The sequence below is a fragment of the Meriones unguiculatus genome (genome assembly GCF_030254825.1).
Source record: "Meriones unguiculatus strain TT.TT164.6M chromosome 13 unlocalized genomic scaffold, Bangor_MerUng_6.1 Chr13_unordered_Scaffold_28, whole genome shotgun sequence".
In the NCBI taxonomy this organism is placed as follows: Eukaryota; Metazoa; Chordata; class Mammalia; order Rodentia; family Muridae; genus Meriones; species Meriones unguiculatus.
Window position 1 is genome coordinate 9,371,787 of NW_026843644.1, and position 72,089 is coordinate 9,443,875.

Sequence of the window (72,089 nt, forward strand, 5' to 3'; positions counted from 1 at the left end):
AGGGAGTCCAGGACATGCAAGGTCACATAGAGAAACCCTGTCTCCAAAAACAAGGGCTTGCACCCCCTGCCAGTTCTTCACACTCACATGTCTGGACATGTCCTAAGTTACACAGTATGACTTCAACCGGGCTATAAGAATGTCCTGCCTCAAGCATGGTGGTACAGACCTTTAATCCCAGCACTGTAGAGGCAGAGGCAGGAGGATCTCTGTGAGTTAGAGGCCAGCCTGGCCTACAGAGCGAGTCCAAGACAGCCAGGGCTACACAGAGAAACCCTGTCTAAAAAATCCAAAATAATAAGAATAAGAATAAGAATAACAATAATAATATTAAACCGAACATTAGAGACACCCCTGCTGGCAGTTTGCAAAGTTCCTTTCACAAAGAAGGCACACAGTAGAGTTTATAGAAAAAATGGCGGATGGAAGAAGATTTAAATTTTTATTTTATTTCAATTTTTAAATCTCCATTACAAGAAATTCTTAATGAGTTGAAAACAAAAGAAGTCAAAGATGGCAAGAGAAACTACAGAAGACCCAAGGGGCAAAGGCTAGGGGGAGACACAGGGTACAATTTTTATTTTGTATAGAGGACATGTGAACACGTTCTACTGAAGAAGAATGGTGTGAAACACTTGAGGAAATATTCTGCTCGTAAGGTCACATTATCACAGTGCTTCTCAAAATGTGCTTTTCTAGTTGTGATTGCACATTTACTTTTTAAAAGACGTTTGTGTGTGTGTGTGTGTGTGTGTGTGTGTGTGTGTGTGTCTGTGGAGGAGAGAAGAGGATAGTGGATACCCTGGAGTTGGCATTACAGTTGGTTAGGGGTTGCTTGACATGGCAGAGTGATGCATTTTAATATTTTATTAAATGTGCAAGATACATTAAACACATCAAGTTTGGAATTCTTAAAAGATGATAATCCCTACAAACAGATAAATGTACCATCTGCTTCAGTGTTCTCACTTTAGCAGCCCAAGCCTAGAACCCCAGCATTCACAAGGCTGAGACAGGAGGATCACTAGTTCAAGGCTGGCCTTCCCACCTCTCCTTGAAAAGGTGCAATTTACTCATCCATCCAGTTAGATCAGCTAAAGCAGCATATAACCTCCTAGTGATCGTGAGTAAGAAACATCATCCTGAAAACACAATGATAAATTTCATTCACCACATTGTGACATAAGCCATTTAGATGAACTTGACAATATCATTCAAACTTATCTATGACCATAGTAAAGAATCATTAAGACATTTGTTAAGCATCTTGACTACCATCCATTTTGACACTTCACATTGTTTCCTTGAAAAACAATGCCTCCTTCTACATATGTTCATAACACATTCATTTATGTTTTAGAAAATTTAAGCAACATGAAGTAAAGAAAAATGGGACCAGGGCTAGAGAGGTAGCTCAGATGTTAAGAGCATTGGCTCTTGTAAAGTTCCTGAGTTCAATTCCCAGCAACCACATAGTGGCTCACAACCTTCTATAGTGAGATCTCATGCCTCCTATGGCTTGCAGCAGTACATGCAAGGAGAACACTGTATAATAAATAAATAAATAAATAAATAAATAAATAAATCAGAGGAAAGAAAGGAAGTAAGGAAAGAAGAAAGGGAGGGAGGGAGAAAGAAAGATAGAATGAAAAAGAAAGGAACATGAACAATTTAATACCATAAATTCCTTCTTAAAAATGTTCTTGGATGAGGCTGGAGAGGTGGCTCAGAAGTTAAGAGCACTACTCACTATTCTTCCAAAGGTCATGAGTTCAATTCCCAGCAACCACATGGTGGCTCACAACCATCTATACTGAGATCTAGTGTGCAGGTAGAATGTTGTATAAATAATAAATAAATCTTTAAAAAGTTTTGGAAACATGATCCTCCTGCCTCTGCCTCCTGAGTGCTTACCCTGCAGGTGTGTTCCCCACACCTACCCTTACCAGGCCACAGAAGAATACAATGCAGCCACTCCTGATGAGTATTTATAGACCAGGATCAGAGGTAAGGGGAGGAGGACCACCCTTATCAGTGGACTGGGGGGAGGGGTACTACTAAGGGATAGGGAGGGAGTGTGAGATTTTGAGGTGAGGTGGGTGGGAGCTACAGGGGGGGATAATAAACTGTAATTAATAAAAATAAAAATAAATTTAAAAAATTCAAAAATTATGTAGCCTTGTAAGAGACATTCTAATTAACAAACATAAAGAGGGGGAGACAAGGAAAAAGATGAACTGTGCTTAGCCCACCTCAGAGAAATTGTATGAACAGTTCCTAAGTATAAAAACAATGGGGAAGCTGGGTGTATTTTGTCATGCCTTTAATTCAAACAACCTTCAGGAAGCAGAGGCAGGTATATCTCATAGAGCTGGACAGGAGCCTAGGTTATGCAATGAGTTTCAGAATAGTCAGGGGCACATAATACTCTACAAAAATTAATCAAACAAACAATAGATAAAAGAACTGACAGATCTTTGTTCAAGTTTCTGCAAAGAGTATTTATTCCCTCTAGTTATGTACACATTTTCTAGAAACCTGAAGTCCTTCACTGTAAATTGTAACATTAATTTGATCTTCCTAAAATGAAATCTGTGTTTAAACAGTTACCAAAAAAAAAAAAAAGATGAAAGCATCAGCAATGTAAATGTTGGTCAAAAATAGGCAATATAAGGCATGAAAGTTGGTTCACCAGTGAAGAGGTTTATGTGGGAATCAGGAACCACAGGGAATTGGAGTGAGTGGCAAAAGAGCCCCACACGGAATCCTGGGAATCAAACTCCAGAGACAGGACTAAAAGGGGCAAATCTAACTTCATTATCCATTGTAACAGCCTGTAAATGACTGAAAGCCCAATCAGAACATCCCATGCTATCCTCAAGTACCAGAAACAATCAATTTGTTTGGTACAACTATAAGGAAATATAGTAGTTGAGTGGGGAGGCAAGGTCACCTTAGGAGATTCATAAAGAAGGGGGAAGCAGTCATCGCCCTTGGCTACCATCCATTTTGATACTTCACTAGTGTGGCAGCAGTCCCTATTAGATCAACACTATGTGCAGTGGATCAGGACCTTTCAATGAGTCATAGGATTCACTGAAGCTTCACTTGCCATTCCTTATGGGCTTCTGAAAGCCTTACCTTGACATACATAGAAGTATACACCTACCTTTACTCTAAATTCAGAGTTCAGGAGTTCTGGGGCCATCTTCTGACTACTATGAGGACCAGACACACATGAGAAAAATAATAGTATTCATTAAAAAAATTAAGACAAGCACTAAAAAGGAAAGAAAAGTACCACACAGTTGAAATAATATGACTCAGAAGGTTCAAGTATTATTAATATCCTGATGAAAATCAACACAAGAGTATATGCTTGACATGTACAAAACCTACACTCCAGGCCTATCAGATAATAATATAAAAACAAAACAAAATTGCCTGAATGTGAGCCACAACCGCCATAAGATTAACTCTAAATGGATTTTACACCTGAATGTTAAATGCTAAGGGAAGAACTTGGTGAAGATTTTAGAAAAATTAGTGCTCTCTGGGTTTGGCATCTTAAGAAAGATGCATCTGCACACAAGCCCCTGCTCCAAAAGTTGGCCAAATGTAGCCTCATAGTGAAGTTATTCAGAGGCCACCCTGGGTCAAAGAAATGACTAGGACCATAAGAGACCTAAGAGGTAGCTGAATATGGTCGCTGCTTACCACCCAATTTCAGCGAGAATCCACCACACCAGCTCCAGGAGTTCAGCTTCTTGCTCTTCCATGTGGTGGGCAGTGAACCTGAGTGCACCCTGTTGAAACTTTAGATCTTGCCAGATCTCCCCTCACAGCACCCTGTGGTGCTCAGAGGTGCTGCAACAAGCTCAGAAAAGGCAGAACCTTCAGCTTAGGGCCTGGAAGAACATACCTACTCTTATGCCTGCAGGCCCTAAATGGACAGTGTGTCTTGAGTGACATGAGCCCCTCAGGGTTAGTGTGTGGTGAAGGAGAAAAGCATAACTATCAATCCTAGGCTTCCAGTTCAGGGCCATGCCTTTTCCAGATGTGCACACATTTTCATTTCAGTAGCCCTTGTGCCTGTCCTCCCATAGTTTACTCATCCGTCTTCTCATCCAGCCTCAGGCAGGACCCTCCACTCCCGATAGCTGTGTTTAGCAGCCTGCTCCTCCCATTTGTGGGCAATGGCCCTCCACTTACCATTTTCAGACTTCAGAATTTGATCTAGCTTCCTTCACAACATCCAGCAGCAGCTCTTACATCTCATCACACATGGACATTCTGCTCAGAAATAGAGTATTACCTAGATCTGGGCACCCAAAAAGACCTGCCTTCTCTTCTGCTAGATGCCCTGATTGTCCAGTGAGTCATGAGTGACATGAGCCTCTCTCTTAGGAATAGAGTGTGCTGAAGGACACAGCATAATACTACCGGGCCAAGGTTTCCAGATGAGTGCTGGGTCTTTTCCACACCTGCAGAGATTTGCATTTCAGTAGCACTTGAGTCTGTCCTCCATCTGTCTTCCCAACTATTCCCAGGCAGGAACCACCCCTTCATCTAACTCTGATCTGCATCCTGCTCATCCCATTTATAGGGCAGTGACCCTCCACTCACCATGTCTGGACTTTGGAACTTGCTTGAGGTTATACCCTCAGAACACCTAGCAGCAGCGCTCAGAACACATCACATGGAATTATTCGACCCTGATCAGCTACAAAGCAGACTCTAGCGTGACTCCCCGAAGAACCTGTCTCCTAGAATGACAGACAACTCTCACCAATGAACCAGTCCTCTGGATAAAACCCATATTTTTGGCCTGCCTGCTCACATGGGAAGCTGTCCTGGGACTTGGGAGCCTAGGAACAAGACAGATCTGAGGAGAGATGGTATTCCAATGAAAAGGCATCCTGAGATATGGGAGCCCAGAAACCACACAGCTCTGAAGTGGGACGATGTCCTTATAAAATGGAATCTTGAGACAGGAAGGCCAAAGAACCACATACCTCTGAGAGGAGGCCTCTTCAGCAGAGGTGTTGCAGCTCCCATGGGAGGGTATCCCCAGTTGAACTTAAGAAGGACATCAGGAGCCTTGGCCCTACTCCTACTTCACCTCTCCTTTGCTGTGCTTCTTGGCTCCTTCCAAGGAGAGTCAGACCTGGCAGTAAATCTCATAAAAGGGGTATATATTGGAGGATCCATCCAGTAACGGAAGAAATCCAGGAGTGGTTGCCTCTGCTCCGTGGAGAAGGCAGCAGAGAAGTGAGCAGACACACCATTTTAATGTGATTTGTTATGGGGTGGAGTTTTCTAGGAAAGACATTTTCAAAGTGAGGATTAGGAGGATTTCAAATTCTTCACTTAGGGGAGTTCAGGATTTCCTGTTCAGAGATTGGTCTGAACTCTAACTCATGGATAATGTGTGTGGGTGTGGGGGGGGTAGCTCAGGAATTGGTGGGTTTTCCTGCTCAGATAATAATGAAGCATTGTTTAGGGTTTTCACCTAAACTTAGAATAATATAGGGTGGGTCCTACATAGTGGCTCAAGATGGCTTTAGTGACAGAACAGAGGCAGAAAATGCCATTGTAACAGTTACAGCAATTGCAGGTGAGGGACCTATTGACTTCTGCCTCAAGGAGTTTACACAGACTTCATCTCTGCATTAAGCAAAACAACTTTCCACAAATAAACTGTGAATTTATCCTAAAGGGGCATATACATGATCAGGTTCACCATGCCAGACCAACTAAAGTTCTCTGAATCAGGGGAATGGCTAGTTTGTACATTGTTGTCACAGATATGGTGCTGGAGCTCACAAACTAACTTCATATAGATAAATCAGTCAGCAGCAGCCCCACCTGAGGCTTCAGGAACTGCTTCTGTCTCCTCCTTTTATGGCTATGTACATTATCTCTTATCAGTTTTCGCTAAATATATGTAGTTCGCTAAATATATGATTATGTAGAATAATATCTGTTACCCATTTGTATTACTGTAAACAACACCACTAAAATAATGTCTTAAAAAAGATAACAATTTGCAGCACAAATTCAATACAATCCAAAGAACATTTCTAGAAATGTATAAGAAGAAAGATGATTCCAAAGCTATGTGTCATTACAAACCTCAGAATTCTCAATATGACTATGATGAAATTGTACACACATTGGGACAATGTGACTTCTGTACTCAATACAAAGCTACAACCATCATGACTGTGTACAGTATTTCTGAAAGAATGAGTGGGTGACAAGAAAAAGCCCAAAATATAAGCCTAAAAATATATTCAAATTTTAATCCAAAGACCTAAGGAAGGTCTACCAAGAAAAGTGTGAATCTGACGCAAGTTACATTCATTCATGTGTAAACAAAATAATGCAGAGTTACAACTCCTACAAAAACAACTCAAAGTAACCCCTGAACTAATGTATTTTTAACCCTTCACCTACTACTGATCTTTCTTCCATACTGATGACTTGCCCCTGTGACAGAACAATGCTTTTCTCCAAAAGAAATCTGCAAGTTTATGGCACACCAGGCTTTACTGTTGGTAGTGATTCTGTAATGGTCTACTAAGCAGCTTCTTAGATGCCTCTTCTTTGACATGGAGATTGGCCAATGGTTGGTATAAATTAGGGATGTCTCCTTGGTTATAGTTGGAGACAAATTTGTTGACAATCCTCTTGAGGAAAGATGTTTCCTAGCATCCTAATATCTAACAGGCCTTGTTGGCATGCTACTTATCTATGGGATGTTTTAAAACAGCCCTTAGCTGTCACTTGGTGTGACTTCCTGTCTCCTAAGCACTGGCAAATCCTTTACATCAACAGTTCTATCTATTTATGTCACAGCTTTCTAATGAAGTGCTTCTTAACATATATGTTATTTACAACCTCAACAACATTAACTCTAAGTGAATCTTACACATACATGCCAAATGCCAAGGGCAGAACTTTTAGAAGATACTAACAAAAGGAGGCCTCTCTGAGTTTGCATCCTGACAAGGTCATTTCTAAGTTCAAGCCCCTGCTGCAAATGCTTTTTGAACATGCAGCCCCATTGTGTGTAAAGAGGCAGCCTCCAGAGCCCAGCCTTCTCCAAGCAACTCTTATATTTTGCTTCCCATTTTGCTAACAAAGTTAAAACAAATTCACATTCCCAAGTTTGAAGAGCAGTCTACCACCTTGCTCTTTGAAACATTTCCCTAAGTATCTGTTAACTGGTTAAACTGTTACCTTAATGGAGGTGCCTAAAGTGTAAAAATATATCACCTTCAAAGCCTTCACTGTGGACAATAGTTAAAGTCCTTGATTCCAGGTGTCCTGGATCAGCACAGCTTCCAATGGAAACTCCCTTGCTTAACCCACACCCACAATTAACTGCCAGAGGACCCTGGTTCGAGTCTCCCTGCCCCCATCCCACAGTACCTCTTGGAAGCAGTGGGCAGGGACCAAAACTGCCTGAGGTGAGCGAAACTTTCAGAATCCTGGAGAGGAAGAGAGGAATTCCCGGGTTGCCCAGGTACCCCAGTCTCTGGGTCCCCATTCCCCAGATCTTCTCTGGCCCTGGCCATTTAGGGATTTCCCTACCCAAGGGCTGTTTCAGCCTCCCCAGTGGGAGGATTGGAGAGGATAGCTTGTTCTTAAGCAGCTGCAGCTGCACCTACACTCCTGTTGGTGTTTCCGTGCCTGGACCTTAGATAGTCTACAGAAACTTCTTACACACACGCTGAGAAACCAGGAGTGCTGCTGTGTATGAGTGTGTAAAAATCTGTGTGTCCCTGGACTCCCAACACACACAATGGCCAGGTGCCTGGGGCGAGGTCCTTGCCCCAGGCGGGCACCTGCCCCCTGCCCTATTGGGATCTCTCTCGGCTCCCTCTTCTTGGCTTGCCTCGCCCAGCCAGGACTCTCCCCGATCCGCAGGGCAAAGAATGGCCCCTCACATAGTGGGCGGGGCCTCCCCACCACAGTCTTGGCCCCCTTAGAGCACCTGGACCCCAGCCTATGGATGGTTCCACCTACAGTGGGCATGGCCACCGTGGCCTCCCCTCCCCCACCCCGGCATTCCCCCAGTCCTGCAATCTCATGCCTCCTTTCTAGGAACCCAGAATCCAAGCAAGCACCAGGGTTGGTCATTACTTCTTGTCATTGTTTTTCGTGGGTTTGTGTCTTTGAGAGGGGATCTCTTTGTGTAGCCCCGCCTGTCCCAGTGTTGTGTCAGATTCTCGAGACCCTATCCTCACTTTCTCCTCCCCCCTTTCCACCCAGAAGACCACCTGGAGTTGAGTCCTTGGTGAAACCCAGGAGGACATTTTCATTGAGAGCAGTCACTGGGGCTCACCTACCCTCCCTCCAGGACAGTGGATCCTCCTGGCTCCCAGAAGGGGTAAGTGGGGATATTCCAGCTTGGCGAAGGTCTGTAGGTGGAAACAAGAAAGCAGATGATGTCGCCTTCTGAACTGACTGGCTGTGGGAAGGAAGCCCCCCCCCTGAATCCTGAATGGTCTGGCTTCCCCTATTTCACTGTACTAGGGGAGGAGAAGGCCATCCATTGCCTGCAGCGAGCTAGACTACAGAATTCTGGCAGCCCTAGGTTCCCTGTCCTCCTACAGCGGCACGTCAAAGTTCAGGCTGCCACCAGGGGCCCAGAGGCCCTAGTCACCATCACCAGGGCACACACACCGGGGCACATGCAAGTCTGCTCCCTTTGTCCCCCACCCCCGGGAGGGACACTCCTGCTCAGAGGTTGTGGCAGGAGCCTCGGAACCCTGATGGGAAGGAAATGGCAATGGAAACCCCTATTCATTTTTCCTACCCCTTCTCCCCACCCCTCCTTACTACCCTTCCCCTCTTCCCACCCCACCCTTCCTTCCCACCCTCCTCCCCACCCAGCCCTCCTCCTCATCCACTTCTCCTCCCCACTCCACTCCCAACCCTGCAAACCCAGGGACCAAGAATTCAATTAAGCACAGGGCTTTGCCATTACTTCTTTGTTATTGTTTTTAATTTATTTTTCTGAGGCAGGCTCTCTCTCCACTTAGCCCTGGCTGTCCTGGACTTGCTCTGTAGAGCAGGCTGGCCTCCAACTCACAGAGATCCTCCTGTCTCCAACGCTCAGAGTGCTGGGGTCACAGGCATGCCACATTCATCCCTGATGCCCCAGTCTCTACTTTGAAGAAGTTGATTTCTATCAGGCAGGATTGTACTTTTTCTCTCCTCTCTCCTGTGTGTCCATCATCTGCCACACCTGCTGCCTGCCTTCCTTTCTCCAGGGGCAAGCACGAAGCCCTCCGTGCCTCTCTCCCTCCTTCTCTGATGGACTCATCTGGCCCCAGGCAGCAGAGCACAGGCAGATGGGAGCTGAGGGTGCCTCTTGGGGAATGGACTCCATACTTCCTCCTGATCCATCACCTGTGATCTGACACCTGTGAAGAAGAACACCAGTACTAGGGATATAAGTAAATTTGGGGACTCTGAGGATGTAGCTCAATGTTAGGAAGCATGCTAAGAATGTATAAGAGAAAAGATTTCATCCTCAATGCTGAAAAAAAAGGGCCTTGTTTTGAATTGCTTTTCCTTTTCAGACAGGAACTCATTTATCAGAGGATAGTAAAAAACTCACTAGCAGAGGATATTCTTAAACTTCTGATTCTCCCCCGTGTATCTCCTAAGTGCTTTGATTACAGGTAATGCCATCATGTCAAATTTTATGTGGTGCTGGGCTTCATCCCACTAGGAAAGCACTGTACCAACTGAGCCACAACAGAACAACAAATTTTTCCTGTGATTTCACAGAAAAAAAATCTCATTGCATTTTCTAAAATTTCTCTTTAATTAGCAATAGTCTTGGCACCCTTCCTCCTGTGGGACAGATTGTTCACAATGCTACAGTTTGAATAATGGGCTGTGCAGCTATCCACCTTGATTCCAGGAGGAAGAGAAGTGTGAGTGCTGGAAGACAGAGGGTAAGCTAGTGGAAGACAGGCACAAATGATGATGAAGCTCAAATCTCTGCAGATCTGGAGAAGGTCTGGCTCTGAAATGGAAGCCTGGTGTGGGAATCGCTAAGACTTTTTCCTTCGGTATATGCTAACCCTAAGGGAGGTGCTAATGTCACTCGAGACTCGCTGGCCAATCAGGACCCTGAAGCTGTCCCTTCAGTGAGAGGAAGAGGCGGGTTCTTCTGGGTACCGTGCTGCATGGTCGCTCTGTAGCTGAGCCGGCTTGAATAGTCGTCGTGCTGTGGTCTGAGTGCAGCTGCCGTGTGCTGATAGGGGATTTCAGGGGAGTTTCAAAAGTCGCAACATGGTGAGTGTGTGTCCGCTGCCCCAACCTGGTGGAGTAGGAGGCTGAACAGCAGGACCTGCATTTCAGTTCCTTCCGGGGGCTGGGTAGGAACCAGCAGCCAGAAGCAGCCAGAGAGAGATCCCTTGCCCTAGCCATGAACGCAGAAGGGCATCTGAATATCTTAACTGTATTGGGATTGGGGTAGAAGCTGAGAAAACTTACTACTGGAACAGAAGGTTAAAATGAAAGCTTTATTTTCTGAGCTCAGGGAGGTGGCCCATTCAGGATCTGAACAGTGCCCCAGGGTAAGCTTTATTGTATATTTAAAGGGTTAAATCCACAAGGAGAGGGCCCCTTGAAAAGAGTCGGGGTCATCCAATCAAATTTTCACATTGGGTTAAGCAAGGGAGTTTCTGTTGGAGGCTCTGTTGATCCAGGACACCTGGGCTCAAGGCCTTTAAATGTTTTCCAAGACATTCGATCTGGAATCAAAGGCCTCTAATTTGTGTCCCTTGACATTAGTTCCGGAGCTCAAAGTGATAAGGGAACAAAGAATTGTGTCCTCTGTCTGTTAGTAAGTGAGGGCTTTGTAAGAGACATAGTGTTCACAATTAAGGCACCTTGGTTAAGGTAACAGCAAGTTTAACCAGTTAACTGATAATTAGGAAATTGTTTCAATGTGTTCAGTGGAAAACGTCGCTGCAACCTTGGGACTGTAAAGTTAGATTTATCTTGCCAGTAAAATGGAAGAGCTGACTGGGGAAGGTTGGGCTCCTGAGGCCACCTCTTACACTATGTGTATGCATGTTTTGTGGAAGTTGTAAATGTACTGAGTAGCACTTCAGTGTAAAGCTGTGATGTTATTGTATAGAACTGTTGATGTAAGGGATTTATCAGTGCTTAGGTGACAGGACGTCACACCAAGTAGAATTTAGCTTAGGGCTGTTTTAAAACACCCCATAGATGAGTAGCATGCCAACCCCACCTGTTAGAGATCAAGATGCTAGGAAACATGTTTGCTCAAGGGGATAGTCAACAAATTTGTCTCCAGCCATAACCAAGGAGACAGCCTTGATTCATAGCAACCTTTGGCTCATTTCCATGTCAAAGAAGAAGCATCTAACAAGCTGCTTAATTGACATTGCAGACTCACAGCCATGACTAAAGCCTGGTGGGCCATAAAGATGCACTTCTTGAAAAAGCATAGATCTGTCACATGGGCGAAAACCAATTGAACAGGGAAAACTCTGTTGTGTTAAGGGCTACCTTGATCAAACAAAGCTTTCCCTGAGGTCCTCATGTATGGAGAATGACCTAACTTCTCACAGTCTTCAAATATGTTTGAAAGAGCCAGTACAACCTGTGGCCTAGGCCTTGGGAGATTTCCCCAAAATTCTGCGGTATTTAAAATAAATCAGTGTTCCTTTTTTAAAACCAGGAATAGGGTAAGCTGTGGGACCAGGGCATTTGAGGAGGGTTTGCTTTAAGATTCTGAGAACCCAACTCTTTCCAACACATGGAGATATACTCATCAGTTCCAAAGTCAATTATTGATTTCTATTAAATTTGTTGTCTCTAAGTGTGTCACTGCTCTAATCTCTCATGTGTTGTTCTTCCCTGATGTTTCCCTGTCATTGGGAATGTCTTTCCATTTTTCTCAAGTGCTGTTGATTATTTTTTCTATATAGAGCAATGTCTCCTATAGCCCAGGCTTGCCTCATGCCATGTTATCAAGAATTGCTTTGAACACCCTATCCCACCTCTGCTGCACAGTGCTGGGGAAACAGTCCTAAAACTCCTTCCACACTGGGCCTTGACCAGTCAGTGAAGAAGAGAAACAGGCCAGTAAATGAGTGTCCTCCAGTCTTTCTGGCTCTTATTCCGCTTACAAATGAAGAAGGGCTTTTGCAAGAATTGAGCTCTGTGCCTTATTCTGCCTCCTGAATTCTGGGATTAAAGATTTATTTATTTGTTTGTTTATTTTTTGTTTGTCTTAGTTACAAACTTTTTGTTTTAGATGTGTTTGTCATCTAAAGAGGTCAAAATAACTCTTGGTGTCTTGTGGAGGTGGATCAGCTGCTGTGAGCTACCCTAAGTGGCTACTATGAATCAAACTTAGCTTTATTTTTGAAATAGCAGGAAGTGTTCTTATCCATTCCTTTAGCCCTCTCCTTTTTTTTTTTTTTTTTTTTTTTTTTTTTTTTACTTTTAATTGATATAATTAACTTTGGGGAATTTGACCATGTAGCTCAATGGTAGAAAGCATGTTCAGCATGAATGAAACCAAAGATTTCATTCTCAATGCTGTAAAAAAAAAAGCTTGTGTAGTTTTGCTTTTCCTTTTCAGACAGGACATCATGGAGCCGATTATGGTCATAAACACACTAGCCAAGGATGTGCTTGAACTTCCTATTCTCCCACGTATACCTCCTAAGTGCGTTGATTACAGGCAATGCCACCATGTCAAGATTTATGTGGTGTTGGGCTTGAACCCACAGCTTCATGAATGCTAGGCAAGCACTGTACCAACTGAGCATCATCCCTTCCTTTTTTTTCATTGCATTTTCTAAAATCCCTCTTTAATGCTTAGTATGCTTTGCATCCTGCCACCTATGAGACATCCTGTTCACTCTGCTGCAGGTTGAATAATCGCCTGTGCATCTATCCACCTTGATTCCAGGAGAAAGAGGGACAGTGCCTACTGCATGCTGGAAGACAGAGGGTAGGCTAGGAGAGGAAAGGTACAAATTATACTGAAATACAAATCTCTGCATATCTGGAAAATGTCTGGTCCTGAAATGTAAGCCTGGGCTAGAAATCACTGTACCTTTTTCATTCAATTCACTCTAACCCAAAGGGAGGTACTCATGTCACTCAAGACTCACTGGCCAATCAGGATCTTCAGGCCATCCCTATAGTCAGAGGAAGGGGCAGGTTCTTCCGGGTGCCACCCTGCTTGCTCACAGTTTAGCAGAGCAGGCTTGAGTGGTTAATGTGAGTGCAGCTGCTGTGTGCTGTGAGGGGATTTCAGCTGGCTTCCAAAGTCACAACATGGTGAGTGTGTGTCCCCAACCTGATGGAGCCAGAGGCTGAACAGCAAGACCTGCTTGTAGAGTCCTTCCTGGGGCTGTGTGGGAACCGTCATCGAGAAGCAGCCACGAGAGAGATCCCTTGTACTAGCCATGAACGCAGTGGAGGCATCTGAATATCTTCACTATATTTGGGTTCACGGTGAAGGTCGAAAAAACTCACATCAGGAACAGAAGGTTAAAATGAAAGCTTTCTTTTCTAAGCTCAGAGAGGCAGCCAGTTCTGAATCTGAACGGTCCTGGAAGGTAAACTTTATTGTATATTTAAAGGATTACATCCACAAGTTGAGGGGCCCTTGGTGAGTGTTGGGGTCATCCAATTAAATTTTAACATTATGGGTTAAGCAAAGGCGTTTCTGTCAGAGGCTGCACTGATCCAGAACACCTGAGCTCTAGACCTTTAACTGTTTTTCAAGGCATTCGGTCTGGAATCCATGGCCTTAATTTATCCCCGTAGATATTTGGTCTAGAGCTCAAGTTGATCAGGGAGAAATGAAAGTGGTCATCTGTCCATAGTAAGTGAGCTCTTTGCAGGTGATATAGTTTTATATTTTAGGTGCCTCAGTTAAGGTAACAGCAAGTTTAACGAGTTAACAGATACTTAGGAAAATGTTACAAGGGCCGGGTGGGAGATAGCTCTGTAAGTAAGGTTGGGAATGTGAAGTTAGTTTATCCTTGCTACCAAAATGGGGGAAAAGGCTGGGCTCTGGAGGCTGCCTCCTTACACACCATGGGGCTGCATATTCACAGCATTTGCAGCAGGGACTTCAACATAGAAATGTCCTTGGCAGGACACAAACTCGGAGAGGCCTAGTTTCCTTAGTATCCTCTCAATGTTTTGCTCTTGGCATTTGACATGTAGGTGTAAGATTCATTTGGACTTAATCTTGTGCATGTTGAAAATACATATGTGTTCATAGCACTTCATTAGAAAGCTGTGTTGTAAATAGGTAGCATTTTTGATGTAAAGGATTTACCAGTGCTTAGGTGACAGTAAGTCATACACCATGTTGACTTTAGCTAAGGACTGCTTTAAAACATCTCATAGTTTACATTCCCACCAGCAATGGAGGCAGGTTCTCATTTCTGCACATCTTCTCCAGTGTGTGTTGTCACTTGAGTTTTTGATCTTAGCAATTCTAATGAGTGTAAGGTGAAAGCTCAGGACTGTTTTGATTTGCATTTCTCTGATGACTAAGGATGTGGAGCATTTCTTTTTTTAAAATTTTTTATTTAACTTTTATTAATTACACTTTATTCATTTTGAGAGCATTTCTTATGTGTTTCTCTGCCATTCAGTGTTCCTGTTGAGAATTCTCTGTTTAGCTCTGTACACCATTTTTTTAATTGGATTACTTGGTTTGTTGATGGTTAACTTCTTAGGTTCTTCATATATTCTTAATATTAGCTCTCTGAATTTTTAAATTTGGCAGAGTATATTCTGTTTCTCAGGATGTCATATGTTTACCACATCTGAGTCTTCAGAGATATTGCATTCCAGGTGCATGACATTCTTACTACCTATCTGTTTTGAAGTTTTTAAATGAATGAATATGAGTATTTTACCTGTATGCATGAATATGCCACCTCTTGTGTGCCTCACGGTAGTTAGAAGTAGTCTTCAGGTTATTCATGAGATGACCTCAGAGTTTCTGAAGTTGGAATAATGGATACTTGTGAGCCCCATGTAAATACTGGCAATTGTGTTCAATTATTTTCCAGACCATCAGGAGCTCTTCACTGCTGACCCATTTGTTCTGCCTTGTGTTGCTTATGTATGATCAACACCTGAATTGCTACTATTTCATTTGTCCATTTATAACTGTTTAAACATGCATATTCTTTTAGTAAGATCTTATTAATATTATCGTTTAAACTGGGACCCTTCAGGTTTTTAGAAGGTCAATACAGAGCTCGTGTGGATTTATACTTCTTTGTAGAGAATTCAGGAAAATCCCTGGAGTTCTTACATTCTTTTTTGTTTATTAGAGTGATTATTGTAGTGGATTTAGGGCCTTAATATGTATGTATGCCTGTCCTAGGACAAATAACCATAAATCAGGCTGGAATCCAGTTCAGTGAGATACACCTGTTTTTGCCTTCAAAGTGATAGGATTAAATGCATGAGACAACACTCACAGCTTGCACATCAATTTTTCTAGTTAGTAATTGTTCATACAAGTTTTTGGATGTGTGCTCAGTACTTTTCTTCTGTTGGTAGCCTCTCTCTTTTTCTGACTGTGAATTGGCATTTCTTTTGCCAGCCATATCCTATGCAAAAGCTGAAGAAAATATAGAGGTGAACCTTATTATTAATTTTCATTCTAAAATGACTTAGTAATTTCATTAGTACCTCTGTGTCAGGAAATAACTTGAGGAAGCATGAGACTTTTGTGAATATATTTTCCATGATATATACAAGTTACAGTGATGCCACTATCATGGTTTCTGTTTTACACATGTATGTAATATTTTAGGATGCATTGACCTATGATGATGTGCATGTGAACTTCACTCGGGAAGAGTGGGCTTTGCTGGATCCTTCCCAGAAGAGTCTCTATAAAGATGTGATGCTGGAGACATACTGGAACCTGTTTGTTATAGGTAAGACTGCTAATTTACTTCACTTTCTAAAACAATGGGGCAACTGTTGTTGTTGTTTTTGAGGTTCTTCTGTAATTTTAATTGTAATGAAGGAAGAATAAGCTGATTAACTCAGGCATCATTCTACAGTTCACAGAAGATAGTAACTTTATATTTGTGGGATTTCTTATAATAGATCATACATTTTCTGTTACACATTTTAGGTTACAGTTGGGAACACCATAATATTGAAGAACCTTGTCAAAGTTCTGGAGGACTTGGAAGGTAATCTTCATGTGCAAACAGATGCAAATATATATTTTCACAGTGCCTCTGAAGGAATGTTAATGTGTCCCAGAAGTTATAAATAAAAGCAACAGTGTAAAAAAGCACTACTTTAAGTGTATTGATGATTATTAAATTCTCACAAGTCCAAATCTTTAATGTCAGGTGAATTGTGTTTGCAAGGCATTCCTCTAAGAAAGCAGACAAGAGAACAATGGATTAACAGATATCAACCATTAGAATTATAGGTACATCAGAGCTATGCTGTAGAACTCCAAATGTATTATCTCATGCCACTCAGACATTGCAAAATGAATACACATTAAATAAGTGATAAGTATATGTCCAATAATCTTCTAATAAGCAAATAGTCCACAGTAAAGCTGGTGATACTCATTCATGTACTTGCTAGTAAGGGAGGCAGTTTGTAAGAGTGAAGAATATTCTTGTGGAGAAACCTTAATCCTTAAAGCACATGTCCATGAGTAACAGAATGTCAAACTGTGTGAATGTGGTAATCTTTCACTTACTTTTTTTCTTTTGATAGGTATATCATTTGTCAGAATAATTGCAACCCACATGGGCATAAGGATACTGAATGAAGCAACATATTTCTCTCTTTGAATAAAGTTGAAAAATATGTAGCAGTCCCCACTTTGAGTAAAATTTCTGACTGTGATACAAGATTAGTTCCTTTATTATTAATTAATAATTAGTTAATAATGGTTAAATTACTATTAAATAGTAAAAAAAATCACTGTTCAACCTGTAGGCATACGGTTCTTGTAGGTCACCAACATGACCTGCTTGTAGAGACTTTTCTTAGTGCAAATCTGGCAAAGTGTACTCTTTCCAAGTGAAGTTCACATTTGCAACATGATAGGTCAGTACATTCTAAAATATCCAATACATCTATACAATAAAAATTGGATAATAAGAACACTGTGAATCTATATTTCATTTTAGTTGAATAAATTAATTGTTAATAAGTTAATTGTAAATGTGTATCACATTCACAAAATCTGTTCTAATTGGGGGATTACTAATACGTTAAACTAACATAATTAACTACCTTTCCAACTTCATTGGGAATACGTCTATGATCTTACACTGTGGAAAATCCCTGGAAGCACTATGAATGTGGAATTTCTTCTGTTAGTCCTGGTTCACTTTACTAATGTAATATGACTCACTCTATAGAAAAATTTTTAGTGCAATAACTATCATATAGCACTGAGTTCTTCCAGATAAAGATATGTAAAATCCTCATAGTAAAGTACACTATAATGTGAGCCATGTAATTAATGTTCTCACCATCACAGGTATCTTCAAAGTAACAAAACATTCCATAATGAAGGGGAAAATGATGAATGTAAACAAAGTGATAAAACTATAAGATTTGATTTTTCTTTACAATTAGACATATTATAAAATTAACTCATACAGATAAGAACATTTATCACTTTATTAAATATGGAAGACCTTACATATGTACCAATTGTTTTTGCAGGTATGAAAGAACATATACTGGAGAGAAACAGACCCAGGCCAGTACATATAGTCTTCCCTGTACCTCCAGAAATTCAGAGCCATGGAACCAGCAATTGTTTGCTAAGGTATTTACTACTTTGTGTTTTCCAATGTTCTGTTTCCAAGGCAGCTTAGGGTCAGATTCCTGTTAGTCATTAATAAATGGAACTCTCCTGAGAGAGACTGTAGTTAGGGCTAGTTGAAATGAATCTTTTTGGTCCTGCATATAAGTGGTTGTGGCTTTGTTCTGAGCCAGCCTCCTCAGGGGCAAAAGCCACTGTATTCTGAAGTTAGAATAGCTCAGTATAGCTTTCATCTAAGAACTGCAAACACAGTGTTTATAATTAACTTTTCTGTGATGTTTTCTACATTAGTGTTCTCTCTCCTTTGCATGTGTGAGAATTTTGACAATTATAAATCTTTTCAGATTATGCATTATTGTCTAGAAGATAGATTTGCTTTCTAAAAGTCTGTGTGCTTATGGGGCTAGACTTTCAGTCTTCTTTCCCTATTGGAATTTCTCATAGTTTAACCTGGAACCTGAACCTAAAAGAGATTTAAGGGTGACAACATACATGGAATGTAAAATCTGTTGTGCTTAGTTCCTCTTTAAGCAGTATACAGAGTTGAATGTATTCTATCTTTGAAGAGGTTTTTCTTCATTAAACTCTTAGATGTAGGGAGTGATTTCTCCCTGTGAAAGATGTAAAAGAAAAATGTTTCTGAGTCAAGTTCTTCTACATTGACTCAGATGACCTTGATCCCAGCCTGTTACTCCTCAGGACAATGACCTTGTCATCTTGATTAAGGTAAATAAAACTTTCAGTTAAAGGACAGTACCACAACTGAGTTTGAAAATTACTTATTGAGGTCATATAGTCAACTCTCCATTGCAGTCGCAGGAAAAAATATGCATGTGGAGCTCAGCTTCTGATTTTAGATGAGAATAGGAGGACTGGCTTATTATGCACATCACAGGCAGAAATAGATTAGGCCAACAACTGCTGATGTCACTATTTTAAAAAAGGTTCTGATCATGATTTTGTTATTTCACCGCATGTATGAATTAATGTCAGATAAATGAAGACAAACCAGATTGGTAGGTGTACAATTTGGGGAAAATAGCTCGATCCAACATATATTGAATATCCAACTGGAGGACTGTCTTTTGCAGATATGTCTAATCCACATTTATGCCAGTCCTGAGGGTTGAGACAAAGGCCGTTCACTGTAGCTGTGTGTGTCAGGTTACAGAACTAAGCAATGTCACACTTGAGGGAAGGTCACACAGTATCTTATGAATGCCATTACCTCTGCCAGGGATTTGCCTGAGCTTTTTCCATGTCACTAAATCTATGGTCTATTGCATTTTTAATTATATTTATATTTTTAAAAAGTCAGTTATTGATTTCTATTATATTTGATTGTCTCTAAATGCATCACTGCCCTTATCTCTTGTTATACTCAGTGATTCTGTATCATTGGGAATGTCTTTCCATTTTTCTCAAGTGCTGTTGATTATTTATTTCTGTATAGAGAAATGTCTCCTATATCCCAGGCTTGTTTCATGCCATGACATGGAGAATTTCTTTGAAAACCCAATCCTACCCCTGCTGCCCTGTGCTGGGAAAAGAGTTCTAAAACTTCTTACAGGCTGGACCTTGACTGATCAGTGAAAAAGAAAAACACAGTAGTGAATGAGTGTCCTCCAGTCTCTCTGTGTCTTATTGGGCTTACAAATGAAGAAGGACTTGTGCAAGAATTGGCCTCTATGACCAGATTTTAAACTGGTATAGTCACAGCACAGAAAGTGATGGAAGAGAAAGAGATGGACAGCTTTTTTGCATTGACAGTAGTTGACATTAGCTGTTTGTAGTGAGGTAACCAATTTTATGATGATCAACAATTCTCAGGCCAACACACCATGGTACGCCTATGGGGAGTGGGATTCAGCATTATTTTCTGGGAAGTCATGCATGTTCATTTCTTCAGAAAGCTGGGGTCTAGATGGGTCAAAATCATCAAGAGTGTATAGTCCTCTCAGAAGACAAGAAGTGATTTTTATGGTGGTGCCCCTGACAAGGAGGAATGCTGAGCTGAGCATCAGGCTGAGCTGATGTCTATGGATTCAGTTGGGAAACTTCTCATTTAAGAGGCAAGGCATGAGATCTTGAGGAATCAGAAGGAAAGGGTACAGGGTTCTGATGTTGGGTACAGGCCAGACACATAAGACAAACACAAGTGAGGTGTTTAGGAGGACATAAATAAAGGGAATGGAAGTATAGATGGAAGGGTTTCTAGGACACTGCTGGTGGATTGGAGGAGGGCACACATGGTGAAGCGCAGTTCTATAGATTTGTGTATGGGAAGCCAAGGACAGGTTCTGATAGAGGGAGGGGTCCTGTGAAAGATGTCTAGGGATCCTGATCCTGTGTGGGGAATTGTGAAGAGGAGACATGAGGTCCTAGAAGCCCTGAGAGGGATGTGGAGGGAGAGTGCAAACGTGGGTGGGATGAGGACTGAGTTCCAGCGTCCAGAGCTGGGAATGCCTTGTCCATGCTTCTAGCATGGTTGTGGAGGTGAGGTGACCCCATGTCATGCCCTAAGCTTGGCTTCCCCTGCAGTGCCTGGCAGCACTTGATGCCTCCAGGAGAAGAGGCCATCTGGAGCAGGTTTACCAGTTTTTGAGATTGGCTGGCGTTTTTAGATCAATGTGACATCATTTCCCTCTACATAAACCTAAAATTGGTATGTATCCAATTTTTAGAACAGTAAAGACATAGAATTTATTATGAAGAAAAAAGAACTTTTATGGTAACCTGAAGGAAAATGTTGTCATTTTGAATCTTAGACTATCTCTGCGAGTGGCTATACAGCAGGAGATGCCACCCTTTTATTATGTAAATTAGACTGATCAGGAACTCAGTGATTTGCCTGATTCTTTTTACTTTGTGTTGGGATTAAAGGAATGTGCCTTCACCAACTTGTTTAAATATTCTCAAATCCATATCATTGTAAAGCAAAGCCTTTAAATGAAAATCAAGCAAAGAGACAAGAAAATATTATATTTTGGGTCAGTTGTGTGAATTAGACTGTAACAAGCAAGTTGGTTATTTTTTTGGATTTAGTTGTTGTTATATTTAAATGGTGGACCTTTACCAGAAAGAGCTGACAAGTATCTTGCAGCCAGAGAGCTTTGGATTTTAGTCATTATTAATCTAATTTTTATAAGGGGGAATGCCCTTTCTATTATCTGTAACTTAGTATTCCAATCTTTGTGTTTTCTCCCATTTTCTCCTTGAACTTTCTCTTAGAAGGCATGGAGAAGACCTATCACCCTTAAACCAGATCCATGACTATGACAACCAAAACAAAGCCAAAGGGATTAAAACTTTCTCTGCCATGGCATTTTTTGTTCTTGTTTTAGATGTACTTCTATGCCAAGCTCTGTCTAGAGATCTGTCTGCCTCCAGTTCCTTTCCTTCTAGCCGTTACTGCTGCTGTTGTTCTGAGCCAGCCACAGTATAAGGAAGCCATGCTTGTGTCCCCCTCCTGTTAGACTGTAGCAGTTGTCAGTTTTGTTATGTTCAGTCCCAGATCTGCCCACAGTAGGCTGTCTTTTGCTCCTGGGCCTGTTTAAGAGTCTCTCTTAAAGGGACAGGAATTGACCAGGGAGATTTTAGGTTTCAAATTTGGGTTTTATCACTGGGAGCTTATTCTTCCCACCAAATTATGTTGAAGTATGAGCTAAAGGGTGGCAATACTTAGATTAGTTGGGTGCCATTTGTTGTGCTTCTTAATGATTACTATTATTTACCTTTAGTTAAGCAGTGGTTTTTCGCTGCCCGCAGCGACAGTTGAATCTGCCTAAATGAGGGCTGGGAGAAAAAGAGCAGGGTGACACAAGGAAGACACCAAGTCAAGACTCTAATCAAGGTGCTGTTTATTGAGCCTTTAAACAGTGCTTATAAATCAAAATGTCACAACCAATTATCTCACAGTAACAGTTTCACTTAGCAAAGCAGCTGAGGATTTAGTTAAGATTAGAAAAACTTTACTTATCTGGTTTCCATGGTTGCAGTGAATTTATATCTAGTTCTCAGGGACAGAACACCCAGCTGTAAAGAATGCCCAGGTCAGTCTGTGAGAAACTGAGCTTTAGATAATACCCATGTTTGCCAAGGCCAAGAGGTGAAATTCCAGTTACCAGGAGCAACTACTCAAACTCAGCACCAAATAGCAATACACACTCTTTTTGGCTACCAACTCCATTTTGGCTGCAGTGGTTAATTCTAAACCAACTATATACCCAAATTACCATACAGAGTCTGGATTTTTTTTAATTAACCCAGTGCACAATGCTGGGCAATAGTTATTTCATCTTAAACCTCCAGGCCCACATTGTTTCCAACCATTCAGATTTCACCCATTATTACTTTCAGTCATATTTTAGGGTCCGGCTCATCTCTAATCATGGTTAGAGTTCTCTCCTGCTGATCTCTCCTCCTCACTTCCTTCTCTCCTTTCCTAACCAGGATGTCCCACCTTATCCTCTCCATTGCACAGCATTGGGACTGGTTGTTTAATTGACAATATAGAGAAAAAGTGGTGGCATGTTTACACAAACTTGAGACAGGTGATACTTGGAATAAGCATCACAATGCAATGTCTGGATTGAAACCAGATAGTGGGGTAGAGAAATCAGCCTTTGAAAGAACAAGGATAAATTGTATACCTTCCTAAAGACCATTATACCAACATATATGTTGAATAATATTCTAATAAGCAAATAATCCTTAGTAAAGCTGGTGTTACTCATTCATATACTTGTTTATTGAAGGGAAGTTTATGAGAGTCAAGAATGTTGTTGTGGAGAAACCTTAATCCTTATACCACATGTCCACAAGGAACAAAATGTCAAATTATATGAATGTGGTAATCTTTCACTTTTTTTTTTTAAATAGGGATAAAATTTGTCAAAATACTTACAAGCCATGTGAGTCTAGGGATACCAAAAGAAGCAACATAATACTGTCTCAGAGAATAAGCAGAAGCTATGTAGTAGTCACTACTTTGAGTGCACTTTCTAGTTGTGATAGAAGGTTACAATTACATTGTTATTAATTATTAATTAGATAACAATGGTTAAATTGTAAAATAATCACTGTTCAACCTAAGGAATTTGTAGGTCACCAAAATCACATGCTTGCTGAGCTTTTTTTAGAGCAAATCTGGCAAAGCATACTCTTTCCAAGTGAAGTTCAGATATACAACATCATAGGTCAGTACATTCTAAAATATCCAATACATCTTTATAATGAAAAATTGTACAGTGATAACACTGTGAATCTATATTTCATTTTTAGTTAAATGATTGTTAATAAGTTAATTGTAAACTTGTATCACATTCCCAAAATCTATTCTAATAGATCACTAACACATTAAACTAATACATTAAACTAATCACTGATACATTAAACTAAAACATTAAAGTAAGATAATTAATTACTTTTCCAACCTCATTGGGAATACATCTGCAGTCTTACACTGTGGAAAATCCCAATAAGTATTAAGAATGTGGAATTTCTTCTGTTCGTCCTGGTTTAGTTTACTAATGTAATGTGACTCACTGTACAAAAAAAAATCTCTTAATGCAATCAGTGTCATATAGCTCTGAGTTCTTCCAGATCAAATATATATATATATATATATATATATATATATATATATATATATATATTACCTTATCTATGAGGAATGTTGTTTTCCTTTATCATCCAGTCTGTTATAACTCATCTAAAGACTGGGGCAGATTTCTATCTTTACTTTATAGAGTGAAAGTCAGGCTCACAGAGATAAACGGTTTTGTAATACAGTTTATGTGTAACTGCTCATCTTACTCAAATAGTCATTCTATAACATCACTAAATGAGCTGAAGCCACAACAGCAGGTATGGCGACACAAGTCTGTAATCATGGTGCTTACAAAGAGGAGGCAGGAATTTCAAGGTTTCAAAATCACCCAAGGAAAGAATGGTCAGTGGTATGGTGGGAGGCCCTCAGAACAAAGAGAGGTGTTGATTGGCCCAGGACACTATCCATAGTCTTCCCTGCGGCTCCAGAAACTCAGAGCCATGGCACCAGCAATTATTTGCTAACATATTTACTTACCACTTTGTGTTTTCTAATGTTTCTTGTCCAAGGCAGCTTAGGTCACTTCAGGGTCAGACTCCTTAAATGGAACTCTCCTGCAAGTGGGAAAATTAGCCTCAGGTGGGGATGAGCTCCCTCATTACATATCCAGTGGAAAGTCTTCAGCCCTGAATCCATATACACAGAACCAACAGAAATGGACTCAGGTATAATTCATATATTTGCACATAATTGCTCACATACTTAAAAAGAAATATTGGAATGGAAGAATTTGGGAAGAGATGAAGAAAGGACATGGCAAGGGGAAATTGATGTAATATATTTTAATTAACATGTAAAATAATAAATTTTAAAGAAAAAATGGCATAGCAGTTAAGAGCACTGGGTGTTAAGAGGACACAGATCACATTTCACAAACCAGCTAGTAGCTGACCATCTGTAGTTTCATTTCCAACGAATTTGATGGCCCCTTCTGGCATCTGTAGGTACTGTGCAAAGACACATGCCAAACATCCATATAAATTAAAATAAAGCTTAATGAAATGAAATTTGCTGCAGTAATGTCATAGCCCTGAGAGAGACTGCAGCTAGGGCTAGTTGAAATGAACTCATTTTGGTCCTGCATATTAGCAGTTGTGGTATTGTTGTGAGCCAGCCTCCTCAGAGGCAAAAGCCACTATATTCTAAAGTTAGAATAGCTCAGTATAACTTTCATCAAAGATCTGCAAACACAGTGCTCATAGTTAACTTTTCTGTGATGCTTTCTGCATGAGTGTTCTCTCTCCTTTTTATGTGTGGGAATTTTGACAATCATAAATCCTTTAAATCTATCTTATAGATTATATATTGTGCTCTAGAAGACAGATTTGCTTAGTAGAATTTTGTCTGCTTTCAGGACTATACATTCAGTCTTCTGTCCCTATTGGAATTAGTCAAAGTTTAACCTGGAATCTGAACCTGAAAGAGATTTAAGGGTGACAGCATATGTGGAATGCAAAATCTGTTGTAGTCAGTTCCTCTTTGAGCAGTATACATAGTTGAATTCATTCTGTCTTTGAAGACATTTTCTATATTAAAGTCTTAGATGTAGGGAGTGATTTTTCTTTTTCCTGTGAAGGGTGTTAATTCTAGAACATCTGCAGCCCAAAGCTTTTAGAAAAATGTTTCTGAGTCAGCCTCTTCTATGTTGACTCATTTGACCTTGATCCCAATATGTTGCTGTTCAGTACAATGATATTGTTATCTTGATTAGGGTAAATAAAATTTCAGTTACAGGGCAGTACCACCACTGAGTTTTAAAATTACCCATTAGAGTCATATAGTTAACCTTCCATTGCAGTAGCAGAAAAAAAATGCACTTGGAGCTTGGCTTCTGACTTCAGACGAGAATAGTAGGACTCACTTATTGTGCACATCATGGGGAGAAAGAGGATAGGTAACTAGCTGCTGCTGACACCATTGTGAAAAAGGATCTGTTTATGATCTAATTATTTTACAGCACGTATAAATTAGTGTCAGATGAATGAAGACAAACTAGATTGGTAGGTGTACAATTTGGGGGAGAATAGCTTGATCCAATGAATAATGAATATCCAATTAGGTAACTGTCTTTTCCAGATATGTCTTATTCACTTACACATTTATGTCAGTCCTGAGGGTTGAGGCACAAGCCATTCACTGTAGCTGTATGTGTCAGGTTACAGGTCTAAACAAGCAACATTGTGCTTGAGGGAAGGGCACACAGTATCTTATGAATGCTATTAACTCTGCCAGGAAATTGCCTGATCTTTTTTCAAGTCACTATAGCTATGGTCTTTTTATCAATTATATTTATCTTTTTAAAAAGTCAATTATTGAGTTCTCTTAAATTTGATTGTCTCTAAATGCATCACCGCTCTAATCTCTTATGTGTTGTTATTCCCGATGTGTCCATGTCATTGGGAATGTTTTTCCATTTTTCCATGTGCTGTTGATTGTTACTTCTGTATAGAGCAATGCCTCTTATAGCCCTGCCTTGCCTCCTGCCATGATATTGAGAATTGCTTTGAACACCCTACCCTACCTCTGCTGCACAATTCTGGGAAAACAGTCCTAAAATTCCTTCTATGTTGGATCTTGACTGGTGAGTGAAAAAGTAAAACGGGCCATTGAATTGAGTGTCCTCCAGTCTGTCTGGCTGGCTCGTAGTGTGCTTAGTAAGTGAAGGCCTTGTGCAAGAACTGAGCTCTATGACCAGATTTTAAGCTGATATAGTCATAACACAGAAAGTGATGGACAAGAAGGAGGGGACAACTTTCCTGCTTTGACAACAGTTGACATTAGCAATGTGTAGTGAGATAACCAATTTTATGATGATCAACACTTCTCAGGCCCACACACGAGGGTGTGTTTAGGGGGAATTGGTGTTAATTTTATCTTTTGGGAGCTCCTGGGTGTTCATTTCTTCAGGAAGCTGGTATCTAAATGGGTCAAAATCAGCAACAGTCTATATTCTTCTCAGAAGACAAGAAGTGATTTTTATAGTGGTGCCCTTGACCAGAAGGAATGCCAAAAGAGCAGGCTGAACTGATGTTTATGGATGCAGTTGGAAATCTCATTTTAGAGGTGAAGCATGGGTTTTTCAGGGAGTCAGAAGTAAAGAATATAGGGTTCTGTTGTTGGGTTCAGGCCAGCCACATAAGATTAACACAAATGAGGAGTTTAAGAGGACATAAAGGCAAGGGAAGTGCAGATGGGAGGGTGTGCGGGACCCTTCTGGTGGATTGGAAGGGGTCATGCATAGTGGAGGGCAGATCTACACATTGGTGGATGGGAGGCCCCGGACAGGTTCTTAGAGAGGGTTTCTGGGAAAGATGTACAGGGATCCTGATCCTGTGTGGGGAGCCCTGGAGAGACAGGAGGTCCTACATGCCCTGAGAGGGACTTGTAGAGATATTGAAAAAGTGGGTGGGAGGAGACCTGAGTTCCAGGGTCCAGAGCTGGGAATACTTTGTTAATGATGCTAGCATGTTTTTGGAGGTGCGGCAATGCCAGGTCATGTTCCTAGCTGGTATTCCCCACAGTGCCCTAGAGCACTTGATGCCTGCAGGAGAAGAGGCCATCTGGGACAGGTCTACCTGCATAGAGAGTGCCACTATCTCAGTGCCAAGCTTCACTGTACTGCTTCTCCAATGCCGGCGGTCATGCCCTACAACCCCTGCAAGCTGGGCTCTGTTTTTAGGCTTCCTGGATCCAGAGGACATTGACAGCTCGCTAGCTGCCATTTCTCCCACTGATGGGAGCCACTGCCCTGACTCACTACAATCACATTCAATTAATTTACTGCCCCTTAGATCCAGTAGAGAAGACTAACAAGAGAACCGGCGCATCTATATGTGACCCATGAGGCGGGGCCCATGCTAGGGGATTCCTACCCAGTCATGAGAAGTCCAGAGATATCTATTTTCTACTACAACCTTGGTCCTGGCCCTTGGCCCTAGGAGGAGGTACGCTGTGAAGAAGATTGATGTAGAAGCAGCCAGTGATACTGGTGGAAGGTGGGCCCTTGTGGTATTTGACAAATGGAGTCATGAGAAAGGGAATTAGGTTGGTGTCCTGGGAATTGGGACTTGAGGCCAGGGACTAAATGACATGGTGGAGGAGCTAGTTGAAGAGGCATGTCCCAGTGCAAGTATAGGTGGGATCAGACAATGGTGGGGCTTCTGGCTTGGGTCTTAGAAGGCGTGAACAGAAAGAGTATCTTTGGAGTTCAGGTTTGTGCCATGGCAGCGTGGTCAGGTCAGGTCTGTTGTGCGATTCTGGCATCAAAACTCTGATTGCATCATCCACCTATCAGAACTGTTACCTGTGTTGGGGCATAGCCGTAATGGGAGAGGGCAGGTGTATGTGTTTTGTGTCAGGTCTTTTTGGTCAGCAGCCACGCATGTTAAAGCTGCTTATAAAAGCTTGAAGAATGAGTGAATGAACCCGTGATGCTTTTGATTCCTCTTCTCTTCCTGTTCCTTCCCCTTTCCTTTCTTTTTTTTTTTTTTAATTGAGGTTTGAGACAGGCTCTCCTGTAGATCAGGATGACTTTGAACTTTTCTATGTAACAGAGGATGACTTTGAACTTCAGATCCTTCCTCCTCCACCTCCCATTCATCACCATGGCCAGACCCTAGATTCTCTTAATAAGTGAGGGCAAAGGCCATGTTTGGATCATCAGTGACAGCCAGCATGACTTATAAATTTGATATTCTATCTTTGTGGGGATGGGCCTTGGACAGGGTGGGTAGGGAGGGATGTGTCATAGAAGGAAAGGTGAGATCATAGACTCAGCAGGAGTAGTGATTCCCCTCTGGGCAAGACTGTTGAGTAGTTGATGACAGCATGATTCACAGAAAGAGTTCTACATGAGTCTAGGTAAAATAAAATTCAGCACGGTAATGAATAGCTTAACTTAGCTTGAGTGACTCCATTTTGAGGTGAGAAACCATCCTGTGTGCACCTGTGACAGGCCACTGAACTCCAGTTCCAGGAAAAAACATGGAATGTACATTTGGCAGAAAACAAAGTGAACTCCCTAGCAACAGCCAATGAAAGCAAAATAGAATATTCCCAAATGTTCCAGATGTACTTTCAGATAGCTTAGAATAGCAGTTATTGTTAAGCATCAGTGGTCACCTCACTCCTGAGGTGTTACCCCGTCCCATAACACCAAGGCATGGAAAAATCCCCTGCTTGCAGTTTTTCCCTTTAAAATCCCTGTTCACCCAGGGCTCAGGGTCACACTTTTCTACTGCTGTAGCAGTGAGATGTAGGTCCCAAGATTGATTGCTCTCTCAATAAAGCTCTCTTGTTTTCCCAAGGGAGTTGTCTCCTGGTGGTTTCTGAGGATCTCAAGATCAGGGCATAATAGTAACTGTAGATAAGGAGACAGGAGGAAAAACAAGGATATCTATTTAGAGTAAGGAATGTCAGGATCTCTAAAGTCTGAGATCTTAACCTTTCATTTAATTAGGGGTTCTGTTTTATCATGGGAGTAACAGTTGTCATTCTCGTGGGCCTTTATTTTTTTTTTAATCAGGTATCATCATGGGAGGAAATCTACCCTATCAGGGCACTAGGGAAAGGGCATAAAGGGAGAAAAGGGAGGGTGGGTGGCATGAGAAGGAGATGAGGGAGGGGGCTGCAGCAGGGATACAAAGTGAATAGATTGTAATAAATGAATGAACAAGCAAATAAATATATATTTTTTTTTAATTTAAAAAAAATATTTTATATTTGATATAGTTTCTCTACATAGCCAAAGATGGACTTCAACTCACAGTGCAGCTGAGACTGGCAACAAAGTCTGAATTTACCTACCTTGGCTTCCAGAGTATAGATATTACTGGTGTGTATTACTAGGGCCACACATACTCTCTTCCTCTACATTGCACACATTAAAATTTTGAAGCTGTCAAGAAAGTCCAAAGTATTACTAAAATTTCATGTGAGAAAAACCAATGAACTGCTCCTGCCATCTACTTTCCTCTGTTCCTTTATGCTATTTTTAAAAAGATGTTCTTCTACAGCCAGTTTGTGTGCTGGCTTCTGATGAACAACATCAAGATGATATGGACCTCCTCCTGAGGCTGTAGCTCAGTTGGTAGAGTGACTAGCTAACATGCATGAAGCCCTGGGTTTGAGCCTCAGCACTTTTGTAAGAGAGATATGGTAGTAAACACCTGTAGTCCCCAGCACAGGAGAAGGGAAGGCAGAAAGATAGAAGTTCAAGGTCATTCTCAGCTACATGTAGAGTTTGCAGGCAGCCTAGGTTACATGGAATCATGTCTCAAAAGGAGAGGAGCCAGATGGGTCAGGAGTTAAGATTGGTAGTTACTCTTGCATATGACCTGAAGTCACTTCCCAGCACGCACATCTCATGGCTCATGGCTACCTGTAACTCTGCTGTAAGGTAGCTGCTTTGCCTTTTGGCCTGTTAATGCACTGAAATTAATTTGAAAAAAAAATAAATTCTCTTATATATTTATTTGTTTGGTCAGTTTGTTGGTTTTGTTTTTTCAAGACAGTGTCTTACTATGTAGTCCTAGATGTCCTGGAATTGCTCTGTACACCAGGCTAGACTTGAACTCACAGGAATCTGCCTCCCAAGTGCTGTTATTCAAGGCTTTTCTCTTTCTTTCTTTCTTCCTTGCTTTCTTTCTTTCTTTCTTTCTTTCTTTCTTTCTTTCTTCCTTCCTTCCTTCCTTCCTTCCTTCCTTCCTTTCTTTCTTTCTTTCTTTCTTTTCTTTCTTTCTTTCTCATTCTTTCTTTCTTTTGTTTTCTCTTCTTTTATTCTTTTCTTTTCTTTTCTTTTCTTTTCTTTTCTTTTTCTTTTAGTTCCGTTCCTCTTTTTGTCATCTGAGTAGGCCAGAAGAAGTCACAAAATCCTGTGGAGGTGGACCAGCTGCTTTGAGCCACCCTAAGTGGATACTGTGAATTAAACTTAGATTTATTTTTGGAATAGCAGGAAGTGTTTCATTCACTGAGTCATTTAGCTCATTTTTGCCCTCTCAGGTTTTTTATTATTATTATTTTTAATAGATATAAGTAAATTTGGGTAAACTGGGGAGGTAGCTCAATGGTAGCAAGTGTGCCAAGCATATATGAGACCAAAGATTTCATCCTCAATACTGAAAAAAAGCTTGTTTTGTTTTGCTTTTCATTTTCAGACATGACCTCATTTAGCTGAGGATGGTCATAAACTCACTAGCCAAGGATATGCTTGAACTTCTGATTCTCCCACATGTACCTCCTAAGTGCTTTAATTACAGGCAATGCCACCATGTCAAATTTTATGTGGTGTTGGGCTCGAACCCACAGCTTCATGCATGCTAGGCAAGCACTATACCAGCTGAACCACATCCCCAGCCCATTTTTTTTCTGTGAAGTTACAGGAAAAAAAAGCTCATTGCATTTTCTAAAAATATTTCTTTAATTCTTAATATTCTTGGCACTCTTCCACCAGTGGGAAAGATTTTTCACTCCCCTTCAGGTTGAATAATGGGCTGTGCCATTATCCACTTTGATTCCAAGAGAAAGAGGGAAAGTGCCTACTGAGTGTTGGGAGACTGAGGATAGGCTAGGGGAGGACAGAGCAAAATGATACTGGAATATGAAACAGCAGATCTGGAAAAGGTGTTGCCCTGAAATGGGAGCCTGGACCAGAAATCACTAAACCTTTTTCTTTCCGTACACTCTAATGCTAAAGGAGATGCTCATGTCACTCAAGACTCATGGTTGGGTTTCCTTAGGTATCTGGATGGACATTTGACTAGATTATTGGGCTTATGTTCTAGGAATTTTTGCGTTATTCTTTCACAAATATTGTGCACAATCTACATTGTTTTTGCTGTAAAGTAAGTGCAGAAGTTATATTTTGTCTCTGTGTGTAAAATGTCTTCATAATCCTGAGAATTCTCAGTTTGTTTGTTTTTTTTCACATGGTAAATTCAGTTAGCAGCATGCCATCATAAAATGACTGGTTGTCACCATCCAAAGAAAATGCATGTGCTGGACCTAGGCTCCCTACATACATCTAGCTGATGGGCAGCTTTTCTTCATATCAGTCATGTAACATTTGAAATGGGGGCTATCTGTGACATGGACACATTTGCCTGTTTATGAATCACTTTACCCTTGTTGTGCTGCCTTCGCTGGCCTCACTGGAGGAAGATGCACTTAGTTTGTATGCAACTTGATGTGCTGAGAAGAGTTGGTATGAGGAGCCTCCCCTTTCATGAGAAGAGGAGGAGGAGTAGGGGAAGAGGATGGGAGGATGATACCAGGAGGAGAGGAGGTATGGAGCTGCAAGGAGTATATAAAGTGACAAAATAATGAGAAAATGGCAGGTTTCTATGTAAATGAGAGATTATGTTGACTGAAGATTTCTATTGAAGGCTCTTCAATTGAGTATGACAATATCTCTGAGCAAGTTGCCCTGGGCTAGAAAAGAGCTAGCTGAGCATGGAATGATGAAGATACAAGAGCACAAGGCAGTAAACAATATTTGCCATGGTTTTTGCCTTAGTTTTCTCGAAACTTTAGTTTCTATCCTAGGCTTCCACAATGATGTACTTTGGTCTGACAGGACTAAACAAGTAAACCCATTCATGACCTGAGATGTTTTTGTTTAGAGTATTCAATCACAGCAGCGCAGTAGCAGGTTAGGAAAAAGAAAATATGCCGAAAGTGACTTTGCTCCTGGACAGACCTGAGAATGTTCTCTTTTTAGAGGATTGTGGAATATATCAGATCTTGAGGTGGCAAAAGTCCAGAGCTTAATTGGCTCTTCCTTTAGGACCTGGAAGTTCAGAATGTTGAGTGTAGTATATACAGAGGAAGTGGATAGCCTAGGATTTCTGAAGAAAATTGACTCCATAAAAATTTAAGCTATAGGTCATTTGAGTGGTAATTTGGCCCCCAATCTTTCTTAGTCTGCTCATGTTCTAAGAAATTAAGTAAGGTAGAACTGAAAAATGCTAAATGATTTCCTAGATGGTGATGCTTGCTTTCAAAGCTGGCTTGGATGTTAGCCAAGGCTACATTTGAAATCTTGATTCTCATGTGAGAGCCTTCGGAGTATGAGTCCAAGGATGGAAGATGTACCCACAATATGTTCTATGTTGTCAACATAATTTACCAATGTTAATATTAAAATGCTTAATAGAATATATGTATATATGTTTGTATGTATTGTTTGAAGTTACATGCATCTTCATGTTGTCGTTTGTTACTATAAGGGACATCATGCTGAAGTTCTGCCTTCTAAGAGAATTATCTAGATTACTAGATAATGTAACAACAGTGAGATTTGTTTTAAAAAAAGCATGTTATATGTGTGTAATGTAACTATGAGTTCTTAGGCCATGACAGATATGTGAAGACATGATGAGAATTTTTGGGATTTATTGTGATCATTCCTACATGATGGCCAAGATCATGTTGCCAGTTTGCACTCTGGATTGTTTAGACAGTGTATTTTTTGTTTTTATTCTCTTTTATTTATTACAATTTGTTCTTTTGTATCCCAGCTACAGCTCCCTTATGCCTTCCCAATCCCACTGTTCCTCTCTCTGAGTCTATTAAATTAATATATATTGTTTTTTGACTTTACAACCCAATGTGATCCCTCCTTCCTGTGCTCTCAGTCCACCCTCAGACTTCTCCCTCTCCTCCCAGAGAAGGGATGCTCTCCTCTCCCTGTATCAACCCCTTGCAACACATTAAGTCACATCAGGACTGATAGATCCTCATCCACTGAGTCCAGGCAAGGCAGCCCTGACAAGGGGAGGCAGTAGAGTTCACATTACTCCACTTCGCACTCCACCCACATGGACCAAGCTGCTCACCATACAGATAAGTTCAGTGGGCCTAGGTCCACACTATGCATATGCATGCTCCTTAGTTGATGTCTCATTTTCTGTACCCCTGCTGGGTCTGGGTTACTTGTCTCTGTTGGTCTTGTGGCTTTCTATCCCCTCCAGGTTCATCAATCTTTACCCTAGTACTTCCACAAGACCCCCCGAGATCCACCCCATGCTTAGTTACAAATTCCAGCTTCTGTCTCCATTGGCTGCTGGATGGAGCCTCTGAGATAACAGACACGTTTAGGCTCTTCTACAAGCTTAGCAAAGCAAAATCTACAGTTTCATTGGCTGGCTCTCTAGTGTTAGGTAGATCTCAGGCTCACCCAATTATTGGTTGGACTTTCCCTCAATCTTTGTTCCCTCATTATCATCCCTAAACTCCTTGTAAGCAGGGTAATTTTTGGATCAGGAGTTTTGTGGTCCAGTTGTTGTTTCTTCTCTTCCCTAGTCCTGACTGTCTAGGAGGTGGTCACTTCTTTTTCTATGTCTCTTTTTCCCTGCCCCTCTGTTAGAAGTCTCAGCTGGAGTCACACCCAGTCACACCCAGGTCCTCTCAGGAACCTTCCCTATCAAATGACTCCAAAGAGAAACCGCCTCAGTCTCCTTTCTTTTTCTCAACCCTCTCACCTCCTACTACAATTCTCCCCACATCTGATACCCACATTTTTCCCCTCCCTATTCCAACTTCTGCCTTCCTGCCCAGTTCCCTCTTTTCATCCACTTCTGCTGTCTGTTCTGTTTTCTATTCTGAGTGATGTTCTGGCAACCTCCCATGGACTCTTCAAGTTGTTACTTCGCTTCTGTGGGTGTGTGGATTGTAGTATGCATATCCTATACTATACTATAGGTCTATTAGCAATGTGTTTCTTTCTGCGTCTTGGTTACCTCTCTCAGAATGATCTTTTCTAGTTCGATCCATTTGCCTGCAATTTCCATGATTTCTTATTTTTAATAACTGAGGAGTGTTCCATTGTGTAAATGTACTAGAAGTTCTTTATCCATTCTTCACTTTCTGGCAGCTATGAAAATAGTAGAACAAATGGAACATCTTTTGGATGTATTCCCTGGAGTGGTATAGATGGGTATTGCGGTAGAACTATTCCCAATTTTCTTGAATGTACCAGTTTGATTACCAGGGAAGTTGTACAAGTTTACACTCCCATCAGCTCTGAAGGAAAGTTCTCTTTTCTCCACATCCTCACCAGAATGTGTTGTCACTTTAGTTTTTTATTTTAGCCATTTGAGTGGTGTAAGATACTTCTTTTTTCCATTGTATGATTTTGGCTTCTTTGTTGAAAGTAAAGTTCCAGTAGGAGTGTGGGTTTATTTCTGTGTGCTTATTCCAACTGTACAGGATTCTACTGCTATCAAGGGTGTTTTATTTTTCCATTTGAAGTTAATGTTTGCTCTTTCAAGGTCTGTAAAGAATTGTGTTGGAATGTTGTTGGGAAATGGATTGAACCCATAGACTGCATTTTTTAAGAATGCTGTTTTAAAGAAGGGGGATAAAGGGAGGGTTTTGTGAAGGAAGGAGGAAGTGTGCTACAGGGGGGATACAAAATGAATAAAGTATAATTAATATTTAAAAAAAAAAGAATGCTGTTTTACTATGTTAATCCTATATATCCATGAGTTTGGGAGATCTTTCTATCTTCTGATATTTTTTTTCGTTTCTTTCTTTAAAGACTTCAAATTCTAGTCATAGAGGTCTTTCACTTCATGTTGTTTGTGGCTACTGTTCAGGGTGTTGTTTCCCAAATCTCATTCCCAACCCATTTTTCATTTGTATACAGGACTAATGAAATTTTTAGTTAATTGTGTTCCCAACTACTTTGTAGAAAGTGTATATCAACTGTAGGAATTCTCTGGTAGAATTTCTTGGGTTACCGAGGTATACTAGTAAATCATCTGTGAATAATGATACTTTGAATTTTTCCTTTCCAATTTGTATTTCCTTGATAACCTTTAATTGTCTTATTGCTTTACTAGGACTTAAGGGGTATAGTGAAAAGATATGGAGAGGGGAGGCATCCTTGTCCTGTACCTTATATGAGTGGAATTTCTTTAAGTTTCTCTCCAAATAATTTTATGTTAGCCCTCACCTTGCTTTTTACTGCCTTTATTATATTAAGTATGTGCCTGATTCCTTATATGCCTGATTTCTCCAATTCTTTTAACATGAAAGGGTGTTATATTTTGTCAAAGGCTTTTTCTCATCTAATGAGATGATCATGTGATCTTGATCTTTCAGTTTGTTTATATGGTGGATTACATTGATGTATTTTCATATGTTGAACCATTCCTGTATCCCTGACATTAAGCCAATTTGTTCATCGTGTATATCTTTGATGTGCTCTTGGATTTGTTTTGCGAGTATTTTATTGAATATATTTGTGTTACAGACAGCTATTAGCTGTCCTGTGGGTGTGGGAATTTAATCCAGGTCCTCTGGAAGAACAGTGTTCTTAACCACTGAGCCATACCTCCATTCCCTGTGTTGCCTATTGATGATCAACATTTAAATTGCTAATATTTTCATCTCTCCTTTTGTAATTGTTCAAGCATACATTTCATTTTGAAAAAGATCATATTAATATTACAGTTTGAAATGAGGCACTTATGGTATCTAGACATGTATGCAGAACTGGAGTGAATGTGTAACTCTTTGTAGAAACTTGAGAAAGATCTTTAAGTTTTTTATCTTGTTTGTTTGATTAATTTTTGTGTATTATTCAGGATCTGATTATGTACCCCTGAGTGTCCTGGAACTTATTGCATTGAGCAGGCTACCATCCAGCTCTATGAGATACACCAGCCTCTGTTTCCTGAGTGATTTTGGAATTAAAGTCATCAGATAATACACCCAGCCTGCCCATTCTTATAAGAGTCAGGAATTGTTTATACTATTTCTCTCATCTGGGCTCAGTACTGTTGATCTGTTTACTCTCTCTTTATCTGTTGATTGACATTTCTCTTGCAAGTCTGTATCCTAGTTAAAGGATGAGAGAGATGAACTTCACTATTCAGTTTCCTCCTAAAAAGAGTTAGTTATTGCCTTAAAACTTGTGTGTCACAAAATAAGTAGAAGAAAAACCAGAATACTTTGAAAATATTGTAAATGAAGGATACATTTCCAGTATTCTAAGCATCATGCTTTCTTTTATACATGTGTGTGGTTATTTTAGACTGCATTGACCTACAATGATGTGCATATGAACTTCACTCAAGAAGAGTGGGCTTTGCTGGATCCTTCCCAGAGGAATCTCTATAAAGATGTAATGCTGGAGACCTACTGGAACCTTACTGCTATAGGTAGGACAGTGAATTTTCTTTACTTTTTAAAATGTGGGGAAAAAAATCTATATTCATTATTGATGTGTTTCTGTAATTTCTCTTGAAAATATGGAAGAATGAGGTGAATGGTTCTTTGATTGACCATAGATCACGATTTTAATTTTGTCTTATTTCCAATAATAAAGCATACATTTTTTGTTACTATGTTTTAGGCTACAGTTGGGAAGGTCATAATATGGAAGAGTATTGTCAACCTTATAGAAGACATGCAAGGTAATTTTCATGTGTAAGCTTATATGAATATGGTTCTGAGAAAGTTTTAATATGTTTTGGAAGTTGGAAAGAGAATGGACAGTGTAAATGAACTGCTTTAAGTGTATTTATTGATGATGACTAACTTGTTACTAAACCATGTACCTCCATGTTAGGTATTTGATGTGTTTTTGCAGGGCATCCTCTAAGAAAGAATGCAAGGAAAACATACCTTACACAAGGTCAATTTTTAACTCATAGCCTCATTACTGTAATAAGGTAGAACTGCAATTTGTTTAGTCTCCTACAACTCAGATATTGCCAAATGTATTCAAAGTAAAGAATGATGAAAGTATATCCAAAACATTATACTAATCAAGTAGTCCATAGTAAAACTAGGTTACTAATATACTTGTAGTAATGTTGCTAAGTTTGTGGAAAAACCATAATCCCTATAGCACGTCTGTGATGAAAAAAATCAAATGTCTGAATGCATCATGAAACCATGTCACTTATTATTCTTTTAATAGTTTTATCATATATCACAATGAGTACAGTCATGTTAGTATATGTATATTGAAATAAACAATGTACTATCCATAACAACTAAAAGGTATAGTAGTCCCCATTTTGAGTAGATGTTTAAAAATTGATACCTGTTATGGATTATATGCCCTAATTAGAGCTGTCAGCACTACAAATAATGACACAGAGGCTTTTTAATATTTTAAAGCTTAGGCAATTTTCCTGGGCATATTCTGAACCATTTTTTCCCTAACACAAATAAACCTAGCACAGTGTCCTGATGCATGGCCAGCTCTACTTCTCTGTTCATATTCACGTCCTTCTGTTAACATCACTGGCCTGTGGTGAATTGCCTGTCATTTGCTTTCTTCCCAGCAACCCTCTCTCACTCAGAAGTTCTGCACTCCATTTTGTGCCCTGCTATCAGTTGTTAGCTCTTTATTATTCCCAATAGATAAATGATGAAAGACAAATGTTTACAAAATATAGGACAGGTGATAGGCCACAGAACTAACAATACTATGATCTCATTAGCACGTATCTCTCTGCTGACTTAGCAGTCGGCATTCACACACTTTCACAAAGTATGCACCAGCATCAATGAACTTGTTATGCATCTTCTTTAGGAGTTCTCACAAAATCACACTACAGAAAATATAAGTTTTAGGAATCTGCAAATTACTCTGCGTGTTTTCTTTGCATATTTAGTATGGCGCACAGTATAGGGAAATTGATGAATCCTGTCAGTGTGTTAAAGGTCTGAGGTCTTGCAGTTTTCTACAAATCTGTGGTAAAACATTATATAGAAGAAAGTGTAATATAAATGTGAGACAGGTAACAAATATTTTTACCACCACAGGTATTTTGAAATATGCAAAACAACCCCCTAGATAATATCACCATGAATGTAAAAATAATGATGAAAACTCAAGATGTAATTATTCTTTACCTTCCCACCGAATTGAAAAATTAAGTCACATAGACAATAGCATTCTTTAGTGCAATGAATGTGGTAAAGCTTTCGTATGTGCTGATTATCTTTGCAGGTATGAAAACAGTCATAGTGGAGACAAACACCCTGAAGATACTCAATATGACGAAGTCTTTGCACATCACAGGTGTCCCTACACATATAAAAGTGCGCATACTGGTGAGGATCACTATGAATGTAACGAACATGATAACACCTTTGCAAATAACAGTCTTGTTCTAAGACGTAAAAGGACACATATAGGAGAGAAAACTCATGAATGTAACCAACGTGGTAAAGCCTTTGCATGTAACAGTAGTCTCAAAGTACATAAAGGAATTCACACTGGAGAGAAAACATATGAATGTAACCAATGTGGAAAAGCGTTTGCATCTAACAGTGATTTCCGAAGACATAAAAGAACACACACTGGAGAGAAACCTTATGAATGTAATCAGTGTGGTAAAACCTTTGCATGTAACAGTAATCTCCTAATACATAAAAGAAGTCACACTGGAGAGAAACCTTATGAATGTAATCAGTGTGGTAAAGCTTTTGCATGTAACAGTAATCTCCTAATACATAAAAGAAGTCACACTGGAGAGAAACCTTATGAATGTAATCAGTGTGGTAAAGCCTTTTCATGTAACAGTACTCTCCTGCTACATAAAAGAACTCACAGTGGAGAGAAACCTTATGAATGTAACCATTGTGGTAAAGCATTTACACATAAGGGTAATCTCCTAAAACATAAGAGAATGCACACTGGAGAGAAACCTTATGAATGCAACCAGTGTGGTAAAGCCTTTGCACAGAATAGTCATCTGGTAGCACATGAAAGAACTCACACTGGAGAGAAATCTTTTGAATGTACCCAATGTGATAAAGTCTATGCATTTCCCGAATCGTCTCTAAAGACAAAATGAACACATCCTGGAGAACAACCTTATGAATATAAGCAGTGTGGAATCACCTTTGTACAACACAGTCATTTCCTAATACATAAAAATCCATGTTGCAGAAAATCCTTATGAATATTGTCAATGTCCTAAAGTCTTTTCATGTAAGAGTCATCTTGAACAAGAACACTTTCTGGAGTGAAACCCTATGAATGTAACCAATGTGTTAAAACCTTTGTATGCCATAATAATCTGCATGCACATAGAAGAATGCACACTGGAAATTGTATGAATGTAACCAATGTGATAAAGTATTTTGACAGGATAGTAATTTCCTATAACATGAAGACATACTGGAGAGAAACCTTATGAATGTAACCAATGTGGAAAATTTGCTCCTCACAATCATCCTCAAAGTCATGGAAGCATTCATATTGAACAGAAAGACTATGAATGTATTTAAGGTGGTTAAGCTGTTCCACATTTGTATAACCATCATCATGAAAGAATTAGAACTGGAGAGAAACTTTATAAATGTTTCAAAATGTGAGCCCTTTGCATATGTCTATCGTCTTCATCATAAAAGTTTCATACTGGAGAGAAATTCTGAGTACATAAGCAACATGGTAAGGCCTTTGTGTTTTTCGGTCCACAGAATCCAATACAACTCAAACACATGTTCAAGGCAAATGACAAAAATGTATTTTCACCCAGTCACTACTGGTTGGTTAGTGGTACATAACATTCTTGGGAACTGAACTGTGATACCTATCCACCCACTAAGCCAGAAAGTTACAGAGGTTCTGAGTTGAAAATCATAAACATCTCTGCCATTTTACAACTAAGTTATTTCCATCAGTCATGGTTAAGGATATGGGATTTGTTTATGGCATTGAGGAATTCACCTGATGCAAAAGTGTAGATATTACAGTCCAAACAGTCATATCCATTTGTTCTTTTGTGGTTAGGAAAAGGTATTATGTTTTAGGGAAGAGAAAATGTGGTTTGGGACAGTCACTATGTTTGGCAAAGTGAATATATGGTATGGAACAGTCGTGTTTTGGGAAACAAAAGATGAATGATGAAAGCTTGTCAGCTATTGGGAAGTCTGCAGCTTTCCTAGGAATGATGAACTTAAATTTGGGTTCACCCTATATTTCATTGGGAATTGTTATCTAAAAAGCAATACATAGAGAAAATTTTTTTAGCATATTCACACCTACAAATTACTTTTTCATGTTTTGCATGTCAAAGTCAACTTCAAGTCTATAAAAGAGTAGATAGTAGCGAGAAACCTTGCACATGTAATCAATGTGATAAAGTCTTTTCTTAATGCAGTTATTTCCACGTACTTAGAAGAACACATACCTCAGTGAGACCCTGTGAATATGCAATGTGGTAAATCCTTTTCATGGATTTGTCTTTGAAATCATGAGGAAAAAGTCATGCTGCAAAGAAACCCCATGAATGTAGTCAGTACAGTAACCTTTTGTACTTCGTATTACCATTATAGAAGAGTAAAGGCTTTAGTGTGTGAGCAAGCTCTTAAAGCCTTTGCATATTACAGGAGTCATTGAGAACCTGAAAGAATTCATTCTCAAGAAAACCTAACAGGATAAAAGATTTGTTGAGGTCTTTGACAAGTCAACTTGCATTCAGTTACAGGAGATTTGGGAGGAAAATTGTAACAAGTGTCAACAATGTATTCATGCATTATGATATCCATCTTCATTTTGTTTCCAATTAAAAACTGATATGGACAAAAGACCTAGGAATTTAAACCACTAGGTAAACCTTTTAGATTTTAAAATTCTCTTCAGTTACCTGAAGTAAATCGTCCAGTTATAAATTTTACATGTATGTATTATTGCCCTTTCTGTGACAAAACACAATGTCAAAGGCAACCTCCAAATGTCTTTAATTTGCCTTAAGGTTCCAGAGGGATATGGGATCACTATGAAATGGGCATCACAAGTATCATATATGGCAGATAAAGTAGGAAGCTTGGAGTTCACATCCTCAACCTGCAGCATGAAGCAGAGTGTGAACTACAGATGAATACAGTTGAATACTATCATGCCCTTCCCAAGTAAGATACAGCCTCCAAGAGTGCTGTATTTCCTAAACATTCACAAATGATACCACCAACTTAGAAGGATTCATTTCTCTCACTTCACCCTACACATTTGATTTCACTTACATGAAGGAATTTTTGATGAAGAAAAATTCTGTGGATAAGACTGTAGTTGCCTCAACCCTTGAGTTACAGGAATGCATGCTTACACAAGTAAAACATTCTTGAGTAAACATATATTTGGTTAAGAATTTATTTTAATTTCCATCATTATCTCAGTGTGTCTTTGTGTGTTTATATGCCTGTCCATTCTGGTTTCCATTTGATCTTCTTGTAACAGGAATTACAGAAAGTTGTCAAAAACCTGACCTAGGTCCTGGGAATGAACTTGTCTTAACTTCACAGCCATGTCTCTAGTACTGTAACTATGTTAAATCTTTATATATCATCTTGATGTCAAGAAGTAGAAAAGAATTCCTAGAAGAGAGCAAACCTATTTTTATATAAGATGTGATGACTTTGGACATAATAAATATATTCTCTTTCAAGAAAAGAAACTCCTTTAAATGTTTTTCTCATAGTCTTGGAGGAAGTAAATGATTTACAATATTCACTTAAATGTAATGGAGGAGATCACCATCTGTGGTTGTGGTCATTATTTTGAAACACTGGAGTAGATATTGAAGTATGCTGTATGTGCAGCAAATCTATTCACAGAAGTTTATTAGGTTGTTCTGATATTCTTTCTGTGGTGGCTTTCATGTTCTAATGCATTTCCACTTGGTGAAAGTTATTTTTCTGCTGCAATGTATAGAATAGGATCTCCATCATCTATGTGGCCCATTGCTTATTTATATCAGGCAGTCTGTGATCATAGTTTTCAAGGAAGGGTCTCTGAGAAAGTGTGGTACTTTTTCTATGTTACAAATTCCATTAAGACGTTTGTTTTCAGTCTTGCTTGGTTGTCAGTAATTAGTATTAAGATGCTCAATAGTAAGTGTTTATATATGTATATATTGTTTGAAGTTCCATGCTTCTTCGTGTTCACATATTTACTATATGTCACATCATCTTGGAGAACTGACTTCTAAGAGAATTATCTTGAGGTGTTAGATAATGTAAAAGCAATGAGATGTATTTCAAAAAAGCATGTTGTGTGTGTGTAATGTAAATATGGGATCTTAGGCCATGGCAGATATATGAAGGGTGTGTGACACTTTGTGGGTTTTGTCATTGTTATATGATGTTCAAGGTTATGTTGCCAGTTTTACATACCACAGTCATTCCCCCACCGGGTTCATTGATACTCAAATAAACTTAGTTGAAACAGTACATCAGTATAATATTGTCTTCTATTCAGATTGTAAACAAATTGTCATCTGAGGATGGAGGAAAAATGATGTGACTTGAATAATAAATGCTATTAGCAAATGAAAATAATTTACTGTTTTGTGTTTTGAAATGGGTTAGTTCATTCTTAGGAGTAAAGACTTGTTCATAACACTTTCTCAGAACTACAAGTGAATGTCAGAGAATTGTCTCAGTGGGTAAAGTTGGTTGTTGCTAACCTTGATTTGAGCTCAAACTTTGAGTAGCCTATATCACTCCTACAAATGTTTTTAACATTTGTAAAATTGTGCCGTTGTATATGCAAACTCACACACTAGCACATACACAAATATTTTTTCAACCTAAATAAAGGCCATTGTGGTCACTGGCCAAAAGACTCTTTGAGTTCCATGCTGAGAACTCACATATGGGATGCAGATAATAAATAGCAACAAGTTGTCCTCTCACTGGCACATATACACACACCATAGCATAGGTATGTACACAGAAACACTCAAACAAGTTTAAATGGATAATATTAACAAAGCAAAGAACCCACTTATTGATGACAAATGATTTTCAGGTGTAAATAATTGTAGCATTTGAAGATTTACCACTGTTCATTAAAAGAAAAATGTTTCCTTTGTACATCTTATTTTATCATTTCGTTCCTTGATTCAAGGATAGGTCATTTTAAAAACATATCTCCATTTGGATCAGAAGTACATCCCTGTCAGCCTAGACCTGGGAGTCCATGGTAGGCTAATTCCTCTGAGATTATGGTCATCTTGGTCCACAGAGTGAGTTGTCTGCTTGTTTGTTTGTTTGTTTGTTTTACAGACAGAATTTCCTTGTGTAGCCTTGGCTGTCCTGTTCTCAATTTGTAGACCGGGTTGGCCCCAAATTTGGGCTTCATCCTTCCTGAGTGCTGTTATTCTAGGTGTGTGCCACCATGCCCAAATCCACAGATTAAATTCTAAAGCATCCATTGTTATGTGGAAGTATTATGTATCAAAACGATTCCAAAAATATACAGTATATTGCATTTTCCCCTCAAGGATACTGGCCCCAGTGCTGACAGATGTATATTTGAATTGAAGTTTTGTGAATTGGTGCTCTCTGTCCTTTGTATAAGTGGGAAATGTAGCATTAAAACATCAACCTGATAGATCAGAAATCATGATTACTAGAAGGCATTGCCTACTGAGCAATCTACTTTAGTAGAGTCATTTACTTAATTTTCAGGTAAGAAATTGTGGTCCAAAATAAAAGTTCCAAAGGCATTTCTGTCCATCATTCTTTGAAATTACATATATTTCAGCATGACTTTGTGCAAAGAGTGCCCTTAAAGCTCTGATTTTACATTGTGATTACATTCAGAGTAGGATTTAATTTAGCATAGATATTATTTAGCATGGCTCAGAGTAGGTGAACCCACATTTGGCCATATCCATATTCCCTAAGTGAAATCCCAGTGCTTGCTTTGTTGAAGAAAACCATTGCTTTGGAAAGGCCTCACATGCTCTTATTGCCTGCCCCAGCAAAAACCTCTTTCTCGGTTTTTCTGCATTGCCTAGTGTGATGGCTAATCTAGGCAGTCATTTTGACTGTATGTGGACCTATGGCAAACACAAAGAGTTGGGTACTGTGGGGAATTTTTCATACTCATAGCTTTTAAAGTGGAAAACAACCCTTCTTTAGTCTCATCCACAGCTAGTGTCTAGTCTGATTATATTCTATCTATGTAAAGGACATTGAAAGTATTAGCTTTTTCTCTTTTTCTGCTTGCCCTACCTCTGGCTACCAAGTTCATTTTTTTTTTTTTTACTCTCATTAAGCCTACTCCTTGGAATTCTGTTATACACTGAAGACCATCTGAGATATTCAGCTACCTGCACTGAATAACTATTTGCTTCTTCAACTTTCGATTGGTAGTCAGCCATTGTTTGGACTAGTTGCACCACAGCTTGTGAGATATTCAAATGAATAAACTTTCTATATACATAGAGATTTAGTCTATGAGTTCTGTTCATCTATGGAACCTTGAATTATATATATACACACATATATATATATATGTGTGTATATATATATATATACAGATATATATATATATAATATATATATATACAGATATATATATAATATATATATATATCTGTGTTTCTTTTTCCCTTCCTCACTGAGGAAGATGTACAGGCTAACAATAATGCACTTCAGTGTTTATCATCACTTTCTTGCTCTTTTGTTAGGTTTGTCTCATGCCTACCATTTAAAAAGTAGCTGTAGTTTACCTGAACACAAACTCTCTTTTTGTAATTGTGGGACAGACTGATAACTCCAATTTCATTATACTAGTTATCCACCTTGATTCCAGTATGAAGAAGGGGAAGTATTCATTGGTGCTATTACTTGCTGAGTTTGGTATCACTACAAACAAAGCGAAGGAGCAGGCAGCTGAACAGAGCAAGCTGAAGTGGTTAGTCCTCCCTAGACTGGATGGGAAGACAGACAGGAAGGCAGGAGGAAAGGACAAATGCTGCTGAACTGTGAATCTCTGCATACCTGGAAAAGTTTTGTCCTTGGATAGGAAGCCTGAACCAGGAACCAATATGCTATGTACCTTAAGCACATTCTAACCCTAACAGAGGTGTTGATATCACTCAAGATTAAATGGCCAATCAGGGTCTCCATGCAGAAGAGAAGGCAGGTCCTTCTAGATGCAGCACTCTAGGTTCTGCTCTGTTTCTGAGCAAGCTGGAAGGCCCCAGTGTTCTGAGATTTGAGAGTGGACATTGGATCTTTTGAGGAAAGCTCAAGGAAGTTCTGAAGGCCCAAAATGGTGATTGGAGTGTCATTGTTCACAAATAGGAGGTGCAGGATGATGAGCATCACTAAGTAAAGTGCTGGGTCCTCCCTGGGCTGGATGGGAAGACAGGAAGGCTTTGAGATAAGGCACCAAGTGTTATTGAATTACAAATCTCTGCATACCTAGAAAAGTTTTGTCCATGTATAGGAGACCTGAATCCGGAACCAACAGGCTAGGTACCTTCAGCACATTCTACCCCTAACAAAGGTGTTCATGTCACTCAAGACAAACTAGCCAACCAGGGCCTTCAGGTAGACTTGCCTGTCAGGCCAGGAGGCAGGTTCTTCAGGGAGTTATGCTGGAGGTTTTGCTCTGTTGCTGATCAGGTTTGAATGATTCCATATGAAGTGCTCTGAGCACTGCTGCTAGGTGTTGTGAGGGAAGTTCAAGCAAATTCCAAAATACCAACATGGTGAGTGGTGTGTCACTGCCCATAAATGGAAGGAGTAGGCCACTGAGCAGGGCTGATTGAAATGATGGGCCCTGCCTGGTGGGATAGGTGGAAAGATAGATGGAAGACAGGCACATGTGTTACTGAAATGCACATCTCTGCAGGTCTGGATAAGGCATGGGCTTGAATGGCTAACCTGGGACTGGGACTATTATACTGTGTACCTTCATCAGGCACTAACCCTAAGGGAAGGGCTCCTGTCACTCAAGACACTGGCCAATCAGTGTCTCCAGGGAGACTTGCCTGTCAAGCTAGAAGGCAGGTTTCATTTACTGTGTGTTAATTTTAAATTGATGACGACCGTTTTTATTAATTGTTGTTACTGTTTGACTTTGAATAAGGTGGGCTGCAGGGGTTCTCAGCTATGAGGTAGGGATATCAACACTGGACGTTGAATGTGTAATTGAATGTGGAAATGAATGTGCCTTTTAAGAGGAACAAGAAGAGCTCCTGGAGATTGGAAAATTATACAGAAATAGAAATTTCTCAGATGAGGGCCCTGTTTGCCCCTAGCTGGAAAGGCCTCAGCTGTCTGAGTCATTTGATCTCTGATTCCCAAGTAGAAGACCTACTCGCTGCTAATGTTCTGAGGTCCAGCTGGGTTGTCCAAGTTAATAGGAGACTCTGTCAAGGCCTAGTAATCAGGAACATCAGTAGAAGATAGTATTCAAGTTCTTTCCTAGATTCTCCCCTGATGTAGCTATTGGACACTCTGAGGGAGGCTACAAACCATACAATGGTATGTGTGTGAAGTGTGTTTTCCCTGGGCCAGGATAAACAAGTCTGCTGAGCTATGTATAAGAGTCTACTGGGAATGACATGGACCTGGGTCAGACTGTGGTTCTATTGGTCTATTGGGTGACATGGGCAGAAGCCCTTGTCATCTGACCCTTCCCATGTGTGGTTTCCCAGGAACAGGGAAGCTCTTTAGCCCTGGCAGTGGAAAGGTATGGTTGTTATACTAGTACTGTCAGTGTGCACAAACAGTTTTGCTTATGGTGTGCTATTGGATGACTGATTAAAAAACAAAAAGTCTTGTTCCTAGAAGTTCTGAACCTTGCCTTCTACATCCAATTTTATGTGACAAACTCTATACATAGTTTTGAAACTAGTAGACGTGACATGATTAGGATCATGTTTCAGCAATACTTGATTAGAATCTTTATTGGCTTTCTAGTACCACCAGCTTCAATGGCACAATGCAGGGAAATTCAATTTAAGGATACTAAAGCAATTTCTGAGATGCAGAGATTTCTCAGGTGTGGATGGTGTTAGGTAGGTTGGATATGGCAGATTCCACATCCTGTGACACAGTCCCTGTGGGAGGAAGTAGATGTTAAATAATTTTTCATCCTTGTTATGTATACGGGATTCAATAGTGCTGGATTTGCTTGAATACACAATTGGGGGTGAAGGGCTGCAGAGCCATAGCCCACCTTTTGATAAACATTATTTCCCACAGAGACTGCTTGAGTATGGGGCCTCTCTGTTTGGAAGAGAGATCAGTAGTAGCTGAAGGGTTAGAAATACAACAGTATTAAGGTATCACTTGCAGTTGTTTCTGTAGGAGCTGTGAAGTCTGTTTCATGTATTTTTTTGCACATAGAATGAAAACTTACAGGTCAAATTCACATTTTTCTTTCCATAGTTCCCTTAGATCATTTTGTTAGAACGTGAATATATTTTAGGCATGCATTTTTGGCTGTATCTTACCATCCCCTCATTCTTTCAGAAATACTGTACATATTCTTGATTGTTGTAGCTTTGTGCTAAGTACAGAAGTCACATTGTCCCAATTTGTGTACAATTTCTTTGTAATCCTTTTGAGAATTCTTACGTTTTTTTTTTTTTTTTTTAACATGACACATAGCTTTGGGATCATCTTTCCTCTTATACATTTGTAGAAATTTTCTTTGGATTGCATTGAACTTATGCTGCAAATTGAATATAGCCAACAGTTTTTAATACATCATTTCAGTTGTGCTATTTACAGTAGTATAAAGGGGTGAAATACCATTTGTTTTTCAAAGGACACTAAGTGTGTAAATCTGAAAACTGATATGAAAGAATGTATAAAGCCATAAAAGGAGGAGAAGGCAGCAGCTCTTGAAGCCTCAGGTGGGGCTGCTCCTAACTGACTTATCCATTTGGAGCTAGTGAGTGAGCTCCAGAACCATCTCTGAATGAATAAACTAGTCATTCCCCTGATGCAGGGAGCTATACATGGTCTGGCATGGTGAGCCAGGGACCAAAGCCAGGTATCTGTCCACTCAGCATAAGTTCAGAGTTTATTTGAGAAAAGTTGTTTTGTTTAGCTCAGAATTGAAGTCTGTGAACCCCTTGAGACAGGAGTCCATGGGACCCTCTCCTGCACACTACTGTAACTGTCATAATTCCATTTTGCCTCTGTAACTGTCACAAAGGGCATCTCCATCCCCTATGTAGGACCCATCCCAGATTATGCTAAGTTTAAGTGAAAACTCTAAACAAAAATTCACTAATATTTGAGCAGGAAAGCCCATCAATTCCTAAATTAACCCCCCCACACACATAAATTATCCCTGAGTTGGAGATCAGACCAATCTCTGAACAACAAAAAACAAAAACAAACAAACAAAAAAAAAAAACCCCAGGAAATCCTGAACTCCCCAAAGCTCAGAACTTGAAATCCTACCAATCCTCACTCTGAAAATCTCTGCCCTAGAAAGCTCTACCCCATAACAAATCTCCTATGAAGACTGTCTGCTCGCTTCTCTGCTGCCATCTCCAGGGAGAAGAGGCAGCCACTCCTGGATTTCTTCTTCCACTCGCTGGATCCTCCAATATAAATCCTTTTTTTTTTTTTTGAGGTTTACTGGATGCTCTGACTCTTAGTGGAAAGAGCCAAGAAGCACAGCAGAGAAGAGGCAAAGGATTAGAGCTGAAGATCCTGATGTACTTCCTCAGTTCAATTGGGGATACCCTTCCATGGAAGCTGTAGCACTTAATGCTGTAGAGACCTCCTCTCAGAGTTGTGTGGTTCTTGGGCTCTCATGTCTCAGGATTCCATTCTATGGGGACCCTGTCCCACCTCAGAGCTGTTTTTTCCTGTGTTCCCAAGTCCCAGGACAGCTTCCCATTTGAGCTGGCAGGCCAACAGATTAGTTTTTGTCTGGAGGAATGGTCCATTGGTGAGAGTTGCCTGTCAGGCTAGGAGGCAGTTCTTCAGCTAGTTATGCTGGAGGTTCTTCTCTGTAGCTGATCATGCTTGAATGATTCGGTGTGAGGTGCTCTGAGCACTGCTGCTAGGTTTTGTGAGGGAAACTCAAGCAAGTTCCAAATCCCAAAATGATGAGTGGAGGGTCACTGCCCATAAATGGGAAGAACAGGCTGCTGAGCAGAGCTAGCTGGAGTGGTGGGTCCCGCCTGAGGAAAGGTCGGAAGACAGATGGAAGACAGGCACAAGTGCTACTGAAATGCAAGTCTCTGCAGGTGTGGAAAAGGCACATCCCTGGGCTGGAAATCTGGGCCTGGTAGTATTATGCTGTGTCCCTCAGCAAAGTCTCCCCCTAATAGAGGTGCTCATGTCACTCAAGACTCACTGGCCAATCAGGGAGTCTAGTCTAAAGAGAAGGCGGGTCCTTCTGGGTGCCCTGCTCTAGGTTCTGCTCTGTTTCTGAGCAAGCTTGAACATCTGCCTGTGATGAGATGTGAGAGCTGCTGCTGAATGTTGTGAGGGAAGCTCACTCAAGCCCCAAATTCCCAAAATGGTGAGTGGAAGGTCATTGCCCACAAATGGGAGTAGCAGGCTGCTGAGCACAGCTCGATAGAGTGGTGGGTCCTGAAGCTGGATGGAAATACAGATTTGTACACTGTTGGAGGACAGTCACAAGGGCTACTGAAATACAAATGTGTGCAGATCTTGAAAAGGCATGGCCCTGAACAGGAAGCCTGGTACTGGTAGTGTTATGCTTTTTCCCCTTCTGCACACTCTAACCCTAAGTGAGGGGCTCATGTCACTCAAGACATACTGGCCAATCAGGGCCTGCCTGGATAAGAGGAGGTGTGTTCTTCCAGGTACCAAGGTACAGTTGTTACTATTTAGGCAGCTTGCTTCTGGGTTGCCTAGCATCTCTGATGTCATCATGTGTCATCTGCCAGGTAGCCACACCTGACAGGCATCGTTAAGTTTCTCCTCAAAAGGATCAACCTGCCACTTTGTCTCTCTCTTGCCCTCTTGTCTCTTATCATCTCCCTTTTCTCTGTTGGGGCGCACTACTCTCCTCTCCCTATTATGTCTTAATCTCTCCTTCTCACTCTCTCCATTTCCATCTAATAAACCTCTTTCATATAAAATCTGCTGTGTGCATCATCATTTCATTGGTCCTGACATCTGGGCTTTTTGTCAGGAAGGACTGTCCTGGTAGCACCCGGTCTAGTCATTAAAGGACCCCTTTAATCTCACCAAGAGGCCTGCAATATTTTTCCTGTTCTATCTATCCCTAACCACAATTTAAAGCCTACACTTTCTCTCAGCTGCCCTTACTGCACACGCCTGTACCTCTGCTCAAGGCTGCTCAGACTCAGCATCCTGTCAGATGCTCTGACCACCAAGCACCAGGGAGGAAGCTAACTCAGGATGCACCAAAACCAGTTTGAGAAAACTGCTCACACCATACGCTGAAACTGCCACTTCAGACGCAGACACAGCCTGCTTCTAAGCTATTGCTGTTAGGTAAGCAATTGCTGGGGACCCTGTGCACACAGAGATGACTTTAAATTGCACTGCTGCCTCAGGCCCCATGGGAGAGATTTTAAATTTCCTGCTGAATGCCTGCCCTGAGAGGCTGTCTTGCAGAGGAGGGTTTTCAGTTGTGCAGACTTCCAATCAGCTGTGCCACATGCAGGCAGATTTTCAAACCAGGGCATTACAGCCTTCCCACCAGAAAGCACCTGGCCTCTCTGTGTTGCCACAGTTGCACACCACACATGCCAAGCTGCCATGTTGATTTTAAAATAGAGAAGCCACACCATGTACTTGCTCCACCCTCATTCCTGCAAAACTCCATACAGCACATTATAAACACTGGCTCTCAATATTTCTGACTTCAAAGGTACTACTTCCAAGCTTTTAAAAATCTTTTCTTCCTGATTTCTGTACAGTATGCTCTTAATATATAAATATATTTAAATGCTATAAATTCTTATGTACTTATTTTTATAATTTTCTCTGTGTTTACATACATAAGATTCCCTTAATCATAACTAACTCTGTTTATTTTATCTCCTTTTAGACTAGGACAACAACAAGCCTCATTTTAAATTGGTATCTATTAAAATTCAGTTATGTTTTACAATATATATGATTCAGCCCTGGTTCAAAATAACTTTTATAATGCTAAAATTGCAAAGTTAAAAAAGTCTTCAAATTAAGCTAATTTAAAATGTATGTCTAACTGCCTATGTCTTTATCAATTCCTAAATTAATAAATGCTGTGTCTCCTGCTATGAACTGCCTGTGATCCAGATTCACCATTAGGCTTTCTGGCTAACAAGTTTGCTATACTAAATTCAAATGTAAATTTAAAATCGTTTTATACTGTTCTACTCTATTGTTTGTTTTAAAACTCATAACTCAAGGGTTACTATGTACCATTAGTAATAATACTTTAATAATTGTTATAATAAATTAGGATCTATTAATTTTAGAGGCATTTATTTATGTTAAAACTTGATCATTGTGCTATATCTTCACTATCAAAAGGTTAAAATATGCTTGATCTTCTTTTCTTAAAAAATGGTATCATTATTAATGTGTTCTATAGCCTTAGACTTTTATAAGCTATAAACTTTTTATATATTATATACTAAATCATACAATAAAATTTCTGTGTTGTCACTTGAATGGACTATATTAATGACTTTTAAGGCTCCAACTTAACAGGAACAAAACCTAAAGTCCTAATATTTGATGGTTAACAAATGCTAGTTAATAGTCAGTCATCTCATAGCTGATCAAGTCCTCTAACAAATCCAGAAATATATTTATAGTCCTACAGATGCAAACATGGTCTCACTGCCTTCTTTAATAAACAGCTGAGAATGGTCCTTAGGTCACCATACAGGAGTTGGTAAAAGTATAGAAAGAGCCTTCCCGAAAGGCTCACCTACAGCAAAAAGTATGCTCCAGAACTTGGCTGCTGGTCTCAGGCATTTGGCTTTCCCGCACAGAAAACAAGAGGTCTGCAATGCCCCATTCCACTGGGGTATAGCCAAAAGTCAATTCCACAGATGAGTGTTTCAAATGCAGCCAGAAAATGCTGGTCACATAGCTGCCTCAACAAGCCATGGCTGCCTGCTGGCAGACTGCCTCTGGAAGTCAAAATGTTCCCATGCAGGCTTGTTCTCTGTGCCCAGCCATGGAGGCTCAACCAACACAAGAGCCATAGACAATTCCAGCCTTCCAACTCCTTGGCCTGGCAAAGGACAAATGGCTCCTTGATTCAGAGACCTCCACCACCCTCGCTCACCCCAGGATAACATTACAGGTCTGTTTTGGCCTTACAAGGGGTCACACAGACATGTTACCAACTTCTGTCTTGGGAGACTTCAGATGTCTTCTGAGTTCTGTTCAGATGCAGGAGACCAGGCTTAAGCCTGGGTCCTAGAGCTCTTACTGTCAGTCCTAGACACAACATGCCTTGTTGTCAGACTCAAGAAATAGGCCAGGATATAACCTTTTGTCATCTTGGTAGCTAAAGGACAATAAATGTTCATAACACTCTCAACTATGTCTCATGGTAAGTGACTAGATTCTTAGGCCTAATGATGTTTGAGTATCTAAGAAAATATTTTAAGGTTGGTGAAAACTTATAGATGTTTGCAAGTTTAAATGTTTTAAGGTTGGTAAATGCAAGATATAAATGTTGCAAGGTCTAAGGTGATTTAAGGTATCCTAAATAGGTAAAAAGGCTTAATATTTCCTCCTCTTGCTATGCTACTGTTACTTTGATGGTCCCGAGCTTTGACCTTTATCAATAGAGTTCTGATTCATTAATCTGACTCTAATTCAAAACATTCCGCTATACTACACACTTTCATGGTTCCATTTTAAATCTCTATAAGGTTAAGATCAAGTGAGCTTTTGTCCCTTCAACTTCACAAAAGTTTTTTGCTTTCTCAGAGCTCACCTTAAAGAATGCTTATCATGTTAACACAAATTGTATGTCTACTCCATTTTCTACAAGTTATATTTCAGTGCAGATTACAGTTGTTATGCTAACATGTCTAAAGTTTTATCTCCTTCATAAAACTTAAAAATAATTCTTGTAAACTGAAGGTAATTCATCTGAATCCACCTCTCGGGTCAATTGGGCTCCAGGTAAGGACTACACTTATTGTCTATATCAGAGGGTGGTATTCTTCCCCTTTCCCTGGTTTTGGGACTTCCCTTTCCTGGCTACCTGATTGCTGCATTCCTACATCCAACACTGGCTTATTGGTGAGTCTTTCCTTCTGGTTGGTATCAATTCCTTGCTACATCCATACATCCAACACCAGCCATTTGGTGAATCTTCACTTCTGCTTGGGGCAAATCCTACCATTCTCACCAACCTACATTCAAACCATTCACCTAGGACCTCCTTCTCTCTTGGTTAAGACTTTCCTTCTACTGGCATGGTTTCTCTCCATCCACCTCTCACTTGTCTATGAAAATCCTAGCTAGGTAAACCATATCTGCTATATGCTACTGTGCCCTTGATCTCTGGCCAGTGCTGACCAGCTGTTGGAACAGATTGTACATACTACTATAATTAAACCTTGCTCTTTGGATGCCGTGACAGTCACTGACTCCTACCTCTCCAGTAAATAGTCCATTCTTCCATTCCTCTAGATTCTCTTCTGGGATGTCTTCTGGAGAACTTAAGATTTCTACAGCTAGTGTTCACTTTAAGTGCCTCTAAGCTTACACACCTCTGTAACCAAACTTGACTTCAATTTTCTTAAATGACAGATCCAAAGCAGACCCTTCCTAATTACAGCCAGTGATTTGGTAAATGGAAGTTACTTTAATTAAATGTAGGTTCCCATGTTCAAGTCTCTTTGACCCAAAGTTTCCAACTCTGTTCTCTCTCTCAAAAGTTTTAAATGTACACCTGAATAAATTTTCTGCATAACTTACTTGACTTTGTATTATATATATACATATATGTATGTGTATATATATATAGACAGAATACCAATATATAATACATATATATAGAAAGAATACAAATATATAATACATATATACATATATATATGTATATATATATAGACAGAATACAAATATATAATACATATATAGAAAGAATACAAATATATAATACAAATATGCATATATATATACAGATATATAAAATACAAATATATTTTTTCAGTATCCTGCCAGATGCAGATATTTCCTGTATCCACAACAGCACCAAAGCATCTACCACAAGTATTCCAGTCTGACCTCACACACTTCCTCAAGCTGGACTTGCAGTTTTTCTCCCAGCCATGGATGTTCTCACAAACACTAAACAGCATCAAAATAGCTTGTTCTTCCTGGACTTAACCAGAGTTTCAGCCTTTTGACCTACCTACAGAGCCCCCCAGTATCAGCAGGACATATCCAGAAGAGAATCTACACCCGTTATTCACTTATTATTATCAAAAGCCCAGCATGATGTGTTTCAGTCCCAGTACAGGTAGTTCCAGGTTCTCCCAGCATTCCTCAGTCCTTACCTGTTAGCTTGCATGGCTGGCAACTCTACAGCCAACCCTCTACCCTGAACTTTCCAGGGCAGTGGATTCTTCTCCTCCTCTTGACCATGTAATCTGGATATTTTGTTATTATCTCTCTCTCTCTCTCTCTCTCTCTCTCTCTCTCTCTCTCTCTCTCTCTCGGCAACCAAGAGCTGCTTCCAATGAACCTAAATGTATATACTTTAACTTGCCTTACATGAGAAGCAGCCCAAGGTCTTTAGTTTTTTAATTATAGAAAAAGGGAAGAAAGTTAGCATTTAGGCAGCCTGCTTCTCAGTTACCTAGAAACCTATGATGTCATCATGTGTCACTGACCAAATAGCTACACCTGGCAGGCATGGTTGCATGTTGCTTCTTAACAGGTTCAACCTGCCACTTTGTCTCTCTTGCCCTCTCTTCTCTTGCCCTCTTACCCTCTCCCCTTTCCTGTCAAGGCATCCCCTCCCTTTCCTCATCCTGTCTCTCATTCTCCTTCTTTTTCTCTCTTCATCTTCTTCCAATAAACCTCTTTCATATAAAATCTGCTGTGCACATCATCATTTCTTGGATCCTAACAGTCCTGGACTTTGTCAACCAGGCCAACATTGAACTCACAGATACAGCCTGTGTCTGCCTCTCATGTGCTTGGATTAAAGGCTTGTGCAACCATACCTGGTAAGACCTTAGATTTTTAAGGATTTGATTATATTTCTTATATCCTAATCTTTTTATAAGATTTCTGAGTGGCTGGATGAGGGGACCTCTGATTATTATCTGTGTGTGTGTGCCTGTGCTTGCACAGATGTTAAATCAGACATTGCTGCCATCCTCACAGTCCTTCTGAGATCAGAGTTTTTATTCTCATATTTAAGAAATGTTATTTTTTTAGAAAAATATCTCTTAGCCATTTTGTTTGTGTGAGGGTGTGAGATCCGCTGGAACTGGATTCACACACAGTGGTAGGTGTTGGGGATTGAACCTATGTCCATCTGGAGGAGTAAGCACCACTTTAACCACTGAGCTGTCCCTCCAGCAGTTCATCATTATGTTTAATGATGAGAATAGAGTATTAATTACTGTCAAACAAAACTGTACAATTCATCTGGCAGTGGGATTTTTGGGTGAATAAAACTTAGAGACCCAGAGCTGGAGAGATGGCTAAGAGGTTAAGAGCACTGTATTGTTCTTCCAGTGGTCGTGAGTTCAATTCCCCGCAACCACATGGTAGCTCACAACCATCTACAATGAGATCTGGTGTCCTCTTCTGGTGTGCAGGTGTACATGCAGACAACATTGTAATATAATAAATAAATGAATATTTAAAAAGTCAGAGACATGCTTGCCACTGCTTGCAGGAATGCTGGGGTGGCAGGCATGTGCCGACACACCGGCTTTATTTTTTTTTTAATATTTTAAAAGATTATCTGTGTCTGACTCCCAATGCTATAATCAAAGGCGCAAAGACCCAAGACTACCTTCTCAAAATGCCAGGGACTGGACATGTTTTAATGAAGCAGCACCACCAGCTTCTGATGTGGTGACTTCTGGGAAAAGTGGCTGTGCGATGACCTCACGCAGCTCCTGGCCAGTTGTGATCCCAGGGACACTACAGCATTGCAGGGAGACCAGGGGAAAGGCTGCGTGGGCTCTGAGGATGACAATGGGCCACAGCTGCTTATAGCAGCATGAAGAGGCTTTCTGAGCCTCCTACTTCCAGGCTTCTCACCAAGTGAGCGAAGCTGAGGAAGAAGGACACTTTTTATTGGGAATAGCACGTGGTGGATTCTGGGATTCCTAGGTGGCACCCAGACCACAGTCCAGGCAGAATACTGGCAGAGACATAGATGCCTGACTCTAAGCAATCCCAGTATGCATTGCAACGCCAGTATACCGTTTATACAGTTCTCAGCTACAATCCCAGAAGTCCATGGTCTGAAGCCATGTTTGTAGTTATCAGGCAGGTGGACCTCTGCTGCAATAAATCTTGGGATGGTTGGTACTTCCCTGACCAGGGAGCACTCTGAAGTGGGACCTGAAGGGATAGAATTCTGTATGTGACTAGAAGCTTTGTGTTTACATCCCCGGAGCAGCGGCCAGGCCAGGGAGATGGTGGTATGGCCTTGGAGACTCTGATCCTGGAAGTCTCTGCTCCCAGTAGGGTGGATCCGGGAGCAAAGACTGAAAGGGTGGGACTTCTGCTAACCTGCGCCACTGTAGGACTGGCTTTCCCTCGTCAGCATCCTTCTTATCCCAAGCTGTTTGCCTAAACTCTGAGTCCCACTCACACGGGGAGGCTGTCCATCTTTCTGTCTCTCTGAAGTCCATGAGTGGCTTGTTCGTGAGGCTCCCACCATGTCTGCATGCATCCTGGAGGAGGTGGGTGCACACTGCCAGGGGTTCAGGCTGTGCACGACCTTGTATAGATTGTATAGGTGCCCTCAGCTAGCCTTCAGGTAAGCAATAAGGCAGGACACTATAAATAATTTTTAGGGTGCTGGAGACTGATTAGGTAAGGTGCTCTGTTCTTAGTGGTTAGGGTACTTGGTCTCAGTACATAAGGATCTCGCCGCAGCTGTTGACCTGAGGGTATACACACATGCTGAACAGTGTATAAATAGTGTTGAGGGTGCAGGGGCCTGAGTAGCTAAGGTGCTCTGTGCTTTGTTGTTAGGGTTCTTGGGACTCAGTACATAAGAATCCTGTCACCTCTGCTGGCCTGAAAGCATACACACGTGGGCAGAGACAAAAAGGAGGAGGATAAAGAAGAGGAAAGGGAAGAAGAAAAGTAAGAAAGATATCTGTGTGGTTTTTACAGAAAAACTCCCAGCTAATTGAAACATGGGTACGATTTAGTGTTGATATGCTTTATTTGAACCAACATACACAGGTAAATGTGCAGGTATTCTATAGTGACATGAATAATTGATGTTTTTCTGCACGATAAATAAAATATTTTCAACCAGAAAAAAAGGTGTGGAACATGGCAAAACAACACATTATATTTAGAGTCTGTATCAAATAAGAAGGGTTTGGTAAACTTTTTCAGAGGAAGCTTCTCATATTCAAAGACAAGAACTATCACTGGCTTAAACCATTTTCTCGAGGCACCTACACCCTCCCAGTACCCAGCAGAGTCTTATTTCCATAAATTCTGGATTGACAATTTTAATTGCTTACTTCCTGCTTTGCTATCTGAAAGTCATACACAATACCCAGCAAATATTTCAATAAAGATTAAACCAGAAAAAAATAGTGTGATGACCAATTGTGAGTCCATCTACAATATATGGAATGCAGTGGCCTATGCCCTTCATAAAATACTGTTGAGCAAAACAGAAATGGGTCTAAAGAAGACTAAAACAAGCTGGGGCTTCTAATATGGCAGGGAAGCCTCACACATAAGTACAGGAAGCATTAGGATCTAAGATCATTGGCAAGTAATTTACTGTGGTCAAGCCAATACAATATTTTTCTTCTTATAATTAAATATATAAGTTTAAATGGAAAAAGGTTCTATCACAGGCTATTTGACTATATTGGTAATTATCTTACATGATTTGGGGACTGAAAGCACTGATTTGAAGACATTAAATTTAAATGTATTTCAGAAAATATTTTATTAGTGTGAGATGAAATTCTATCTCTGATATGAACTCAGTGGCTGGCTCTTTGAACACCTACTCTAAGCAGCATGGCCAAGCCACACAGGAAGACAATACAGCCAGTCTTGATGAGACCTGATAGGCTAGGGGCAGAAGGAAGGGGAGGAGGACCTCCGCTATCAGTAGACTTAGAGAGGGGCTTGGGAGGAGATGAGGGAGGAGGCTACAGATGGGATACAAAATGAATAAACTATAATAATATAAAAGAATAAAAAATTTAATAAAAATGACAAAGAAGTCATAAAAAAGATGTATGGGTAATCAATTGAAAAATATAACAAGTTAAAAGAACCAAAATTTTTATAATTTCATTCAATATGTCCAATACCTTAAGATACAGACAAAGGGATCATATCCAAAGCAGCCATTTCACCTAAAATACAATCTATATTTATGACACAAAACTCTAAGAAGATCCTTTTATGGATGATAAATAGCTTGTCCAACAGTCAGCAGTAATTGAAAAGTAAATGCTTTCATAGATTATTGAGTATTAATAAGGTAAGATGAAGGTGAAACCAAAACTGTGTTTCCATTATTAAATTTTAGAACACAGACAGTGCTCCTGAGACTGGGCCATATCTCAAGATGTTAGTGATAAGTATAATGTGTGGGTTTCAAACCAACAAGATATAACTTAAGACTCATTTAAACATACATGCCTTCAAGGAGGGTATTATTGAGAAGATGGCTGAGCAAGTTAATTGAACTTTTCATTCAGTCAATGGTAAGTAAATAAAAGAACTGTGAATGTTTAGTATACTATGTAATTTTTAGTATTATGTGAAGCAGTAATATTTGTCATTGATATTGACAAAATCTGTAATCACAGCTTCTAGTCATAGTATATTAGGTAAGTTAGTACATCTCTTGTACACATGACTGTGTATCTATATAGAAGTTTTTTAACACAAGTTATTAATTAGTTAACAATATTAGGTTGCATTATTAATTTTCAGAAGTTGATTTTTTGTTATCAAGATAATACTGGGATCTCAACAAAAATTTGGAATATTTTTCCTTTTATTTATTCTTTTCTCTTCTGTGGAATACTTTGAGGAGTATTGCAGTGAGTACTTTGAGACCCTTGTAGAATTCATGCTGAATCTCTGGACCTAGGCTTGCTTTCTTTTATTTTTACATTTAATTGAGAGATGTGAATTACTGTTTTTATCAGTTTGTGTTGTGTCTGTTTAAATAATTTACTTCATCTTGATTTAATGTTGTTAGATTTTATAACTGTAGAAGTCAACATTTTTTTTTACAATTTAAAGTTTAGTTGAATAAAGTCATTTAAAATATGAACCTATGATTCTCTGCTTTCCTCAATGCACATTGTAGTGTCTGTTAGATCAGGATTCATGCAGTTGACATGGAATTAAAAGAGAGAAGACAGGCATGTCCAGATGGAGGATTTTTCTCTCAAACAGAACACTGATGCACTAGTCTTTTTGAGGGGGGAGGAGTGGAGATTCTGCGCTGTAGTACCATGGGCTGCAGGTTTTAAGTGGCTTGATGGGGAGAACATATCATGGTGGTTTAGTGTATAAATTTCTGGTCTTAGTCCTGCCTCTAACGTTTCATTAATAAATTGTGGGTTCTGGCAGTTATTCTTGAGCATGGGGTAGTTTTTGGGGAAGCATTTTCCAGTCTAAGATTTTTTCTTTGTTAGTGTTTCTATTGCTATGATCCAACATTGTGTGTGTGTGTGTGTGTGTGTGTGTAATAATGAAAAAAGACACCACAATTTCACAAAAGAGCAATGAGGAATGTATGGGAGTGTTTAGAAGGAGGAATGAAGAGAGGTAATGATGATGTTATATTATGCTTGAAGTTATATCAGAACTGAAAAATAATAGAAATAAAAATAATAAATCAAATCTCTATGATTGATGTATTAAACTTTCTTAAAGGCAGCAAAAATTCTAGTCAATTTTTTTGTTTAACAATTTTTGCCACTTTGTGTTAAATTGAGTCTCTTACTACTAAGGTTTTACTGGAACATGTTTATAAATTCCCATTATTTTGTTGATTTTGGTGTTATCTCTAGATTTAAAATATGATTATTATTGCTTTTATTTTCATCATATTTAACTATAACTTAACTACAATCACTTAGAACATTCAGTTTCCTTATAAAAGGAAATATGTTGTTCAGCCCTGAAAACATACATACAGATAACATTATAAAAAAAAATCAGCAGTTTATTTTTCAAAATACATGTCTATATATAACACATGAAATAACCATGAAGAAAGAAGCTGTGAATTTGAAGGTGAGAAGATGGGAACATGTGGGACGTACTGGAGGGAGAAAAGGGAAGGAAGAAATTTTGTAATGAAATTATAGACTTAAAATAATTTGTAAGTGTTAATATCCAGAAGTCAATACCCAGAAAGGAAAAACTGAGGCAGGTGAATTCAGGTTCAGGTACTGATATCTGTATCTTTGTGTATACCTAAACTTAATTTATTTGGGCATCTTGATGAGGAAGTAAATAGTTTTATTTAGGTGTGAACCCCAACCTCCAGACTTGGAGCCTACCACTTTACCAGCTGAGCCACTTAAGGTTTTCTGCTCTCTTTGCCACCAAAATCACTCTTTCCCTAAAGTCCTTATTCTTTAACAACAGGTGGTCTTAATTAGACTGACAAGGAGTTCCAGGCTTGTTGAATCATAGACTTTCTTCAGGCTTCTATGGGCTCAGTGGCAATCCTCTGTCCTCTCTCTACTGTAGGCTCAGAGGGCTGGTAGAGGTTTAGGGGCCCATTAACCTCCTGCAAATTAAAGAGAAATGGGGGGAAGAGGTCTCAGGCACATAAGCTCACTGAAAAAAAAGTGGATGGAACAGGAAATTTTACTAAGAAATTCCCACAAGCTTACATAAAATGATGATGTTGATGTCAGCTAGCATCTCCCCTGTTGAAATTGTAGCATGTTCAGGCTGTCCTTGGGGAACACATTTTCGACCAGCTGGTTCCCTCATGCATGCATATAAACAAATGATCAGACATATAAACCTGTATATATTCACAAACATATTGCATGGATGATAAAAAGGATCTCCTTACAGCCAGAAAATTGACATACACTCATGTAATGTACAAAATATACATATATATATATATTTCATGCAAACACATCAATATACATATTTACATACTCACAATTCACAGATAAAGCAAATTCCAATGGGCTTCTATCTTGCTATTGTCTGTTCATAGCTTTTATATGTCTGAGACAAAGGAATTACTTCATAGTAAAAAATGATTACAGACTGAAATACCCAGATGCAAGTTCCCAAATGACCGACAGGCTTTGAGTCCGATGTAAAACACCCACGGGTCCTTTATTACAAACTCACTGGGTGGCTGCCCTTTATAAGAACAAAGGGGCAAGTGACCCCCAACTCTGAGGGAACAGGGTTTTTAAGGGGACAAAATGCAAACAGGGAATTGCAGGTCTTGGCATTATAGGATTGAGTGAGAGGGTCTCTAGGGGGAGCTGACCTTTAAAATGAGTGGTTTGTTTTTAGGTGCCAAAACTGCAAACAGTTAAGTCTGGCTACCTGGGGGACACCTGCCCCCCCATACTACGCTGTAACGTGCAGGTTAGGCTATAGCAAGGGGGAGTTCACACATTCCATGGGCTTTCTTAGGGTCTTATGTGACCCTAGTGACACCCTAAGGTTAATCTAGATGCTGGAGTTTTGCTCTGAAAAGACTGTGACTGCCCCTCCCAAAATTACCTCTAAGTTTTTCAACCTCTCAAGATAAAGATGCATTTGAACATGGAACAGGTTACATGTATTTTCATTAAAACTAGACATTTCGTATTTGTGATTCCATTATAGAAATTCATACAACAATAGTTGACAAGGGTTAAAGGGTAACAGGGTCCAAGAGGTTACAAGAAGATATATGTCCCCATTATATTTTGGGTTTGGGAAAGAGTAAACTTGCCTATATTTATGGTGTATAAAGAAATTAATGGATCCATCCCTAGACTGAGAGCTTACCTGAAGCCACAAATCTGTCTCAAGCTTTTCTCCTAGTGAGGCATATGGAGGCATTCAGAAAGGTATTTATTGCTGCCATGAAATTGAAAACTTGTTTTAGAAGTTCTTCAACAAGTTAACTTCTAAGATTGTTTTAGTAAAATCAGGAATTCCATAATCAGGAATTAATTCATGTGAACAGCATTGCCTCTTCATGAAGATCCCATAGGAAGTTTATCCAATCAGAGATGGTAAAAACCCAGAAAGTGAGTGTTCATGCCAACCCAGAATTTTTTTTAAGAGACACAGTAGCACAGAATAAAGGAGTATCAGAGTCTGGAAACAATTCTGGGGTGTATCAGGGTACAGACCTTACAAAATACCAGCTCTCCCTTCCAGAAAGCTCAGATGGCTATTGAACTTCTCCAAATGAATGGCTCTTAGACTCAAAAATTAAAAAAAAAAGTAAATAAAAATTTCATAAAAGTAATCATGGTCTAAGAAAGCCTTTTGTATTTATCTCAATCTCACCTCCCTGATTATTATAACCCCCTCATGTTTTTCCCATTTCCTTTTAAAATCACATATACCCTTTAGTATTCTACTGCCCCCACAACAGCACCATTCTCACCTTGGAAATGGTCACTTTCCTTTCCTGGTTTTTGCAGTTACTGCCAGATATAGACTCATATCTGAGTACATACATACTCAAGTTTTAGCTAGGAATCTTATAAGAGAAAACATGTGAAGTTTGTCTTTATGAGCTTGAATTACCTCACAGAACATGATTTTTTTTCTAGTTCCACACATTTCACTGCAAATTTTATTTTCTCAACTATTGAATAGTAATACATTTTAAAATCATGAACTAATGAACCAATATGTACTTTATTTTTGAGGTTATAGTATAATTACATAATATTCTGCTTTCTCTTTACTTCCCTCCAGATATTCCTAAATACCTCTCCTGTCTTTCTTTCAAATTCATGATCTTTTTTCATGAATTCATATTATGTCAATATATGTTTGATATAGACTTCTAATTATAAGTTGCTTAGTCTAATAATGTGACTTCTATGCATGTTTTAGGGCTGGTTGTTGGCTTTTGGATAAATAACTGATTTTATGCCCTTTCCTTAGAAAAATCTATATCTCACTGTCAGCCTTTATTAGTTCCCTATAATTTTTTTTTTCGTAGGATTGAGGCCACTGGTTTCTTCCTGGAGCATGTTCGCATGTCTATTAGCATTTTTCAATGTTTAGTTCATGTTTATGCAGGTATATTGGTAAGCATTTTTATTTATTTTTTTTTATATTGGTTAGGCTTATGGGTGTAGGTTCTGGTATTACTAGGAGAGACACTATCAAAACATACTCTGATCTTCTGCCTTATTATAATTTTTGTCCTCACCTATTCTGCATGATCACTGAGCCTTAGATCTAGGAATTATATTGTAGATGTATCAGGTGTGAGTTTTCTTCAGAATTCTGCCTTGTGATTGGTTGTGGTCTTCAGTCATGATTGTTGTTGCAAAGAAAAGATTCTTTGGTCAGTGGTGAACTATACTTATCTATGTGCATTATTAAAATATTTAGGTTGTAACGTGTTTATATTCATGCATGGACTTACATGTATTATAGGAATTTTATGTAAATAATTCACAGTATGATTTCTTAAAACTCTTTCACAAATATTTATCGTTATTTAACTCACTTCCTTCTTTCATATTCATCCACCTTCATATTTAGAATAACCCCGGCACATTATTCCAAGCGGATCAATTTCTCTCTGCCATTGTATTGCATGCTCAACATGTTTTCTTGTTTCTACAGTTATTCCATGGTGAATACTCACATCTGAACATTTGGAGCTAGATGCCCCAGAGTAGAGAATGAGAGATATTTGATTTCTGGATATGGGTTGCCTAAATTATAAATTTTCTACTTACATGTATTTATGTGTATGACATTTTCTTATCCATTTATCATGTTAAAGATGTTTATGAGTTTCCATTTCCTACCTTTGAGAACAGAATAGCAATGAAGGTGACTGAGCAAGTATTTCTAGGGTGGGATGTTGAGTCATTTTTACATATGTCTAGGAAAAGAGAGCAGGGTCAGATTTATTTTTCCCTTTTAGAAAATCCTCTACACTTTTTTTCTGGAATGGCTTAACTTGTTTAAAAGCTCCCTTCCTCTTCCAGAGGCCAATTTTCTTACTTGTTCTATAAAAGAATCTCAAACACCACCCAAAGCCCTGTTATACTCCCAAGAATAACAGAGAGAACAAATATTTAGTTCATGTACTATTTATCTCAATTACTATCATATAATTACATTTTGAATATGAATATTGTCCACAAATTAATAAGTAACATGCATAACTTACTAACGTGTTTTCAGCAGCAGCTTCTATTCTGAAATACAATGTCTATGATTGTGAGACACAGTGAGGTGCTCTTATTTTTGTTTAAATATACATTTCACAAAAAGCTTCTTAAAAGTAGGTAAATAATTTAATTTTAGTATACTAATGGGTTTATTACAAAAGTAATATAACAAAATAATCAATTATTATTTGCTATTTTTTTGTTTTTAATACATCTCAAAGAGTTTTTATCAGGTCTTAAGAGAATAATGTAGCACTTTGGGAAAAAAGATGCACCCCAGCATCCCGGCACTGGAGGCCAAGATGGAGAAGACCTCCACAACCACCATGGCTTTGCCCTTGGTGCTCTGGTAGACAGGGATGAAGGTGACCCAGACACTAAGGAACACCAGCATGCTGAATGTCAGGAACTTGGCCTCATTGAATGTGTCAGGCAGGTTCCTCACCAGAAAAGCCACAGTGAAGCTCCCTAGGGACAGGGTCCCTAAGTAGGCCAGTACATAGTAGAAAGCAGTAACTGAGCCCTTGTTGCATAAAATGATGACATGAGCATGTTCAGAGTGTTTATCTGTGTCAATATAGGGAGGTAAGGTTCCCAGCCAGACTCCAGGGAGAATAAGTTGAATCAAAACACAGATGGGAATGACAGCATTAAAGACACCTGAGACAAACAACCTTCTCATTGTTCTTCCTGGCTTCATGACCCTAAAGGCCAGAATTACAGTTATAGTTTTTGCCAAAACAGTGGAAATAGCCAAGGTGAACACAAGTGCAAATGTTATTTGTTGCAGTATGCAGGAGGCTGTATTTGGGTGGCCAATGAAGAGAAAGGAGCAGAGGAAGCAAAGGAGGATGGAGATGAGCAGGATGTATCTGAGAGTCCGGTTATTGGCTTTAACAATGGCTGATTCTCGGTGTTTGAGAAAAATCCCCAGAACTGCAATTGTGCTGATAGAGAAGCACAGAGCTATTCAGGCCAGAGTCATGCCCAGAGGATCCTCAAAGGAAAGGAAGGTCACTGCCTTGGATAGGCAGTGGTTTCTCTCTAGGTTTGGGTACTCATGACTTGGGCAAGGGATACACTCCTGCTGATCTGTGTAGAAGAAATTGGATCAACATTTCACCTTATATAAGTATCTACTCATTGCACATTTAATTCATTAGACTGCTTTCCAATGATGTGTGTACATTGGTATATTCTGCTTCCTGCTGAATAATACCTGTCCTTGGTATTACTGCCAAGGACATGAACTCTTTATAATTCCCATTTCTACTGTATATTTTGTTTAATTATAAATAAGCTTTCTACTCAACAGCTTAACCTGTTTTTTTGTAGGACAGTGAAATCTATTTTACTCATATTGAGATAAAGTAATACTGTCATGTAAGCCTGCGATTGTTTTTTATATACTTTGAGTTTCTAAGTATGTGTAGATTGTACTTTGATGACATCAGTGTATAAAAATGCACTTCCTTGTCTCCATCATCATGAGTTAATCTCATGTTTCTTGTTACTTGCTGTTTCAGTGGATATTTGTTATCCAACTCCTATAGTTTTTCTAAGGTAACATGGGAGCAAGACAGGTCCCATCTCTATGACCTATGGAACAGTTCTGATTTGGAGATGAATATACAACAGTTGCACCAACAAACTGCAGCTATAAGATCAGACCAATCATTACCTATCTCAGCTGTGGAAGTTGCAAATAAATTTCTATGGTCTTTTACATCCTTTGAGTCAGGACAGGACTCTTTCTCTTTCATTATTAATTCCAGAATAATCCTGGGAATTGTTCTAATTTTCACTCTTGTTCTTGCACTAATATTCTGGAGACTGAAAAATGACCTGCATGCCATAAATACCATAAATCTACAAAAATGTTAAATTAGGAAGGGAGAATGACACAGCCATATTCAATGAAATTGTTGAGTCATGAATACAGAACAGTTGCTTGGTGCTATTCCAGAAAAGCAGAGCATATTGTTATAATCATTGTTCTTCTATCTCTAACTTCTGTTTTTGTTATTGTTGTGTGTTGCATTACTGGGGAATTTCTGCATTATGATTCAATTTTTGTTTTTTTCTACATAAAAACTATTTCTGCGTCTTTTTTTTAATTAGGCATTTTTGATTAATTATAGTTTATTCAGTTTGTATCTTAGCTGTAGCACCCTTGCTCATTCCCTCCACACCTTCCCACCATCATCTCCTCCCATTCCCCTCTCCAAGTCTGCTGATAGTGAGGTCCTCCTCCCCTTCCCTCTGACACTAGCCTATAAGGTCTCATCAGAGCTGGCTGCATTGTAAGGGGAACAGGGACTGCCTCTGACAGAAACTCAGGGGCTGGCTCTTTGATCACCTCCCCTGAATAGGGAGCAGGCTTACCGGGCAATAGAGGAAGACAATGTAGCCAGCCCTGATGAGACCTGAGCCTTATGAAAATACTAAATTTAACTTTATATGTCCACTGTTTGCAAATCTTCTTTATGCCCTGGAGATTATTAAACAGAGTTAAGCAGAGAGATAAGGCCATTATTTCAGGAGTTTTCTTGGGGTATGTGTCCCTAAACAGTATATTGGTGCAGGGTAAATAAAGGCAATATGCAAAGCCTGAGAGGCCTGGAGATTCAGGTATAGATTTAAGATATTTTATTATACGCTTAGAGCTCCCTGAAAATTTAGTTTAAAGATAGGTCACAGAGGATATACTCCTGACCGAATAAAATTAAGTAAATAAGATAGATTGACTTAAATAAACTATTTCTTCTTTGTAGCATAGATGATGATACATAGAGTAAAGGGAGCTATTTATTTGTATTTGCTATGCATAAAGAGACCAGTTAAAGTGTTTTCTGTTTCTCTGGACTACACTCATACTGCAAACAATGGGAGCCTGAAAGCAGGCTTTCACAGATTAAATGTGTTTTCTTTGAAGGAGACATTCTTGAAGCAGAGTAAAGCAGAGTTATAGGGCTAATAATGATAATCAAATATGTTCTGTGTGTACTGTTTAAATTGTAACTGAGCTTTTATCCCTGGATAATGAAAAAAATCAAACACCCTTTCTGTACCACTTGTATAATCATTAATCTGTGTTTGTACTGTGAACCTTGTATAAACAAGAAGAGCCTTGTCAACAATAAGTCAGAGCCAAAGAAAGGTCTTAATGTTATAAGTCAGCTGCTAGATTCCACTGACCACATCAGCTGACTAACTCCCTCTCATCGTTGACCCCTCATCTGCTCTCTGGAACACCTTGTAGGCAAAAACCTCTCCTTTCCATGCTCAGGATTGCCCCACAGAAAGGCTCCTAGCACAATCTGACAGAGAATGAACTCCCAACAACAGAGCATGTATGGGACAGATCTGGGCTCTCGGCACATATATAACAGTTGTGCAGCTTGGTCTTTATGGGGACACCTAACAGCAAGACCAAAGCTGTCTCTGCTTCTTTTGTCTCCTAATTGGACTGCCTTGTGTAGCCTCAATGACAAAAGTTGTGCATAATCTTATTGCAACTTTATATGCCAAGGTTGGTTGATATCCATGGGAGACTTCTTTTTTTTTAAAGAAAGGGAGAAGGGGTATATTGGGTTGAGAAGTGAGGTGAGAGGGAGGGTCTGAGAGGAGAGATGTGAGCAGATGCTGTGATAGTACACACACATTAATTGATAATATAATAAAAAGAAATAACATTATAATAGAAATGAATGAAACAGAAATAAATAAAACAGTACATAGAATTAACCAAAGGAAGAGCTGGCTCTTTCTGAAGATAAAGAAAATTGACAGGCCCTTATCTCAAATAAATTAAGGAAAAAATAGTGTACTCAAATTAACAGAATCAGAAATTACAGAAAAACATTATTACAGAAACCAGCGAAATTCAGAATATTCTAAGGAAAAGTTCTTAAAACATTCTATATTCCAGTAAGCTTAAAAATGTACATGAGATGGATAAGTTTTAGCTTTGCCCAAGCAACCATTATTCAACAATGAATTCAACAATAATTCAACAACCTAAATAGACCTAAACAGACCCATGAGGAAATTCAAAAGGTCACAAAAGGCTCCCACCACAAAAGAAAGGAAGAATGAAAGATCAAAAAAAGAAGACTCCAAGATGGTGGAGATCAGTGTACACTGTATCTGAGGGGCAGAGATTCCGAGACTCTGAGACCAGTATGGACAAGTGGCTAGATAAAGAGCATCAACTTTGCAGCTTCCTGTTATGGACAAGTCATCTAGGAAATGGAGTCAATATGATCTAGGGCCTCTGTGGCCATCTCACTGATCCAGGAGTAGCAAACATTGGGCCACCTGTCCCTTCACATACTTTAGTGAATTTGGATCCCCATATCCATGAACTCTCTGCTCTATCAGCCAGAATTCAGAAACCTCTTTTTCCATGTGGGTCAGGTTCAGGATTACTAGAAAAGCATCCCAGCCACAAAGCCACTGTTCTTCTGGTCACCCTGTGGACACCAGGTGAACAATAGAATTACAGGGATGCCAGATCCAAAGTGGCAGAGCTCAGGAAAATCTGAGTACAGGGAGCACAGTTTGGGGCAGGCCTGTAAGCAGCAGCCCAGCTTTATTCTGAGGAATCTCACAGATGCCACCTGGGGCACCTGCACCTGTACCATGATAATGATGAGTACCAGTACCTGCAACCCAAAATTCAGTGTTCCAGTGCATGCACACCCCTGTCCTTCAATTCACTTGTCCCTACATATTTATGTGTCCATACACTGCTCTGTGCCTTGTCCTTCAAGATGCTGGCATCTGAACTGCCAGGACCCATTCTAGAATCACTCCATATTTGACATCTTCCTGAACACTACTCTAAACTCCAAAGACAGGAGGATCCAGTCTTTGGTGCAGTTTCCAGGAAGAAATAGGTAAGGCTACAGACAACAAAATGGCTAAAGGCCAGCATAGAAACATAGTCAAGACAAACCGGGACATCCTGGCTACACCAGAACCCACTCCAAAGAGCAATGGATATTCTAATGCAGCTGAAACACAGGAAACGGACATTAAATCTATGTTTATGCACTTATTAGAGGCATATAAAGAGGAAAAGAATAAATGTCTTGAAGAAATACAGAGAAATACAAGGCAAACAAAGAGAGGCCATTATAGACAAGAAACCACAATTAAACAGGTGAAGTAAATTATTAAAATTATTCAATTCTTGGAAATGGAATTTGGGCCAATAAAGAAACAAAGAGAAAACCCTGGAAATGGAATATTTAGAGAAGAGATCAAGTACCACAGAGATAAGCATCACCCACAAAATATAAGAAATGGAGGAGAAAATCTCAGGCATTGAAGTTACAATTGAAGAAACTGATAAACCTCCCAAAGAAAACATAAAATCAGAAAAGTGCAAGGACTCCATGAAAAGATGAAACCTAAGAATAATAGGAATAGACTAAATAGATGATTCCAGGCTTCAAAGTGCAGAATATATTTTTAATAAAATCATAAAAGAAAATTTCTCCAACCTTAAGAAAGAGATAACATTAAACATACAAGAGGCTTACAGTACCCCAAATAGAGTAGACCAGAAAAGAAAATCCTCTTGGCATATAATAATCAAAACAATAAATCTACACAATGAAGAAAAAATATCAAAAGCATCAAAGGAAAAAGATCAAGTGTCATAGAAAGGCAGACCTATCAGAATAACACCAGACTTTGCAACAGAGGCTATGAAACCCAGAAGGGCCTGGGAGGATGTCATGCAGATGCAAAGAGACCACAGATGTCAAAGCAGACTACTGTACTAAGCAAAACTTACAATCAACACAGATGGAGGAAACAAGATATTCCATGACAAACCTAAATTAAAACAATGTCTACGCACTATCACTGACCTTGAGAAGCTACTAGAAGGAAAACTCCAACCCAATGAGATCAACTACACCCACAAAACACACAATATAGATAATATCAGAACAAAAATCAAAAGAAAACAAGCACACAAACTCACTATCCACGATAACACCACAATAAAAGGAACTGAAATTCAATGGAGACTAATATCTATCACCATCAATGGAATCAGCAATCCAATAAAAAGACATGTTAACAGAATAGTATGGAAACAAGATTCAACATTCTGCTGCATACAGTAAACACACTTCAGCCCCAAAGATAGACACTACCTTGGAGTGAAGTGCTAGAAAAAGGTTTTCCAATCAAATGGATCCAAGGAGCATGTGGCAGTACCATCTTAATATCTAATAAAATAGTCTTCCAACCAAAATTAATCAAAAGAGAAGTGAAGGATGCTTTGTGTTCATCATAGAAAAATCCAGCATGAGGACAACAATATATTGAACAACTATGCCCCAAATAGAAGGGCACCTGCATTTGTAAAATAAACATTATTAAAGATTCAATCACACATCAGTCCCAACACAGTAATAATGGTAAACTTAAATACCTCGCTCTCACCAAGTGAGAGATTATTGTCACAGAACCTAAACAGTGAAATAATGAAGTTTACATAGGTCATGAATCAAATACCTAATAGAAGTCCTCAGAAATTTTCACCCAGACACAAATATGCCTTCTTCTGTGCAAATCAAGGAACTTTCTCCAAATTTGACCATATATTCAGGCACAAAGCAAGTCTTAACAGATACAATAATACTGAAATAATCCCTTGGATCCAATTACACCACCACGTTCTAAATCTGGACCTCAACAATGACAGAAAGAGCAAAATGCCTACACATACACATGGAACCTAAACAACTCTACTCAATGACAGGTGTCATGGAAGAAATAAAGAAAGTAATTAAAGATTTCCTAGAATTACAGAATATACAGAAAGCCTATAGCCAACATTAAACTAAACAGAGAGAAACTCAAATCATTCCCACTAAAATCAGGGACAATGCAAAGCTGGCTGCCTCTCCATATCTTTTTAACATAGGACTTGAAGGCATGTATCACTCTGGAAGGAATTTAACCTATGATAGTATTAAATCTTAGAATATAAAGAATATTTAAGTTTTTAACACTTGATTGTTTGAAATAAATCAAAATGTTCTGATTATATTAAAAAGGTTTGGCCTTTTAATATAATAAACAGTCAATTCTCATCATTATATTAATGTATTTTCCTTCTGACTTTTTTTTTCATAAAAAATTTCATTTTATAAATAATTACCTCACTATTCCTCTTCTTTTTCATTTGCTCTAAACCTTTTCCAGGACCCACCTTATATTTACTCTCTCTCAAATACATGGACTCTTTTCTCATTAAATGTATTTGTGTATTTGT

At 39.4% G+C, this 72,089-nt stretch overlaps 1 protein-coding gene across 1 annotated transcript; it reads left to right on the plus strand.

The window, feature by feature from the left end:
* Positions 1–13,481: 13,481 nt before the first annotated feature.
* On the plus strand, positions 13,482–36,902 carry LOC132650735 (zinc finger protein 431-like). The gene is made up of 3 exons (XM_060376071.1): positions 13,482–13,634; positions 15,866–15,992; positions 36,838–36,902. Exons 1-3 carry the CDS (start codon positions 13,482–13,484, stop codon positions 36,900–36,902), a joined length of 345 nt encoding a protein of 114 aa, XP_060232054.1.
* Positions 36,903–72,089: the final 35,187 nt, after the last annotated feature.

Bases quoted from the DNA above. Each gene is read 5' to 3' on its own strand.
- LOC132650735 (XM_060376071.1), top strand. From the start codon at position 13,482: ATGAACGCAGTGGAGGCATCTGAATATCTTCACTATATTTGGGTTCAC. The intron at 13,635-15,865 runs GTAAACTTTATT...GTAATATTTTAG, and splicing joins AATCTGAACGGTCCTGGAAG to GATGCATTGACCTATGATGA. The intron at 15,993-36,837 runs GTAAGACTGCTA...ACTATGTTTTAG, and splicing joins CTGGAACCTGTTTGTTATAG to GCTACAGTTGGGAAGGTCAT.